The 71,612-nt window shown below is 46.1% G+C and overlaps 2 protein-coding genes and 2 pseudogenes across 10 annotated transcripts; 2 read left to right on the top strand and 2 right to left on the bottom strand.

Annotated features, from left to right (window-relative positions):
- The window catches only part of LOC116906151, a 6,995-nt pseudogene extending 5,632 nt beyond the window's left edge, over positions 1–1,363 (top strand).
- Positions 1,364–26,839: 25,476 nt separating this feature from the next.
- LOC116906150 lies at positions 26,840–30,719 on the bottom strand (annotated as a pseudogene).
- A 20,976-nt stretch (positions 30,720–51,695) lies between these two features.
- Slc10a1 (solute carrier family 10 member 1) lies at positions 51,696–63,598 on the top strand. The gene is made up of 5 exons (XM_032908052.1): positions 51,696–52,171; positions 57,235–57,445; positions 59,483–59,661; positions 61,269–61,465; positions 62,990–63,598. Exons 1-5 carry the CDS (start codon positions 51,816–51,818, stop codon positions 63,133–63,135), a joined length of 1,089 nt encoding a protein of 362 aa, XP_032763943.1. The 5' UTR covers positions 51,696–51,815; the 3' UTR covers positions 63,136–63,598.
- Positions 63,599–66,144: 2,546 nt separating this feature from the next.
- Positions 66,145–70,857, bottom strand: Srsf5 (serine and arginine rich splicing factor 5). Of its 9 annotated transcripts, none has more exons than XR_004388503.1 (8): positions 70,720–70,857; positions 69,702–69,846; positions 69,257–69,327; positions 69,048–69,146; positions 68,794–68,863; positions 67,491–68,531; positions 67,050–67,160; positions 66,145–66,943 (listed from the first exon to the last, which is right to left on the bottom strand). XR_004388503.1 is itself a non-coding variant. In XM_032908046.1 (8 exons), the coding sequence occupies exons 2-8, from the start codon at positions 69,825–69,827 to the stop codon at positions 66,685–66,687; spliced, it is 813 nt and encodes a 270-aa protein (XP_032763937.1). In that variant the 5' UTR covers positions 69,828–69,846; positions 70,720–70,853; the 3' UTR covers positions 66,145–66,684. The 9 variants fall into 9 exon arrangements, 6 of the variants coding, with proteins under 6 accessions (XP_032763937.1, XP_032763940.1, XP_032763938.1 ...); XR_004388502.1 differs by having other exon boundaries at positions 70,591–70,856; XR_004388501.1 differs by having other exon boundaries at positions 70,716–70,856.
- Between the last annotated feature and the right edge of the window lie 755 nt (positions 70,858–71,612).

Genomic DNA, 71,612 nt, shown 5'->3' with positions numbered 1-71,612 from the left:
TCCTTGCTACACTTCTCACTTTCCTGCCCCAGCAGCCGGGTGCTTCCTGCAGTCCTTGTGTCTGCACTGTGGGGCACACACACACACACACACACACACACACACACACACACACACACACACACACACACGTCTCTTTCTTGCTCCCAACAGCCGGGTGCTTCCTCTCATGCAAATCCTGGATAATGCCTCTAAGGAACTACATCTCTCTGGCCAACTGGCTGCCAACACCTTATCTCCTAATTTCTGGTTTGTTATCCTCTCACCACACTCCCAAGGTCAACGCCTGGCCCAGATACAGTCACAGTCACTGTAAAGGTCATGTGACATGAAGTCAAAGCATTGCAGAGTGGCCCAACCAAACAGACTATTTTTTTTTTTAAATTGCTAGAAGGCAATGTAAATTAAAGGGAAATTATCTACCATTGCTCTTGTGTGTGAGGCATCACTTCAGGAAGAATACACAAAAACCCTCCGTGTTTTGTTCTTATCGTGTGCCTTTACCAGATGTCCTGCACAATTAGACATCTGTCCAAAGACAGGGAGAAGATTGTGCTCGGATAGCTGTATTCCAGGCAGGAAATGGGACATGACAGTTAGGAGTCGCAGTCTGAGAGTTTGGCAGCCTTTGATTTCAATACCGTCTCTGCAAGCTGTTGGCTGATGCTGGCAGAGTCACTCCACCTCCCTGAGCCTCAGTTTCCACATACGAAAGCAGTAATTAAAAGTATCTTCCTGGAGAAGCCATCATGGGTTAGGAAAAAAAGGAAGGACGTGACCACGTGGGCTGACCAATTGGAGTTAAGAGCAGCCCAGATGAAACATAACCCAAGACCAGCCGAGAGTGGCTAAGAGCAAAGCAAAGGGACATATTTTGGGAGCACGGGGCTCCAACTATAAAGGGGGTAGTCACTCAAGTCCTCTCCTCACCTGGCTGGCTGCTCTGCTTGCACCAGGTATTACAGCACACAGCATCAGCCCTCCGGCTGGGTGTCAGTTTCACAGTATGATCAAGAGCACCATCCCCTGGGAGTGATCCTCTGAAGGAGTACAACAACTATGGCTGCTTCTGGGGCGTAGGCAGCTCAGGCACCCCAGTGGACGACTTAGACAATTGCTGCCAGACTCGTAACCACTGCAGTCTGCTTGCAGTCAAGCCAAGAAGCTGAAAAGTTGTGAATTCCTCATAGACAACCCCTACGACCAACACTTACTCAAACACAAGAATGTGATCACCTGCAGTGACCAAAACATCGACTGTGAGAACTTCATCTGCAACTATGACCGGCAGGCTGACATCTGCTTCTCCAAGGCCCCGTACAACAAGGAATACAAAGACCTCGACACCAAGAAATTCTGTTAGGCTGTCACCCCACTTCCCACCTACGCCATCCCCGTCCGCCTTGCCGTCTTATTTCACACCGCACCCTCTAATAAAGTACCTGCTGGAAGGAAAAAAAATATCTTCCTTGTTTGTACCTACCAGGATGGCTCTTCCCAAGGTATGGGGAGGATGTTGGCAAGGATGTAGAGAAAGGGAAACCTTGTGTGTTGCTGATGACGTGTAAAATAATACAGTTGCTAAAAAAAGCAAAGTAGTGTGGAAATGGCTCAGAACAATCAAACACTGAGTTACCATTGACCCAATAATTCCCCTCCTGGCTCTCTACCCAGAAGAAATGAAGGCAGGGGCTCAAATCACTGTTGGTACCCTATAGTGCACAGCAGTATTTATTCACAGTAGCCAAAGGGGGGAATCACTTAAAGAGCCAGCAGAGGAAGACTATGTTCTGGCCTTTACGGGGAAGGAGGTTACAACACACGCAACAACGGGAATAAGCCTTGCTCGAAGCAATGCATATCTACGCGTCCACTAACGAGAGTAGTAAAACTCACAGGCACAGGAGGCAGAGTGGTGGCTGCCAGGGCCTGGAGACAAGGGAATGGGTTTCATGGGTCAGAGTTTTAGTCTGAGAAGAGGAAGACATTCAGGATGGTTACACCGTGTTAACTTACTCGGTGCCATGGACTGCATCCCTGAGAACAGCTCAGATGGTAAATTAGAAGTTATGTGTTTTCCCACAATAAAAATTATCAGTTGTGAGGGGTAAATTATTGACATCGGTGAAGCAAATGGTGGTGCTCGGAGAACAGCTGGGAGAGGAATGCCTTCAGCAGGTACCATCCTCATTGCCCTAAGTGGGTACCCTCACCATTGACTTCAGCAGGGACCCTCCCCATTGCCCTAAGAGGGTACCACCCCCATTGACTTCAGTGAGTGCCATCCCCATTGATCTCAGCAGGCACCATTCCCACTGCCTTCAGTCTTCAGAAGGCTGAAGCTGAACCCATCCAGGATCTATAAATATATGAACAACAAGAAAGTAGTCAGGTAGGGGGAAAAAAAAACAAAAAAACAAAGAATGCGGGGGCAGGGGGTAAAAAGACAGAAACGTAGAGGGAGTACAGTATCTCAAGATGGCCCCCAAAGTGCTCCAGAAAGAAAAGAGAAAGAGACAGTGAGGCAAAGGCCAGCCTAAGACTGCAATGAATGTCAATTTGAGAGGATGGTTAAGCCCATGGGAGATTAATAAACCAAATCTGGGGGTGGGGGACATCTCCAGAGAGAAGTAAGTAATGACGGCAGACCCACCTGAACATGGGCCAGGGACCACAGCAACCCACAGAGCCAGGATGAGATCCATAGCAACAAGAGAGACAGCCAAGAGCTCAGGTGGGGTGTGTGTCTGTCTGTGTGTCTCTGTCTCTATGTCTCTTTCTCTCTCTCCTTTCTTCCCTCCCTCCCCACCCATCCATCAACCCTCCACCTCCCACTCCCCATACCCCCACCATCATGACATAATGATGTCCACTGCCCCAAACACACACACACACACACACACACACACACACACACACACACACACACACACCGTGACTGAAACCATTAACCATATCTCCCTTCAAGTCGGTGCTCTCAGGTGTTTGGCTACAGTGGCAATAAAACAACGGACCAAGGAAGAGGGCCAGAGGAGAGTCACAGGTCAGACACAGCTCTATTCCATCTGAAGGTCAGCTAAACAGAAAAGCTAGCTGCAGAGTGTGTCATAAATACCGAACTCTTTTATAGTACGAGGCATACTTGGGCTAGAAACATTTCCTTGTTTACCCGAAATTCAAACCAAACCGAGTCTCCTGTGATTTTATTTGCTAAAACCTGGCTATCCCAGGCCAGGGGCCTGGCTCGCCCTTTCAGTGCTGTGCACTATCCGCAGCACAGTCACAGATTCTAGGATAACTTGGTATCTGAAGATGTAGACAGAGGAGAGCTAAGAGACAAGACAGAGCGCCTGGCTTTACAGGTCGATTCCTTTGCTGTGGAAGGCCTGTCAATAGCAACTTAAGTTCTGGCATAGAAATGACAATATAAAGGAGAGTGGGATAGGCCACAGGCCCCCAAGCTGGGCCTTCTTCCAGATTCCCATAGAAGAGGTGATACCTAAGTCAGGCAGTGGTGGCACAGGCCTTTAATTCCAGCATTTTGGGGGCAAAGGAAGAGGGGCAGGAGGGGAGGGCGGGGGGGGGGGAGGGGGTCTGTGAGTTCGAAGCCAGTTTGGTCTACAGAGTGAGCTCCAGCACAGCCAAAGGCTACTCAGAGAAACCTCGTCTCAAATTTTGAAAAGAAAAAGGAAAAGAATAAGGGGAAGAGGGGGCGGGGTACCTGACCCTGAGTCCACATCAGAAGAGTCTGGCCAACAGCCATCGGGTCTCTACCTGTGCCCTTTAAATCTGGTCTCCTGCCCTGGGTCCAGCACCTTGCCTTGAAACGCGGCAGCCATTCGCATAAAGGACTGTCTTTCTGAATGCAGAAACCTCAAAAAGGACTTTATCCACACACAAAACCAGGCACTGTGCTAGGCAGACTGTAAGTTCCAAGCCGACCTAAGCTTACACAGCAAGACCACCCCGCACCCCCGCCCCTAGAAAATATATAATTCTCCAGCGTCTGCCATAAACTGATTGAAACTGGAGTCATTCATTTTGTTTTGAGAAGTGCCAGGGTTGAGTCCCTGCTTCCCTTTTCACTGATTCCAGCCGCTGAGGCCCATCAGAGCGCGGGACCACACACCAGCAGCCCAGAGCACAGGGCCTGGCAGAGATTAAACCCCAGGCAGTCGGCGGGGGTGGGGGAGGCCCCCTTCCAGGGAGCAGACTGCGGGAAAGGCTTGTGCAGAAGGGAGAGAGCGGTCTATGGGACCCTGACCCTCAGCGGCTCAGGTCCACCGTGCAATCAGCTGGGGGAGGGGCGGCAGACAAAACCACATGGGAAAGAGCCCCTCCCCAGCAGTGCCAGAGATGAAATGTTCCCCCTTTTCAATCTAAACAAATTCATTGACCACACAACAAACCTAATCCCGGAGGAAGTCCTGAGGGAGGGGAAACAGAAAGGAGGGGTACAGTCTAGGTTTTCACCCCAGGCCCACCTGCTAACTGGAGGACTGGGCCAACCCTAACTTGTTTTGTTTTGTTTATCAGAGGCCTTGAGACAAGACTGAAATGCAGATAAGTTATGTGGCTGGCCACTGCCTTCCCTCTATTCATTATTGGAAAGGAGCAGGTTTGTCCGATGTCTGTCTCACTCCTGGGTTACTGGGCACTGGAGACCCCAGAGCTAGCTTGGGCCAAGACACCATGAGTCTCCCAGAACTACTGTACTGAGAAGGGTGCACACAGGGAGGACAGGTTTGGCTGAAGATGGGGCGAAACGCCTTTCTTTGCCTGGTGACCCTTTTCTTTTCAGGATCAGAAATGTACCTGATGGGGGCTGGAAAGATGGCTCAGGGGTTAAGAGCACTGACTGCTCTTCCAGAGGTCCTGAGTTCAATTCCCAGCAACCACATGGTGGCTCACAGCCATCTGTAATGGGATCCGATGCCCTCTTCTGGTGTGTCTGAAGACAGCCACAGTGTCCTTATATATAGTAAATAAATCTTTTAAAAAAAAAAAAAAAAAAAAAGAAGGAAGGAAGGAAAAGAAATATACCTGAATGCCTGGAACTCTCCTGCTAAGTTTTTTTTTCACCCCAAGTTTCTAATCAAAAGGATGATAGACATGGTACTGGTACTGAGGTCTCTGTTCTGCCATAAGGGTTGGAGCCCACTGTATTCATGCTGTGGACAGCAGGGCTGGTTTCTCTGAGGCAGCAACGAGGGACCTCCCTGCCAAGCATCCAACTAATGAACGAAGGAAGCAGGGGTTGCCAAGGACTTGAGAAAATTAAAGAGAGCAGAGGTCCATGAAGAAGGAGGCCGGAGTGTCTGATGTACCTCAGAGGAACGGGACTGGGCCAGTACCACACAGGCCATGTGGTCTAGGCGAGGCTTAGAGACTTTCTGTCCCACTCCCCATGACTATAACCCTCCCCCACTGCTTTCCCCACCCTGCCACCCCGTCCATCTCCTCCCCACCCCCAATGCTGTAATGAAAAATTCATGTTCAAAGCTTCACATGAGATCTGATTTTCAACACTTTAATTGTATTAATAGAAGCAGGGAGTGGCGTGAACCCACAGCCCTCCCCCATACTGTGCCCCTCCCTCCACCCTATCTCTTCCTGCCTTCTCTCCAAGCTCTGCTCCTTTCCCTGGACTCCCTTGCTAGATCTCTGCTCTCCCTCCCTGCTGTTCCCTTCTGCCCATTTCTCCCCAACTTTCCTTCCCTCCAGCTCAGGCTTAGCAGAGCCTTTTCCTTGCTCTGGACATATTCTAGGCTCTAGGAAAAGTGTCTCTTTCTCCTTTAATTGAAGAAGGACGATCCGATTGGGTAAAACACTGGCGAAAAGGATATTTTCTTTAGAGAAATTTTATTTTATTCAATACCAGAATATTCACTGCCTGCTAAGGGATACACAGCTCTGAAAGTCTTTAATAGATACAAATTAACTATTGTTGATATACTAGTTATTAGTGATCAGTAAGTTTTGGGTTTGGTTGAGTTAATGTAACTGAAACCATTTGCTTTGTTTGTACGGTGTTTTGTTATGAGGCAAAGACTGGCCTTGAACTTGAAGTCTTCCAGTAAAAGTCCTCATTCTTCAGATGACTTAATACTTAACAGAGGCAATTTGGGCCTTACCAGACAGACAGCTAACAAACCAGGAGCAGGGGGAAAGAATATCAATATTGTAAACCTTTTTTGTGCACTATTGTAACTGCTATGGGGCAGGAAGGTGCTATGTTACCAGTATAAATAAACAAAAATCTCATTCTGCTATAAAAAAAATTCTGAGCATATTACATGAAGAATATGTGGAAAGTGTTAAATGATAGGAGGTGGAAATGTGGCTCGGCTGGTAGAGTGCTTGCCCAGTATGCACAAGGTCCCAGGTTCGGTCTTAGCACTAAATAAATCACGGGCAGTAGCACTTTTAACCTCCGCACCTTGGAGGGAGAGACAGGTCACCCTCAGCTTAGCAAATCTGAACCCAGCCTGAGATGAAACCCTGGCTGAAAAAACAAAATTTTATTTGATTAACCATGGTAGCTTCAGTGTTCTCTTGGTGACACTTCAAGGCAAAATATTCACTTTATGGGAACACTCATCATTAATAATCGTCACTGAAGTAAATCTGTTCCAAGAAAACTGCAAGGTCATTTTGCTGAGCTCGATAGTACAGTATCTGAGTTTAAACACAGATAACACACACATACACACACTCACACACTGACTCACTCACACATACTCACACACATACACACACTCACACACTGACTCATTCACACATACTCACACACATACACAGACACACACATACACACACTCACACACACATACACACATACACACACACATACACATACTCACACACTGACTCACTCACACATACACACATACACACATATACACACAGTCACACTGACTCACTCACACATACTCACACACATACACACACTCACACACTCACACACTGACTCACACATACACACATACACACTCATCACACACATACTATCACACATACACTTAATCACAAACACACACTCATACACATTAACATTCTCACAGTCACACACACGCATTAATACACACACACTGACACACACTCAGAATCACACACACTCATACACATTCTCATACACACTCATACATACTCATAACACATTCACACATACACATTCAGACTCATACACATATACACACTCACAGATATCAACACTAACACACTCAAACTCAGTCACACACACACTCATACATTCACACATACACACATATTCACAATATATACACTGACACACATATGCACACATACTTAGACATTTGCACACACATTAACACACAGATACACACACTCACAGACACTCATACACAGTCATTTTTTGGTTGTTTTCTTTTTCATACCAGATTGTTGTTTTTGCCTCCAGCCATGGGAAAAGGAAAGGTCATAAGAGAAATTAGAAAAATACCAGCTCAAACGCTGGTATGATTTGATATTATTTTTCAGTTTCAATATTTACTTTTTTAGAGGTTTTTTCCCCCCAAGAACCGTATTAGGCTATCCAGCTTGTGAGGACAGGCATTAGGTAAGCCTAAATAAGATACGACTACACTGTGACTCATTTCGTCATGCTGAAAGCACAGGTGGGATAAGTTGAGCCCTCCCAACCCTTGGACCCACATTCACAGCGTGTGCACTGCCTGGTGTATGGACTGGATGAGGAGGTAAGAGCCACTGTGACTAATCACTAAGAAGCACTTCGTCTCCGTTGGTCAACTTCCGATTGACACAGAAGTCTTCCTTCTCTTGTCCCCACCACCCTGAGGAGGACCTGGAGGCTGCCCTCTGGTGATCACTACATGGGAGCCCTTTGCCAATAAAGTTCTCTGTTTCTCCAAATATATTCCCAGATGGGATTTTTCTTGACAATTTACCCCACCTCCCACTGAGCCAAGGATAAAGGACTGCCTTGCACTGCCTGCAAACTGAAGGACGTCTGGGTGAGCCACAGTTGGGGCCACTGGACACAGTGGGCAGAGTTTGTGGGGACCTTTGCCTCGTCACTGCTCTCTACTGTTAGCTCTTCTATACAAATACTCTCCACACCCAGTGGACCTCCCCCTCATCAAAGAATGTGTCCCTTTCCATGCTCTTTCCCATCAAGGACCAAGCCACCACTTACTCTTATGGAGAGGAGGTGGCAAGACCACTCCATGGCAAAGCCAGAATTTTGAAGCCACTTAGATCCCTCAAAATCCCACTCTGTTTTCAATTCTCCCAAAGCCAAGAATAACTACCATCGTGTCACGTGTCCTCACAAATATACCTGAGCACATACACATATCTACAGTCATTGATGCTTAAATACGGGAACCATGCAGACAAATAGCTGTAGTCGGGCAAGACAGACTGACATGTCTCAGAAAAGCCGGAGGTCTACACATTGCCTTCCCAGCCTCCAGCCCCTCTGCCTGAAGCCAGGTCTTCATGGTGGTGAGAGACTGAAGGTGTGTCCACTCACAGCAATGCAGCAGAGCAGAGAACAAGACCCCGGCTTGTGTCCTCCTCCTGACTCATCGTTCTGCCTCCAAGCGGACAGTGTTTAGTCTGCCCTTGGAATCTGACTCCCCATCGAGGTGATAATGACCTAAATACCATTCAGGCACCTTCTACATCAGCTGCTCAAGCTGGAAAAAATAAACCTGGTGAAGAATTTGTGGCCCTTCTGTATCTGCGTAACTGTGGGGCTGGCGACCAAGTGCATGTTTCAAATATAAGAGAACAGAGCAACTCACAACGTAGGGTCTTTGCTCCCAAAGAGAGATGAACTGTGAGGGCTGATTCCAAATAGAAGCCTGGTCTCCCTTTCACCATCGACCCCTTCTTGTCGCAGAACACACTCTTAAATAAGGGTGGGTGGAAGGGCCTTGGCATAAAATTAGAACAATAATAATAAAAGTGGAACCTATTGTGTTGCCCATTGCGATGAGACTTGTTCAAAACACCTGCCCAACATGGTGTCCATTCACCCAGTAGTCCCACGAGGTAAGTCCACAATGCTCTGAAACAGCCAGGATTTAACCCCACATCCAGCTGGCTCCAAAAGTCACAGCCTTAACCACTCAGTAGTGGTTCTAGAGACCCAGGTTAGAAACCGAAGCAAGGAGGACCTTTCTTTCGACATTTTATATGGGGTAACACAACACAACAAATTCGAGCAGCAGGCGTTCTCTTCTCGGCAAGTGAGCAGGACAGCGTCGCCATCTCTCTGTCCATTGGCTCTTTCAGTCAGTGTTCATCGAATAGCTATGTATCGAGCACCATTCTAAGTGTTGTGGGCACAGCAAAGAACTGAAGAAACAAGTTTCTGTTCTCATAAAGCTCGGGGACTAATAAGGGACTAAAGTCTTAGCTTTCTGTTGCTGTGATGAAACACCATGACCAAAAGCAACTTGGGGAGGAAAGCGTTTATTCTATCTATCTTATACTTCCACATCACAGTCCACCACCAGAAGGAAGTCAGAGCAGGAACTCAAAGCAGGAATCTGGAGGCAGGACTGATAGAGAGGCTGTAGAGAAGTGCTCCTTTTACTGGCTTCCTCCACCCATTTACTCAGCCAACTTTCTTAGACATTGTCAGGACGGCCTGCCCAGGAATGGTATCACCAACAGTAGGCTGGGACCACTCACGCGGATGACTAATCAAGAAAATGCCCCACAGACATGCCCACAGCTAATCTGACAGAGGCAATGCCCTCAGTTGAAGTTCTCTCTTCCCAGGTGGCTCTGGCTTGTGTCAAGGTAACAAAACAACAAACCAGAAAGCTAGATAACAAAGCTACTCACATACAATGTATCAGGAGTGCCAAGCACCACCAAGAAAATAAAGCAGGCCAAAACGTTACAATAAAAGTCATAAGCAGTACATGGGGAAGGGAAGTGGCTACTCCAGATGCATAGAGTCATCAAGAAAGCCCTCTCTGCTTGGTGACGCTGGAGCAGAGATCTGAGAGAGTAAGGGAAGAACCATGATGAAATCTGGTAGAACGCTTCAGAGTGCGGCGTGCTAGCAGGACAAGAGGATACTTATTTTGCTGTGAGGAAATCGGAGGCCAAGATTCAAAAGGTTATGCTCCACACTGTCTTCAGAGAAAAAAAACAAAGGATAAGCTTCGTTTGTATCAGCTTACGTGAGATTCTTATTTTTTTTAATTAAAATTTTTTTCATGCAGTATATTTTGATTATATTCTCCTCTTCCCCCAACTCCTCCCAGATCCTCCCCATTGTCTCTACCCACCCAACTTTATTTTCTTTCTCTCTCTCAAAAAAAAAACCCCACAAAAACAAAAATCAAAAATAAATAACAATAAAACGAAAAAAATGCCAAAACAAAATGAAACAAAAAGCCCACAAAAAAAAAAAAAATAGAGAAAACGGATGTTTCCACTTTCCCAAAGGGTATCACTTGCAGATAGCTTCTTGGCTAAGGGTAGAACCCTGTGTCCACTTTCCCCTCTCAGTGCTAGGAAACCATATGGCCTGGGCCTGTCCAGGTCTTGTGTGTGCTGCCTCCGGCTCTTTGGGTTCCTATGAGCATCCGTCCTGTTGTGTCTGTTTCCTTGGACCCACCCATCTTCTCTGACTTGTAGAATCTTTCTGCGTCCTCATAGATCCCTGAGCCTAAAGAAGGAAGGTATTAGATGATGTCATTTGATTTAGTACTGAGTACTTCAAGGCCTTTATTCTCTCTACATTGTCCAATTGAGGTTCTCCGTGTTAATTCCCATCTACTGCAAGATTCTCTGATGATGATTGAGGCACTGAACTACGGGTACAGTGATACTGCATGGTGTCTTGATCTTCACAGTGGCTCTGGAAAGTGCACAATTCCGAAACTCTAGCTAGGTCTGGGGATCCAGGCAACCCCAACCTGACTCCTACTCGATCCAAATAATATGTTTATGAATAAGTTCATTACACTCTGACCCTCCAGAAGAAATCAAACTCCAAGTGGTACCGGAAATCCATCTCTCCAGTTCTCCCACATCGGGACAAAACTTAGCCCGGTGGATTAACAGGCTCAGGAAGAGACACCAAATGAGACATGGGTCTGAGTGGGAGCCTCCAGAGGTTCTGTGGCAGTGGGCCTGTCAATGTACCACTTCCCCCAAATCAGGAAAACTAAATGAGGGGATTGGAAATCAGACAGAGAGGAATGGAAGAGCATTAACCCACAGCTGCAACCTGCCTCTCCTGGAAGGGGCTTCTGCCTCTGTGTCAACAAATATGCAACCAATTAGTGTAATTGTGGAGTTATTTACGGTGCCCAGCAAAGGGCAGCTGTACCCTAAAAGACAAAGTCGGAAGCAGAGTCGGGGCGGGTGGGGGGGATGGGGGGGACAACTGAGTTTTTTGATGTGCAGTTTTGCTAGTTGAGTTTTTGGCAGGGTTCCCCCACCCCCTTCTCGCAGATGTTTCAGTAACTTGTGGTGTCCATGTGTCTGGTGGCCAGGGGTCCCCGCAGTCAGTTTGCAGGTGTTCCTGCTGGGGGGTGGGTAGAGAAGGGGAAGCTAAGGGGAAAAGCTAAAGGTCTCCTGACTTCAAACTGTGACCTGACATCCAAGACTTTTTCAAGGTTCCTTACTCTGACTGTGCCCCTGTCTTAATCCTCCTCCAGTGACCCTTCCCATAATAAACACCACCAAACTCCGCAGAGGGACGCTTTCCTCCCGGCCCTGAGATGTGATTGTTTAGAGCAACAGCTGTGTTCCCATTCAGCACCTCCTACAAGACAGGTTTTAATTAGAGTTATTGACGGGTTTGAATTGGCACAATTAGGGCCATCATTAATGGGGTCTCCATGTGTTCTTTTGAACAGTTTGGCCCCTTTTTTTTTTTTGTCCCAGGGAAGGAGGGAGTTGCAGCTAATGAAGTTGGAGAGTGTGAATTATCTCAGCAAAAGGAGGGCAAATGGAAACCACCCAGAGGAGGGGAGACTCTCAAAGGGAAGAAAGGAAAGCGGTCGCACATGTTGGGCACACACACAGACATTCTCACACACTTATTTTCCTGACTTCCTTTTGTGAAATGGTCCTTTCAAAAGTCAAGCATTACTGCCCAAGAGAGGCACCCCAGAGCTGTGCACCAAACCAACCAGAATGTTAGACAGGATAATGGCAGTGGTGTAGGGTGCACATATACACAGGGTTTTATGCATATGGTCGTATTAGAAGAGAGACTCATGAAAAACATCAATTATCAACACTTGTAGGGACAGTGTGGGTAACTCCAGAACTCATGAGGCCTAGACTGGAGGATGGTGACTTTGAGGCCAGTCTGGATTACATAGTGAAACAACCTTGGGCGAGGGGTGGGGGTGGGGTGTTTGTTTGTTGTTGTTGTTTGGGTTTATTTTATCTTACCCAAGCAGTGGGTTGAGTGTACTCAGGAGGCAAAGACAGGTGAACCTCTGTGAGTTCTAGGCTAGCCTGCTCTACAAAGCGAGTTCAAGGACAGTCAGTGCTACAAAGAGAAACCCTGCCTCAAAACAAAACAAAACAAAACAAAACAAAAAAAAGGAAAAAGTTCTAACCAAGGAGTCTGTATCATTGTCAAGTCAGAGGGCATTGGGTCCCATTTCAATTGGTTAGGAGCCACCATGTGTTACTGGGAATTGAACTCAGGACTCTGAAAGAGCAGCCAGCCAGTGCTCTTAACTGCTGAGCCCTCTCCCCAGCCCCATAAAATTATTTTAATCGCTACTTTGTAACTGTAATTTTGTTACTCCTATGGATTGTAAATGTTTTTGGAGATAGAGGTTTGCCAAGGGAGTTGCAACCCATGGGTTGAGGACAGCTGCATTAACGCACCCTAGAGCAGGGCCCAGGGCTCAGGCTGCACAGAACCAGCATAACTGACTTGGCACCCTGCTGGGCTTGTGTCTGGGTGGGGCGCTCGGAGGAGTGAACCCTCCGGGGTGGAGGGGCTCAAAAAGAACAACACCTAAAAGGAAGGAAACACAGGTTAAGAAAGGCGACTCAGCATTTCGGAAGGTTTCAGAAGCCCAGCAGGGTACAGCCAGGAAGTTGCAATGACACACCCAGAGCCTAGGAATCCTAAGTGCCTGTCAGGAAGTGTGGAAATGAACTCCCAGAGGGGCTTTTAGCGATGGCCTTTCTATCGGATCCACAGTAGGAATAGGAATGTAAATGCATGAGAGCCCGACTGCATAGGAGAAAATGGAGATCTGAAACAGGTCTCAGGTCGCTGTGGCTCTGGAGCCCTGGGCTGGCTTTTGAGTGGCTCAGCTAAGTTTTGGGGCCTGGAAAAAGGAAATGATCAAGGGTTACAGCCATGCCACTGAACACCACGGCAGGTTGGGGGATGGAGGTAGCTATTTTAGGATCACTCACAAGGTGCAGTCAAAAGTGAAAATCGGGTTATGCGTTTTTCCCCGGTTATAGTGGACCAGCAAAGGACAGGCTGCCCCCCATGAGGCCCCCTCCTTTCTTATTTCAGTGCCAGGCTGAAGTTCTATTTTTGCCCTGGTAGTGTCCACATCCTTCATGCCACCCTTCATCAGGACTTTCCCTAATGTTTTAGGTTCTTCCAGTGCCCAACACTGGCTTACGTGCCCTCTGTTTTACTAAGACTATCCCAAGTAGGGCACTCTCAACCCAATGGGGCAATGTGGCAAACACCCAATTCAAAAGTCCTTGCACTCTGGGCACCTCTGGATTCCGTATGAAATTTGGCCTCATCTAATTCCAACCACTCTTCTGCCACATGCTCTGTAAACCACAGGACGGATGTTGAAGGATCCAAGAGGAGCTCTATTGTTTCATTGTAAGATTAAATGAATGAGTCCAAAGAAGGCTTGCTTGCCAGCACATGCCGCACGTTGGGAGTGCTTTAAACAGTGGCTCTCAACAGGGGCAGCTCCCCCGGAGGGAGGGTGGCTTTTCACTATGTCTGAACTCACATGTGGGGGGACTGGGGGTCACACCTGAAGGGCAGAGGCCAAGGAGGCTGTCAAACATCCAGACACACACAGGACAGCCCTCACAAGAAAGACCCCAGCTAAAATGTCAACAGTGCCAAACACCAGGCTTTAAAGTCATACACACCTGGATTCAAACTCCAGGTGTACAATTTCAGCAAGTCAACAGCCTTTCCAGCCTGCATTTCCACATCTGTAAAGATGGGTAAACATTGAATTTGGAGTTAAAGCAGTCCCTAGGCTGTGCTGGGGATGGAAAAAAAAAGATTCTGATTTAAAAAATAAATAAATAAAAAGGCAGGCTGATGGCTTTCAAAACCAGCCTGGTCTGTCTAGAGAGTTTTAGGACACCAAGGACTACATAGAGAAACCCTTTCGAAAGAAAGAAAGAAAGAAAGAAAGAAAGAAAGAAAGAAAGAAAGAAAGGAAGGAAGGAAGGAAGGAAGGAAGGAAGGAAGGAAGGAAGGAAGGAAGGAAGGAAGAAAGAAAGAAAGAAAGAAAGAAAGAAAGAAAGAAAGAAAGAAAGAAAGAAAGAAAGTCTACTTAAAGGGTGTGACAATTGGGTCATCGAACATGAACTCATCCAACCCCGAAACTGTATTTGACACCTGGAGCTGTCACTTGCCTCTTTCCCAGGTTTTTGGGGCTGAAACCCTTAGGAGACCCTTCAGGCCTCCTTGTCTTTCTTAAGGCATCTCAGCCTTCTGCAGGGCCAGCTGCACCGCCATTGGGTTGTGTCTGCGGACCGTGGTCTGAGTGGACGACGGCCTCATTTCCGCTGACAGTGGACTTGAGCAGCATGCCTTCCCTTTGGAACCGCGCAGCGGGTCCAATGCCAATTAGCTGAGCCTGAAAAATGAGTGTGCTCTCCGCTCTCCAGGGGGAGGCAGGGTGCCCCCACCCCGGCCTGGGGTTGCTGCCCCGTTCCCCCTATTGTGCCTTCAACAAGAGCGTTTTATTGAAAAGAGCTGAGTGCATCTAATGCAGTTATCCGTGTCCGCCCCATCGAGCCGTGGGCTGGGAGAGAGGAGCGCAGCTGCCGCCGCCTCACACGCTCGCAACAAAGGAGGGCGCCGTGGAGAATTTGCTCCCCTTTGAACGGCTCATCTGGTTTCCATTTCTGAAAGGTTCCCCAATCTTTGCTTCCACCCAGCCCCCACTCCAGTGCTGCCCCCCACCCCCACCACGCACACCTCGCTTCGCTCCAGCTGTGCCCCTGGGGGAGGGTGCCCCACGTTCCTGCCATCGCTCCCTCATGCCTGTGGGAGGCGTATGCGTCCCCTTGCATGGGCTAGGACCAGCTGGGCAAACACACCTGGCTTACTATTGGCCTGAGCCACCTTCCCAGATCTGAAACTCAGTTTCCCCGGCTTTAAAATGCCTTGTTTGCAAGCCACCTTGATAGCTTTCAACCCCAAAATGGAGAGGGGCAGTTTTGTGAAACATTTGGCAAGTGCATAACAGAATAATTAAAGCAATCGAAATAGCCTTTAATGTCACAGCCCAAAACAAAACATCAGCTCTACAGAGTATTTTCCCTTAGTCGTCTTCTTTGAGCATAAGAAGTCATGAATAAAATCATCATTGTATAATTGGAGTCATATTGCATATCTGGTTGTATCTCCTGCCTTTATTTACATCAGGGCGGTTTGTTGTTGTTGTTGTTGTTGTTTGTTTGTTTGTTTTTGTTGTTGTTGTTGTATGTTCATAGTCTTTGAAAATGTGAAATTTTTTTTTCAGGGGTTGGGGATTTAGCTCAGTAGTAGAGCGCTTGCCTAGCAAGCGCAAGGCCCTGGGTTCGGTCCCCAGCTCCGAAAAAAAAAGAAGAAGAAGAAAAAAAGAAAATGTGAAATTTTTAAACAGCTGCAAAATTCATCATCATGAGCTTTACCACAGCTGATTTAATCTGCTCCCCCATTTTTGTTTTTTAACGTTGTTTTCCCCGTTCACTTAGGTGGTGGTAGCTGTTGCTTTTCCCCCTATACCATGATTAAGAGGGCTATCTTTAAAAATCAAATCCTCAAGTGCTTTCCTAAATTGACAGCTGGGTCTAAATCTGGCCCCCAACCCCAACCCCAACCCCACCCCAGCTACAAATCAAAGACATGAGTCAGGCACTTGCATGACTTCCTAAGACTGTGACTGAGAGGAAAGGTCATTTTGGCCTCCTCCCCTGCCCGACAACCCCAGACACCTGCAAGGTGGGAAATTCACATTTGAATCATGGCCAGGGTAAAATTATAGTCTTAGACAAACTGTGTAAATCTGAGTCCTCAGGTGCGTGGCATAGCCCATCTCACCACCCTCAAAAGGCCGTAGAGAACACAGAGAACATGGACAAGCTGCACACCATGCATATGCACACAGTGCCGAGCACGTGGCCAGGGTACAATGGCCTTGCCGTCCCACCTACTGATGCTGTGGTCAAGTTTCCAACCCCTCTGAGCCTCCGATCTTCCATCAATAGCACAGAGAGTTTATTAGGATGAATTAAGTAATAACAAGACATACACAAACCTCCGGATATTTGCCAAGTCCCCAGTAGAAGCATCTGTCCTTTTTGTGTGTCTGCCTGGCCGCCTGTAAAGTACAGTGATTCTCTTTTATATCTCAGGGCCAGCCCCTTCCCATCCCTCAGCCATACATAGTCTTCCTACCTTACTCATCAGGCAGGGCCCTGGGGAGATGCTGGGGGCCCGGAAACATCCTCCCAGGTCTCCACCTGCAACCCAGCCTTTCCTCTGGTCTCTGCGTTCTCCCCGACTCAGATAAGGGAAACAGGGCAGATGCTAACTTGGTGAGACTCACTGTAGTCACCAGACAACAGTAAACACTTCTTAGCCAGCAGATCACATCCCAGTGATGTGGCCATCTCTTTTTAAAAACCCGTTATTATGCTGTGCATTCGCAATGTGTAGGGGGAGCACATGAACGGCTGACTTGCTTCTGGAGGTCAGAGGACAATACCCGTGCTGTCACTTTTCTCCTTACATCTATCCGTGGGCTCCAGGGATCCAACTCAGGTCACCAGGCTCACGAAGCCAGTGCCTTGACCTGCTGAGCCATCTTGTCAGCCCATAATGTCACCTCTTCTTTAGCTCAGAGGTTAAGTGACTTGCCCAGATCATGGGCTTACATTTGAGCCGCATGCAGGCCCAAGCTTCCTGAGATTGTGGTAGAGTCAAGTAAAATGGTCACTACAGCCTGAGAGAGAATCAGTACCTTCCAGTCCAATAATGTCACTCACCTGCCCGGCTTTAGAAAAATGTGAATGACGCGCAGTTTTTCACAAGTAACACAACCAAAAAGCATCTCTTCTTTTAAGATAGGTTAAGAATATTCTTGCTCGGCAGTGGTGGCTTGCAATCACAGTGGCCTTTAATCCCAGTGCTCACTAGACAGGAAGGCAGATCTCTGAGTTTCAGGCCAGCCTGGTCTACAGAGCAAGTTCTAAGACAGAGGAACCCTGTCTCGGTGGGAAAAGAAAGAAAAAGAAAAAGAAAAGAAGAGGAGGAGAAAGGAGAAGCAGAAGCAATAGAAGAAGAGGAAGAGGAAGAAAAGAGAAGAAGAAGCTTATAACGCTTCTGGTTATAAGCGTTAGGACTCTTACCATAAACTGACAAGAAGGAACCGATTGCTCACATCAGCTGGAAACTCCAGCTGTCTGTGTCGGTGAGAATACATCACAGATACACGGTCACAGTGGGAATATACGACAGGGCCACATGGTCATGGTGGGAATACACCACACTGACAAGACCCCCCCAGTGCTCGTAGGAAGCACAGCTTGAGCAACAAAACAATGTGACGTTGTGCAGTAACTCAAAGAGCGGGGCTGGCATGTGGCTGTTGGCGGAGGGTTTGCCTAGTACGCACAAGGCCCTGGGTTCCATCCCCAGCACCCCATAAACTGGATGTGGTGCCACCCGTAATCCCTGGGAGATGGAGACAGGAGGACCAGGAGTCTGAGGTCCTCGCCAGCTACACAGGGACTTGGAGGACACCTGGGATACATGAGACCCTGTCTTAAAACTAAGACCCAGGTGGCGGCTAGAGGTTAGGCAATTAAGAGTGCTGGTTGCTCTTCCAGAGGACCCAGGTTCGATTCCCAGCACCCACATGGTGGTTTACAACCATCTGTAACTCCTGATTCAGAGGATCTGACTCCCTCTTCTGACCTCTACAGGCACCAGGCATACATGTGATACACAGATATATATGCCAGCAAAGTACCACAAATACAAAGAAAAAGAAAAAACCTTAGGAATCTTTATTTACATAGAAGAACTACCGATCAAATAATGTTGCAAAAGAGAAAACCCTCCCATTCAGAAGCCAAATAACTAGGGAACTACTGTGTGCCCTCAAGGGGCAGGGACATAACACCCATTGGTTAAAAATTGGACATTGTGGTTAGGAATGGGATGGACGCAGTGGCTCCTTTCCAAAGTACAGTGTGAAACAGGCTACAGGCAAAGTAACGTCATAGTGGACAAACCAGACAGAGCCTAACTGAGCCATGTGGCCAAGGCCAACATCACTAGCAATAGGCCGTGCTGATGTGATGTGATGTGATGTGATGTAATGTGTGATGTAAGGAGATGCCTTATTTCTTGGTCATCTTCCAATAATATTCAGCTTCAGTCCTAATATGAGGGGGAAGCACAAAAACCTCTGAGGGCCATTCTATAGCATTTCTGGTCATTATTTATTAATAGTGTCAAGGTCATCATAAACAAGGACAGCCCAAGAAACAGCCACACTCAAGAGGAACCCAAGGAAACATGAGGAATCGATTTTTGTGTGTACCTGAAGGGTACCAACCCACCCTGGCACATCAAGACACAGTAGGACTAAATGCATCCTCTCCCACGAGGCCAGACAAGGCAGCCCAACTACAGGAAAGGGATCCAAAGGCGGGCAGCAAAGTCAGAGATAGTTCCCACCCCAGTTGTTAAGGGACTCACATGAAGACCAAGCCGCACATCTGCTCCATATATGTAGGGGGCCTAGGTCCAGCCCATGCATGCTCTTTGGTTGGTGGTTAATCTTTGTGAGCCCCCGTGGGCCTAGGTTCGTTGACTTTGTAGGTCATTTTGTGCTGTCCTTGACCCCTCTGGCTCCCTTGACTCTTCACAAGACTCCTCATGCTCCACATACTGTATGACTGTGGGTCTCTGCATCTGTGTCCACCAGCTCCTGGATGAAGCCTCTCAGATGACAGTTATGTTAGGCTCCTGTCCTACAAGCATAGCAGAGTATCCTTAATGGTGTCAGGGGTTGGCTATCTCTCCGTGGGCTGGGTCTCAAGCTGGGCCAGTCATTGGTTAGCTGTTCCCTCAATCTCTGCTCCATCTTTATCCCTGCACATCTTGTAGGCAGGATAAATTTTGGGTTAAAGGCTTTGTGGGTAGATTGATGTCCCCCTCCCTCCACTGGAAGTCCCACCTGGCTACGTTAGCGAATACCACTTCACTAATTGTGACCATGAACCACACTTAATACAATGTACTGATAACAGGAGAAGCTAGGTGTGAAGTTATGTAGGAAATATTATCTTTTTCCTCTGTACATTTAAACTATTATAAAATGTAAAAGCTACAAAAGAAGGAGAAGGAGGAGGAGGAAGAGGAGGAGGAGAAGGAGAGAAGGAGGAGGATGATGAGGAGGAGAAGGAGGAGGAGGAGAAGAAGAGGAAGAGGAAGAAGAGGAAGAAGAGGAGAAGAAGAAGAAGAAGAAGAAGAAGAAGAAGAAGAAGAAGAAGAAGAAGAAGAAGAAGAAGAAGAAGAAGAAGAAGAAGAAGAAGAGGAAGAAGAAGAGGAAGAACAAGAAAGGAGAATGAGGAGAAGGAGAAGGAGAAGGAGAAGGAGAAGAAGAAGAAGAAGAAGAAGAAGAAGAAGAAGAAGAAGAAGAAGAGGAGGAGGAGGAGGAGGAGGAGGAGGAGGAGGAGGAGGAGGAGGAGGAAGAAGAAAAGAAGGAGGAGAAGAAGAGGAAGAGGAAGGAGGAGAAGGAGAAGGGAGGAGAAGGAGAAGGAGAAGGAGGAGGAGAAGGAGAAGAAGAAGAAGAAGAAGAAGAAGAAGAAGAAGAAGAAGAAGAAGAAGAAGAAGAAGAAGAAGAAGAAGAAGAAGAAGAAGAAGAAGAAGAAGAAGAAGAGGAAGAAGAAGAAGAAGAAGAAGAGAGAAGGCGGCTAAGAGGCCATACTGCTTCTGCTTTTGCAGAGGATTCAAGTTCAAGTTCAGCTCCCAGCATCCACATCAGGCACATCATTCACAACCTCGTGGAACTCCAGCTCCTTGGGGATCAAAGGTCTCTGGCCTCCACGGGCACCTGCACTCACATACACACCTACCACACCCACATGCTCCAGAAGCCAGATGCTTCAGTTAACTTAGATCTCATGTGATGTCCTCTTCTTTCTGACTGGTCCTTTCCCCGAGGCTTATGACAGAATGCGGTGGCCACATATACCACAGGTTCCACCCAGATCCTCTCTGGTTAGAGATCTGCTGTTCAAAGCAGTCATTACCCCAGTCCCCTTGTACCTCACTCTTCCTGGCTGAGCACATTTTCCATCACTGGGCCTCAAGGAACTAAAAGTCCCAACTAACTTACATCTGTCCTTTGTTGCCATGTGAGACAGAGGCTGACTATGGGAGGAGTGGGGAGATGTACACAAAACTTGAGGGCCATTACCGGAAGGAAGTATAGTGGTCAAAATAACAAATGTTATGCCAACTTTAATATTTTGGATTTTTTTTTTCTTTATTTTGAGATAGAGTCACACTGTGTAGCCCTGGCTGGCCTGGAATTCTTTATGTAGACCAGGCTGGCTTTAAACGCACAATGATCCACCTGCCTCTGACTCCAAGTGCTGGGATCAGTATGTGCCACCACAGCTGGCTAGTCACTTAAGGTTTTAACTTTGCTTCAAGTTCATGGACCCTACAGAAGGAGAAAAAGAAATCTTAATGTAAAAGAATAAAATAAAAAGGACCCAGGGGAAGGACTGAGTAGACTAAGCTGAAGAAACATTGATAAGCCATTTAACCTGTGTCTTGTTCAGGAGTTGAGTTTCTTCCATTCTTCCCTTCTGAGCTAGTGTTTAGAATGAACTTAGCCTCACCAGGCAGGAGACCACTGCTGGGACACCGCCCCCCCCCACCATGACACAGGGCTTTCGGCTGAAAGCAGACATGGTGACCTGACATGAATTCCACGACCTGCTCTGCCCTTGCTCTTTCAGGGCCTCTCCTGAGTCTGTCAGCAGCCAGACTTTACTATCACAGCCTTGGGTTCTTGGTCACCGTCATAAAGGTGTCCACAAGCCAACTCATTATCTTCTGTGCGTCTGATTCTCAGTCCACGTCCTCCGCTGGGAACACAGAGGCGGTTCTCACCATCCAGCCTTCAGCATCCCTAGCACCAACCTTGAGGTCCAAAGCCTCTTCCTTACAAGCCACCACCAGTCCGAGGGCAAACTCTTCCCTCTCCTTGCCTGACTCTCCCTATCTCCTTCAAGCCTTCCTCCCTGGTACGGTGACTGATGTCACCCCTCTGGATGTCAATTCCATTGACAATCAGCAGCTTAGCCCCACCCCTCTACTGCCCTGGATTCTTGCATTTCCTTGGGGCTCAGTTTACTATAGGTTTGTGAGACAGGACACATTGCCTTTGTCCCCCAAAAGTAACAACAGGACAGAGATGTCAAGAGAAACTAAGAAATGGCCCCTGAAGCCAGCCCAGAGCTTTAAGTGTAGGCTGTGATCCCCAGTACCTACATGACGCTCACAACCATCCAGTGCCCTCTTCTGGCTTCCCTAGGCACCAGGCATGCATGTGGTGCACAGATATGCAGGTAAGCAAGACGCCCATAGACAAGAAATAATAAAAATACTAAGTTTTAAAAGAACACAGTGAACAGCATCCACAGTCCCCAGCCTCTGTGGGAAAATGCATGCTACTCTTTGCGTGAAAGCTGCACCGAATACGGGGTTCACTTCACTTCTACACATTCTGAGTCCCAGTTTTTACTTCTTTATTTTTACAAAGAGAGGGCTTTGCAGGGGAGCTTTGAGCCGCGCATCCTCAAAGATGCTCAACTCTCTAGGTTTCTCCAGACTTGTCTCTCAGCAACCCTCAAACCCCTAGCGTTGATCTCTCTCCCACATTAAGGTGGGGGCCACAGGGCTTGCCGCCTTCCTCCAGCATATCCATGGCCCCTTGAGGAAGGCCAGTGGGAGGTCCCCTCAGCTCCCACAGTCCATTGGTTTTCTTTGTCCACATGGATAGCAGTCCCAACTCAGTCCCCATGCTCTACGCACCTGACAGCTTCATTCGTCTTTAAGTCTACCTAGCCTTGACTTGTAGGGATCCGATAATTGACTAGGGTAAGCCAGACACAGAAGAAAGCACACACATGCACATAGAGTGAGGGGAGTTCAAAGGGGACGAGCAGGCATGGACGGTGTCCCACCGTCCACCTCCTGGGGCCCTGGCTCTCCCACACTGTTCCCAGGCACCTTCTGCATGCCAAGGCCCAACTCCTCAATGGTCCCCAACTGCAGCCTCTAATCGGGTCTGGACCACAGTAGAGTTGCAGCTCACTGGCTCCTGTGAAGACAGCCCAGGCTGGCCCCAGCGCTCACACCTGCACACTGCATTCTTCCCCATTTACACATTGTCATCCACAATCAATGCTTTCTAAGGAACTGCAGGACTGATTGCCCCACCACCACACAGGGACCCCATCCGGAGCCCTTGTGTCTGCTAAATTGAGCGTAGGGCCCTGTGATTAAATTAAGGTTTGTGGCTCTGCCCCTTTGCTCACACTCCCTCCCGCTCTGCCCTGATTCTGCCTCCTCCTCCCCCTCCCTTCCTGGATTCATCTCTCCTTCCACTTCATGTTCCATGGGCCCCTCTGCCGCTAGGTAGCAGGAGGTGGCTGGTCCAGGGCTAGTAGGAAGAGAAGACATTCTTTTACATCGAAGATAAAAGAAACCGAGGGACTCCATAGTGAGAAGACTCTGCAGGAGGTGACAGAGCTGAAACTCTGGCTTCTACAGTGGAAGCCTTACGTACGGGACCTTAGCTAGTTATGGAGGTATCAGTCTCTAAAATGATCATGGTACACTGCCTAGGAGTTCAGATGCCCACATCAGATACTCCTGGGATTGATTCCAGCTCTGCCCCCTTTTTAACTCTGGAGTCTTAATGTGTGTTTAATCTTTCTCGGTCTCAGTGTCTCTGAATCAGGCAGAAGGCTCATAACAGGCAGCGAAGGGCCAGGCAACTTCAGGGGACCAGAAGCAGACGTTAGTCCTTGTAGAGTTCTACGTAGGCTTGATAATCTAAGAGCCATGAATCCATGGAAACTAAGTGTCTGGAGACAGCAAGGGGAAGGAGGGCTTTATGAACCAGATAAAAGGCATGGCTACATCTTGGAGCCATGGTTCTCAAACACCATCTTGAAGCGGAACCACCCAGAGTATCTTCAAAATACAGACGCCCTGGTTCTGAGGCCTAAATCTTAGCTTTTTAACAGGCTTCTCAGACGACTCCAATGTACCAGCCTGGAGAACACGGGCCAGTTTTAGATGCCACTCTGAGACTTTCCCAGGAGAAGAAAATCTTGACAACTTGTCATCTAGAAGGAAAACTGTGGAACTTTGGATTAAAGGAGTGTGAGAATCCAGAGAACAGAATAACGAACATACAACCTTTCAATGCTGGGGACTGGGCAGACCCAAGGGGGGGTGGGCAAAGCGAAGCAAAGAGAATGGGGCAGAACCAACCTCAGGGGGAGCAGGGAAAGGGGTGCATTTGCACGGGCAGGGTGGTGTAGCCAACTGGATGTACAAGAAAGAGAAGCAGGAGACTAGGCTGACGGTGAGTGTTCTGTCTGGGCAGCGCAGGTGCCTTAGGGTTGGGACTGGCGGAGCAGGGAAGGGCGGGGTCTGCTGCAGAGATGACAGAACAGCTTCAACTCTGGCCTGTTGGCTTGAGGCTCTGGGAGGCTTCCAGGAAGTAGTTGGAAATAAACTGCGGAACTCGGCAGAAAGACCTGAACATAGCCCCACCAGGGAATCGGGAACAGAGGGGTCTGAGAAACCTGCCTCTGCCCACCAGAAACTCCTTTAGCAAAGATTGATAAACTCCAGCTTTCATGCAGGGGTTGAATATACAAAGAACTCGTTTCACAGGTCTAGGGAGGACCTGTCCAGTTAAAGCTGGATAGTCAATCCTGTTCTCCCCAGGTAACCAGAACAGAGGGTGGGAACTACAACTTTCGGGCCTAAAAAAGAGCCTCCCCCTCCCAACGGAAACAGAGCAGCAGGGGAGGAGAGGGGACCAGGAAGAGAAGGTTTGATCCCTGGGGAGGCAGAAACAAGATGACAAAGGTAAAATATTTGTCTGAAAGATGAGGAAGAGAAGACCAGTGAATACCGTGAGTCTTGGAGTAGCAAGAAAGTACCACAAGCTTGTGAACAGGAAGAAGGGACAATAGCAAATCCAGCTGTTGCTTTCTCCAGATGTGTAGTGAAGGAAGGAAAGAGAAAGAAGAAATAGGGAACAGTGACTCTTCGTGGTCCTGTCAAATGTTTAAATGTGTGTTTGTGTTTAGGATGAGAAAGATGTATACACAGTCACAGTCAGGGAGAGACAAACAGTGTGGAAGGGGGATGCAGAACTAGACAACTGATGGAACGAAGTCTGGAGGCAAGAAGAGGCAACATCCTCCTGATGAGCTGACCTGATGGGAGATTGGCCCAAGGAAAAAAAGAGAAACAAGGGGAGTGGGGGGACTGAGAGTGGGAAGGTAGATAGAATAGGCAATTCCACTGGGAATTCCAAGGAGGGAAGTTAGGAACTGAGCCCCCGTTGCTCTCCGTTTTCTTGGGAAGTGTGTAAGAAACGGGGCTGAGCCATCATTGAGAATGGGAGCTTACCAAGGCACACCGAGAGCTTCACCGTCCCTCTGAACAAGAACAAAGTCAAAAGGAGCCAAGGTTATGACACTTGCTGTTCAGAGTAGAAAGGCCAGAATACACTGGGAATTCTCGGCTATAGAGTCCAGGCAGGAATGAAGCAAGAAAAAAGCGGTACCCAGGGAGAATGGGGAGGTCAGAAGTTAGGAAGAGTTATTCCTGCACAGTGACAGGCCCAGATCAAAGGAACCCAAGAGCCAACCGAAAGAGCCCCCAATGTCCCTGAACCAATGGGGAGGACAACAGAAAGAAGAATTGTGTTAGCAGAGAAGGTTCGTAGTCGGGATTCCATACAGGTGTGAGTAAATGATAAAATAACTAATAGAAATAAGAGAGAAAACAGAAATTCTCCCATGCTCAAGAATGTACAATAGTTTATGTAGATGCCCTGTCCTCGAAAGAGAGGGATATATGCCAGGACTGGAGGCACCGACACGTACTCCAGTTACTTGGGAGGGGAAGCTGAGACAGGAAGGTGACAAGTTTAAGGCCTGCCTAGCAAGAGAGAGAACATTCAAGGCCAAACTGAACAACTTTTGATACCCCATCTCAAAAATTAAAAGTAGAAGGGAGCTGGTGATACAACTCAATTGCAAAGTGGTGGATGGAGTATTTGCCTAGGGTGTACAAAGCTCTGGTTCAAGCTCCAGCGTCCTCATCCACGCACACACACACACACACACACACACACACACACACACACAGGGGTGTCAGATGGTGTCCTAGTTTACTTTCTATTGTTGTAATAAACATTATGACCGAAAGCAAGCTGTGGAGGAAAGGATTTATTTCCGCTTACATTTTTCACATCACAGTTGGTCATGGAAGAAAGTCAGGGCAGGAACTGAAACATAGGCCACTAAGGAATGCTACCTACTGGCCCGCTCCCCCTAGGTTATGATCAGCTGGCCTTCCTGTACACACAAGGACCACCTGCCTAGGATGGTGTCACCACAGTGGGCTAGGTCCTCCAAGATTAATCATCAATCAAGCCACTTCCTCACAGACATGACCGTGAGCCAATGTGATCAAGGCAATCCTTTGCCTACAGCTTCCCACTTCCCAGGTGACTCCAAGTTGTGGCAAATTGATGATAAAAAAAAAAATAGGTAAATAACCAGTACAGTTGGACTATCTGAGCAGAAAGACCATACTACTCATAAAACAAAGAAAATGAGACCTTTTGACAGCATGATTTATACCAAAACACACAAGAACATTTGATCTATAGATTTTATGCCCAGCTAAATTGATCTTCAAGTTGAAAGGCCACAGAGAAACCTTTAATAATGTTCAAGAACTCAGAAATGTTTGCTACGATCCCTTCCTACAGAACATACTAGAAAGTTTCAGAAAATAGAGATGATTGGGAAGATAGCTACATGAATATTGGTAGCAAACATCAAGCATAATTCAACTATAAACTTTAGAACAAATGATGGCACTGGAGAGACAGTTCGGCAGTTAAGAGCACTGACTGCTTTGGCAGAGGATCTGAGTTCAGTTCCCAGCACCCCCACCACAGCTCGCAACCATCTGTAACTCCAGTTGCAGGTGATTTGACACCATCTTCTGGCCTCTTCGGGTATTGCAGGCATGTGGTACATATACATACAAATAAAATAAAAATTAATTTTTTCTTTTTTGGGGGAGGGGGGAGTGCAGCGAACTTCATTGATGGTATTCAAGAGAGTAGGGAGGGCTCCCTAAGCCCCTCGTCATTATGGGAGTCTGGGATGGAATCGTGAGGGAGATGCTCAGTGTTGGGGCCTGAGTTGGGATGGGGACTCCTCAGCAACTGAGGGCCTCTCTCTTGCTCTCAGTATCCTTGCTAGGCTGGGGTGGGTGGTCCAGGATTTCTTACTCCTTGGAGGCCATGTAGGTCATGAGGTCCACCACTCTGTTGCTGTAGCCGTTTTCACTGTCATACCAAGAAATGAACTTTACAAAGTTGTCATTGAGAGCAATGCCAGCCCCACCATCAAAGGTGGAAGAGTGGGAGTTGCTGTTGAAGTTGCAGGAGACAACCTGGTCCTCAGTGTAGCCCAGGATGCCCTTTAGTGGGCCCTCCGATGCCTGCTTCACCACCTTCTTGGTGTCATCATACTTGGCGGGTTTCTCCAGGCAGCATGTCAGATCCACAATGGACACAATGGGAGTAGGAACACGGAAGGCAGTTCCAGTGAGCTTCCCATTCAGCTCTGGGATGTCCTTTCCCACGGCCTTGGCAGCACCAGTGGATACAGGATGATGTTCTGGGCTGCCCCACAACTATTACACCACAGCTTTCCAGCCATCCACAGTCTTCTGAGTGGCAGTGATGACTTGGACTGTGGACATGAGTCCTTTCATGATGACAGACTTGTCATGGATGACCTTAGCCAGTGGGTGATGCAGGATGCATTGCTGACAATCTTGAGGGAGTTGTTATATTTCTCGTGGTTCACACCCATCACAAACATGGGGGCATCGGCCGAAGGGGCGGAGATGATGACCCTTTTGACCCCACCCTTCAAGTGAGCACCAGCCTTCTCCATGGTGGTGAAGTCACCAGAAGACTCCAGGACATACTCAGCACCAGCGTCACCCCATTTGATGTTAGCAGGATCTCACTCCTGGAAGATGGTGATGGGCTTCCCGTTGATGACAAGCTTCCCATTCTCAGCCATAGAGCTTGCCATGGGTAGAGTCATGCTGGAACATGTAGACCATGTAGTTGAGGTCAATGAAGGGGTCGTTGATGGCAACAATCTCCACTTTGCCAGATGCAGAGAAGGCAGCCCTGGTAACCAGGCGCCCAATACGGCCAAATCCATTCACACTGACCTTCACCATCTTGTCCATGGGATGAGGCTGGTACTGCATGAGGAGATTCGGCTGTCTCTGGAACAGGGAGAAGCAGGGAGCCTCTCTTTTTTTTTTAGCACCAAATGATGGTTATACGTCATAGAGGAGGCCGGAGAGATGGTTCCGTGGTTAAGAACACTGGTTGCTCTTGCAGAGGCTATGAGTTCTAGCTCTGTCAACAGAAGATGTAGCAATAATAACTCATTCAAGAGTAACAAGCACTCACTCACAGGATGAGATCTCTAAGTGCCACTCCCATTAGAAGTAATTCTGAGGGAGGAAATGCATAAAAGAAATCTGAAATATTTAATGGTACTAGATCGTAAGGAAACTTCCAAAAACTACGAAGATTGTCCCCAAAAGACTCAGGAGTCAAAACCACTCACAAGAAACAGACCTTATATATCTTCCAATACACTTAGTATAAGGTAGTCCTGAGAGGTGTGTGTGTGTGTGTGTGTGTGTGTGTGTGTGTAAAGTGGGGGGGGGAGGGGAGTGAGATCGCAAATGGGTCTCACTGTAAGCAGCATAGAAGACAGAGAGGTTTGTCAAGCGATGCAGTGAAATCGAGAAAACAAACAAAACATTTGGAAAGAAGTAACTCATTGAAGAACAGAGAGAAAGAAACAGAGAGAAATGTGGACATGAACCTATAGATGAATAGTTGCTAAAAACCATGTTAACCAATCACAGGGTACAGACATTTTTGAACCTTGATCCCAATAAACTTGGAAAATACTCTAAGACAAGGTGGTCGGCGCTCATAACAACTGGGAATTATCAACTTATTTGGGTGTAAAACTAGTGTTGGGCACTTTGCTTGCAGGACATAAGAGACATCAAGGTGGAGTCAACCCGAAAACCTCCCCCTGCTGGCTATTAAGGGTCCCTGCAGGCCACCGGGGAGGGAAGGTACCAATGGTATCAATGGTACGTCCCAGCAGGGAACCCTGGCACTGAAATACCAATTTGGCAGGCAAGTTGTGCCCATGGGTGTGATAATGGACTAGAGGTTATGGGCGAGCATAACAAACCACCTTCTTTCTGGATCTGAGGCCTCCTCACAGAAGGGCAGTTGTGTCTGGTAAATCTGGTCAAGCACCCAAACTCGGGACAGCACAGGCGGAAGGGAGAGCTACTGTTGTTTTGCTAAACGATGTAGTCTGGAACTGCCTTGTAAATATTAGCATTGGGCTGAGAGGCGGCTCAGCGACTAAAACACTGGCTGCTCTTCGAGAGGATATGGGTTTGATTTCCAGCACCCGCATGGTGTCTCGGAAGCATACGCAATCCTAATCCCTGGGAATCCAACCCCCTTTTCTTGCGTCCTCCAGCACAAGGCATGCACGTGGTACACAGACACACATGCAGGCAAAACACCCATACACACAAAATAAATTAAAATGTAGTGGGGGGGGCATGTATACCCTGAGATTAGTGAGAGCCTCCGTACTAGTCAGAGAAGCCTCTTCTGCAGTGAGGAGTAGATCACGTAAAGACTCGCACCTCGTCAAAGTACTGAGAACAGGTAGATACAAGTGCCCAACCCTAAGTGGGGCAGCTAATGCAATACGCTCATGGCTCAGGGAAAAGGGGGCAGAATGAGTGCAGAAGCCAAAGGTCAGGGAGAAGTGCTGTGACACACAGTCTTCTGGATGTGACGTGGCTGGTGCATTCAGAACCTCGTAGCATTTACCTGTACAAGACCAGGCAACAAGACCAGCCTGCATTCCAGAAAGCTGCAAAACTGACTACTAAGAGCTTTTTAAAACTTTAAAACAGGGGGCTGGAGAGATGGCTCAGTGGCTAAGAGCACTGTCTGCTCTTCCAGAGGTCATGAGTTCAATCCCCAGCAACCACGTGGTGGTTCATAACCATCTGTAATTGGATCCGATGCCCTCTTCTGATAAGTCAGAGACAGGATGCTCATATACATTAAGTAAATAAACCTTTTTTAAAAAAAACTTTAAAACTGTAGAGGACAAAAAAATGTGAGGGGCACATGTTGGGAGGAGGGTGTCCAGGGGGAATAGGAGTGGGAGGGAGAGTTGAGTGGATATGATCAATGTGTACATGTATGAAACTGGAATGAATGAATGAGCACATACATACATACATACATACATACATACATACATACATACATACATACATGAGGCTGGAAAGGTGGCTCAGCAGTTAAGAGCACTTACTGCTCATACAGAGGACCTGGGTTCAATTCTCAGAACCTACATGGCAGCTTTCAGCCGACTGTAAGTCCAGTTCCAGTGGATCTAATGGGCTTCTTCCTGTCTCCACAGGCATCATGCAAACACATGCTACACATAACATGCATGCAAGCACATGGTACACATAACATCCATGCAAGCACATGGTACACATAACATGCATGAAAGCAAAAATAAAATTTAAAAATAAGTTTAAATGGATAAACAAAAGACAAATTTTTAAAATGACCTTGAGTTTTTTAAGGTCTTTAACTTATATGGGTGCATGATAGAATATTTGCAGATAAAATGATGACTCAGATTTGCTTGGAAATAAGGGATCTGGAAGGGTAAGTGGCATGTAGCGGGAGAGTCAAATAAATTGTTCTTCTGTTTTTGTGTACTTTTTAATTTTCCATTTGAATTTTTTTAAACAAACAAAAAAACCCCACAAAGTGCAGGTAGGAGGAATACTGAGCTGTAAACGCCTCCGAAGATCATGCTTCCACTATCAGGGGTAATTATCAGTCTGTTCCAGTTCAAATTGTGGTGTTCCCGGGATCTGCCTGTGGGCTTGCACTGGCGTCAGAGCTCTGTAACACGTAAAGGCAAGGTGCTGCATACACCCAAGAGCTCCAGATCCAGACCCTGGTTCCACCTTCACCTTTGTGGACTCTGCTCCCCATGTTGCAGATTCTTGACTTAACTTTAACCCTGGCTTGGTTCTTCTTGTGTGTGTGTGTGTGTGTATTATACATGCATGAGTGCATCTGCACATGCGTGGTAAGGTGCAGAGGGTAGAAGAGGGCAGTAGGGTGTCCTTTATCACTCTCAATGTATTTCTTTGAGGCAGAGTCTCCTCCTGAACCTGGGGTTCATGTTTTCTCAGCTGCACTGGAAGCTAGCCAGTCCCAGCAATCCTCCTGTCCTTGCCTTGGAGCTGGGGTTATAGGTGTTCCTGCAGACATCCAGCTTACTACATGGGTGCTGGATCTTAATTTTGTCCTCCAGAGCAAGCACCCTTAACCACTGAGCAGTCTCACCAGGCCTGGTTCTGGTTTCTATGAATTTTGCCACTGATGTTTGCATCGACCCACAACAGAGTAGGAATTTGCATAAATTGTTGAATACCTAATTTAATTAATACAGTTTTTAAAAATCCCTGAAATTTCCATTTAAATGGTCAATAAAGAAAATACGCAGTTACTGCTAGGGGTTAGCTCAGTGGCTACACCCCTTTCCAGGCCTTTTACCCTCACTTCTGCCTCTCTGCCTTCTCCAAGCTCCATCCTCAGGAGCATCTGGGCCAGCACTGGCAGCACGTACGTAGCTCTGCTCCAGTCATGCAGAAGTGCCAATGGTCCTCGGCAGCAAGACCAAGCTTGTGACTGGCCAAACAAGGTGTCAGGGTCATTCAGTGTGAATTACTACAACTATCTCCAGGCAGCAGAGGATGCAGGTGAAGATTACTAAGACTCAAAGAAGCCCCAGGCTCATTTTACTACACTACTAACTCCCACCCACCCAACATCCAGAGCTTTTCACACGAGTCCCAGGAAATGTGTCCTAAAGGGACAAGAAGCAATGAGGAAGGGAACCGGCTTCATCTTGGAAATAGGAAGAGTGGGTGCAAGGAAGGAAGGTTACAACACAGGCAAGACCCTAGCTCACTGTTCCTCGAAATGTAAAAGACAAAGGAATACTGCAATACTACAGAGCCTACAGCAGTGGTTCTCAACCTGTGGGTCGGGACCCCTTTGGGTTACAGATCAGACATCTACATTATGACCCATAACAGTAGCAAAATCACAGTAATGAAGTAGCAATGAAATTCTTTTATGGTTGGGGGTCACCACAAGGTAAAGAACTGTATTAAAGCGTCTCAGCATTAGGAAGATTGAGAATCACTGGCCTATAGCATTCACCTTAACAAAGAGTTATCCAGTCCTACTTATCAACAACACCAAGGTTGAGAAATCCCGTGAGAGGCAGGTGAACGTGGAGGCCAATCGATTCAAACCAATTCTGCCACTGTCTTGTTCTGGAGCCAATCACTTACCCACGCCAGTTTTTATATTTGTAAAATTGGATTAATAGCAATTATTTCACGGTTGTTGTGAGAAATAGAAATAACCCAATATGTAAACGTTCACAGCACACAGTTGGTCCCCAGTAAATGAAAGAGGTCCTTAAATGAGACCAGAAGAAATCCATATTCTTAAAGGAATGGGTAAAAAAGAGTCCTGGAGAGCAGAAGAAAATACTTGAACTATGCAATCAAGAGACATATGTATTATTTCAGGACTACTCTGGATAATGAGCACAGAGTAACTCTGAGAGAAAGTTGTTTAACCGCCGTGCATTTACTTGTTAAAGTTGAGTTGTACCTATAACAGACGTTTCTATTTTCTGCCAATGTTCTTCCTCTCAAAACATCACCCTGCCCCTTAGCACCTGCACACCATTTACTGCGCCTAGAGAAATCCACCCACGGGGCCATGCCGCCATCTGGTGGCAGAATTGGGAAGGGCAGCTAAGGTTTTTCTTCTTTGGTGTGTGGCGGGTGCACCGTGCACGGTTAACAGCATGGTAAGAACGTAAAGACAGAGCAATCCACACTCCTTCCCAGAGCCACATGGAGATAGGGCTTCCAGAAACTCCGTTAGGCTCAATACAGGTTTAGCTAGAGCACAGAGCTCTCTCTGAGTGTTTAGTCTGGTTTTTCTTGGATGTTTCATTGATATTTTTGTATGTATTCTGTTGGTTTGATTTTGGTTTGTATTTTTTCTTGTTTTTTGTTTGTTTGTTTGTTTTTATGGTTTTTAGAAAAGCACCTCACAAAGCCCATGTTGCCCTTGAGCTCACCGCGTACCCGGGATTACAGGTGTGCACCACCCAGCACAACATGGGGCTGTAACTTAAGAGTAAGTTGCTGCCCCGCGCCGCCCGGCCTCCTTCACAGAGTTCATCACTCCTAGCAAAAGCGCCGCCAGCATGTCTAATAAACTGCCCTACAAAGTCGCGGACATCGGACTGGCTGCCTGGGGATGGAAGGCCCTGGACATAGCTGAGAACGAGATGCCAGGTTTGATGCGCATGCGGGAGATGTACTCAGTCTCCAAGCCACTGTAGGGCGCTCGCACTGCTGGCTGCCTGCACATGACTGTGGAGACTGCTGTCCTCACTGAGACTCTCGTGGCCCTGGGTGCTGAGGTGCGGCAGTCCAGCTGCAACATCTCCACTCAGGACCATGAGCAGCTCCATCACCTTGGCTGCCCGGGACAGTCTCTGCTCTTCCCCCACAGAGGTGTTGACAAAGCACTTGCTGATATGAAGTTCCCACCTTGGTCCTGTACCATAATGGAGAACTGAAGCTCCTGGAGAAGTCTGAACACATTTCCATCCTTCAAATCTTCAGCGACTCTCATGACTCTGAGAATAAAATCTAGTCTTTTCCCCACCTCCTTCCCGGTCACCTCTCCCTCTGTCCTCAGCTCCTTCAAAGCTTTACCCTCTTTACTGTCCCAAGCCCGACAACGAACTCCAGCCCAGACCCTCTGCACTGACTCTTCCCCCTTTCCAGAAGAGCCTTCTGATCTCAGTCGGCTCAGAACCTGTTTATCGTCGGCTCAGGACCTGTTTATCGTCGTCACAGTCAGGAAGTCCCTGCAGAGCCAGTCAAGAGCACGCTCTGGAGGCTGCAGAAAGAACCTCTGTCCACACACACCGCCCTGCCTTTCTCTCCATGACAAAGGTCGACCACCAAGGATCTGGGATATCTGACAATGTTCCAAGACCACACCTGAGAAGAAGAACAAGTCCTCTACACCCAGTTCCCAGATTTACCCAGGTGACTGTCCCCAGTCCAAGCGAGAAGGTGGGAGCAGAGGTAGAAAACCTTGTTTCTTCCCATTGCTTTTCTATCTGTCCTTTGACCAGCTGTGGTTCCGAAACCATTATTTAGACCTTGTTGTAGTCATTTCTTCTGTTCTGTTTCATTTGAAGCAGGGCTTCATTCTCTAATCAAGGCTGGCTTCAAACTTACTGTGTAGACCAAGCTAGCTTTGAACTCCTGCCTCTATGCCCTCGTCCTGATTCCTTGGCTAAGAAGTTTTTTTGTTGTCTTCTTTTAGAGGTTGGTAGGTTGGTTGGTTGGTTGGTTGGTTGGTTGGTTGGTTGGTTGGTTGGTTTTGGGTTTTGACTTTTGAGTTTTTGAGACAGGGTTTTTCTGTGTAGCCCTGGCTGTCCTGGAACTCATTCTGTAGACCAGGATGGCTTTGAATTCACATAAATTTGCCTGCCTCTGCCTCCCATATGCTGAGATTAAAGACATGCACAGCCACACCTGTCTTGTTTTTGTTTTTTAAGACTAGGTCTCACGCAGGCCAGACTGGATTGACGTTACCATGTAGTTTGAACAGAAGAGCATATTCTGAGCCTCTAGCCAACACACATTGGCAGTTGTAAATAAACACCAGGACACAGCGGGGACAGACTAAGGGACATGTGTGCTCTTTGTCTCTACAAAACTGCTAATCACGTCCAGATCCCCCATCCACTTATGGTGGTTTAAAGCCTCTCCACCTTTTGATTAGATACCGTCTCATCTGCAGTATCTCAGAGGCCCTACACAGAGTCCCGATGCCCCTAAAAGCCCAGACATGAGCAGTCAAACTCAGACAACTTCTGGGTGGCAAGATTTTTATTTTCTGTGTCATGTTTGTGTTTATCTGCCACCTCTAAGATGAGTCCTTGTAACTAACTCACCTCATTTTATGTTGTAAGCCAGGGGAGAAAAATCAATGTTGGAGGACTTCTGACCCTCTGGGTCTTGCTGCTCTCTCACCCACCCCCACGAACTCTGCTCCTGCCAGACCACAAAGTGTTTGCTTAAATTTGCAGGAGGGTCAAGGCACTTTGGGATGAAGCTCTCCTCCGTGGCACCAGACTTGAGGACAAACACCTGAGGACAAACCTGGCACTCCTAGTGCTCCCGCCCCCTCCTCTCAAATGCTAAGCTTACAGGCATGCACTACCACCCCAGATTAGACAGAGATTTGAAAGATCTCTATTTGGGCCTGATGGTGCATGGTAAGCTCCAGCACTACACATCCTCCAGGCCGAATGGGGGAGCAGCATGGTGTGGCTATAATCATAGCTGAAGTGGTTCCAAAATAACCAAAAGAACTTTCTCAGTGAAAGCATTAAAACTTTCTTTCCAGGGCTGGAGAGGTGGCTCAACGGTTAGAAGCACTGACTGCTCTTCCAGAGGTCCTGAGTTCAAATCCCAGCAACCACATGGTGGCTCACAACCATCAGTAATGGGATCTGATGCACCTATTCTGGTGTGTCTGAAGACAATTACAGTGTATTCACATTTAATTAATTAATTAACTAATTAATTAATTAACTTCCTTTTCAGACCAGGCGGTGGTGGTGCACACCTTTAGCCCCATCACTCAGGAGACAGAGCTAAGCAGATCTATAATTTCAAGGTCAGCCTGTTCTACAAAACAAGTTCCAGGACAGCCAGGGCTACACAAAGAAGTCCTATCTATGAAAAATAGAGCCTTCTGGTTGCTGCCCTCATGGAGAGCTGAAATGCAGTCCCCGAGGAGAGACGTCAGGCCCGAGACCAGAGGTAAGACCAACTTTTCTGCTCCAAGTGACCTGCCTGGTGGACTCAGGACACACGCCCACAGGAACAGCTAAAGACCAGTAGACAGGAAGGATTACATACCTGAAAGAAGAACACTCTGTCCCCATAGCTAGCTGAAAGAAAACAGGAAAACAGGGCTACAGCATTCCTGACACACAGGCCTATAGGACGGTCTAGCCACTGTCAGAAATAGCAGAACAAGGTAACATCAGAGACAACCTGATGAGGAGAGGCAAGCACAGGAACCTAAGCAACAGAAACCAAGACTACATGGCATCATCGGAGCCCAATTCTCCCACCAAAGCAAACACTGAATATCCAAAAACACCAAAAAAGCAAGATCTACATTTAAAATCACAATTGATCATGATGATGGAGGACTTCAAGAAAGACATAAAGAACCCCCTTACAGAAATGCAGGAAAACACAAATAAACAAGCAAAAGCCTATAAAGAGGAAACACAAAATCCCTGAAAGAATTACAAGAAAGCACAATCAAACAGGTGAAGGAATTAAAAATGGAAATAGAAGCAATAAAGAAAGCACAAAGGGAGACAACCCTGGATATAAAAAACCAAAGGAAGAGACAAGGAGCCGTAGATACAAGCATCACCAACAGAATACAAGAGATAGAAGAGAGAATCTCAGGAGCAGAAGATTCCATAGAAATCATTGACACAACTGTCAAAGGTAATGGAAAATGGAAAAAGCTACTGCCCAAAACATATAGGAAATCCAGGACACAATGAGAAGATCAAGCCCTAAGGATAAGTATAGAAAGAGTGAAGACTCCCAACTCAAAAGGACCAGTAAATATCTTCAACAAAATCATAGAAGAAAACTTCCTAACCTAAAGAAAAGATGCCCATAAACATACAAGAAGCCTACAGAACTCCAAATAGATTGGACCAGAAAAAAACTCCTCCCATCACATAATAGTCAAAATACCAAATGCACAAAACAAAGAAAGAATATTAAAAGCAGTAAGGGGAAAAGGTCAAGTAAAATATAAAGGCAGACCTATCAGAATCACTCCAGAGTTCTCACCAGAGACTATGAAAGCCAGAAGATGGATAGATGTCATACAGACCCTTAGAGAACACAAATGCCAGCCCAGGTTACTGAATCCAGCAAAACTCTCAATTAACATAGATGAAGAAACCAAGATATTCCATGACAAAAGCAAATTTACACAATATCTTTCTACAAATCCAGCGCTACAAAGGATAATAAATGGTAAAGCCCAACACAAGGAGGCAAGCTACACCCTAGAAAAAACAAGAAACTAATCGTTTTGCAACAAAACAAAGAGAAGACAAGCACACAAACACAATCTCACCTCCAAATACAAATATAACAGGAAGGAACAATCACTATTCCTTAATATCTCTCAACATCAATGGTCTCAATTCCCCAATAAAAAGACACAGATTAACAAACTGGATATGCAATGAGGACCCAGCATTTTGCTGCCTACAGGAAACACACCTCAGAGACAAACACAACACTATCTCAGAGTAAAAGGCTGGACAACAACGTTCCAAGCAAATGGTCTGAAGAAGCAAGCTGGAGTAGCCATTCTAATACTGAATAAAATTGATTTTTAACCAAAAGTCATCAAAACAGATAAGGAAGGACACTTCATATTCATCGAAGGAAAAATCCACCAAGATGAACTCTCAATCCTAAATATCTATGCTCCAAATACAAAGGCACCTACATACATAAAAGAAACCTTACTAGGGGTTGGGGATTTGGCTCAGTGGTAGAGCACTTACCTAGGAAACGCAAGGTCCTGGGTTCGGTCCCCAGCCCCGGAAAAAAAAAAAAAAAAGAAACCTTACTAAAGCTCAAAGCACACATTGCACCTCACACAATAATAATAGGAGATTTCTACACCCCACTCTCATCAATGGACAGATCATGGAAACAGAAATTAAACAGAGACAGACTAAAAGAAGTTATGAACCAAATGGACTTAACAGATATTTATAGAACATTCTATCCTAAAGCAAAAGGATATACCTTCTTCTCACCACCTCAAGGTACTTTCTCCAAAATTGACCATATAATCAGTCACAAAACAGGCCTCAACAGATACAGAAAGATAGAAATAATCCAATGTGTCCTATCAGACCACCACGGGCTAAAGCTGGTCTTCAATAACAATAGGGAAAGAATGCCCATGTATACATGGAAATTGAACAATGCTCTACTCAAATGATAACCTGGTTAAGGAAGAAATAAAGAAAGAAATTAAAGACTTCTTAGAATGTAATGAAAATGAAGGTACAACATACCCAAACTTATGGGACACAATGAAAAAAAACTGTGCTAAGAGGAAAACTCATAGCTCTGAGTGCCTGCAGAAACAGGAAAGAGCATATGTCAGCAGCTTGACTGCACACCTAAAAGCTCTAGAACAAAAAGAAGCAAATACACCCAGGAGAAGTAGAAAGCAGGAAATAATCAAACTCAGAGCTGAAATCAACCAAATAGAAACAAAAAGGACTATACAAAGAATCAATAGAACCAAAAGCTGGTTCTTTGAGAAAATCAACAAGATAGATAAACCCTTAGCCAGACTAACCAGAGGACACAGAGAGTGTGTCCAAATTAACAAAATCAGAAATGAAAAGGGAGACATAACTACAGATTCAGAGGAAATTCATCAGATCTTACTACAAAAGCCTATATTCAGCAAAACTTGAAAATCTGCAGGAAATGGACAATTTCCTAGACAGATACCAGGTACCGAAGTTAAATCAGGAACAGATAAATCATTTAAACAACCCCATAACTCCTAACAAAATAGAAGCAGTCATTAAAAGTCTCCCAACCAAAAAGAGCCAAGGTCAGATGGGTTCAGTGCAGAATTCTATCAGACCTTCATAGAAGACCTCATACCAATACTATCCAAACTATTCCACAAAATTGAAACAGATGGAGCGCTACCGAATTCCTTCTATAAAGCCACAATTACTAATACCTAAACCACACAAAGACCCAATAAAGAAAGACAACTTCAGACCAATTTCCCTTATGAATATCAACGCAAAAATACTCAATAAAATTCTTGCAAATCGAATCCAAGAGCACATTAAAACAATCATCCATCATGATCAAGTAGGCTTCATCCCAGAGATGCAGGGATGGTTTAATATACAGAAAAACATCAATGTAATCCACTATATAAACAAACTGAAAGATAAAAACCACATGATCATTCCATTAGATGCTGAGAAAACATTTGACAAAATTCAACACCCCTTCATGATAAAAGTCCTAGAAAGAACAGGAATTCAAGACCCATACCTAAACATAGTAAAAGCTATATACAGCAAACCAGTAACTAATATTAAACTAAATGGAGAGAAACTTAAAGCAATCCCACTAAAATCAGGGTCTAGACAAGGCTGCCCACTCTCTCCCTACTTATTCAATATAGTTCTCGAACTCCTAGCCAGAGCAATCAGACAACAAAAGGATATCAAAGGGATACAGATTGGAAAGGAAGAAGTCAAAATATCACTATTTGCTGATGATATGATAGTCTATTTAAGTGATCCCAAAAGTTCCACCAGAGAACTACTAAACCTGATAAACACCTTCAGAAAGTGGCTGGGTATAAAATTAACTCAAATAAATCGGTACCTTTCTCTACACAAAAGAGAAACAAACCGAGAAAGAAATTAGGGAAACAACACCCTTCGTAATAGTCCCAAATAATATAAAATACCTTGGTGTGACTTTAACCAAGCAAGTGAAAGATCTGTATGATAAGAACTTCAATCCTCTGAAGAAAGAAATCAAAGATCTCAGAAGATGGAAAGAAGATGCTCATGGATTAGCAGGATTAATATAGTAAAAATGGCCATTTTACCAAAAGCAATCTACAAATTCATTGCAATCCCCATCAAAATTCCAATCCAATTCTTCAGAGAGTTAGACAGAACAGTTTGCAAATTCATCTGGAATAACAAAAAACCCAGGATAGCTAAAATTATCCTCAACAATAAAAGGACTTCCAGAGGAATCACTATCCCTGAACTCAAGCAGTATTACAGAGCAATCGTGATAAAAACTGTATGGTATTGGTACAGAGACAGGCAGATAGACCAGTGGAATAGAATTGAAGACCCAGAAATGAACCCACACACGTATGGTCCCTTGATTTTTTGACAAAGGAGCCAAAAACCATCCAATGGAAAAAGATAGCATTTTCAACAAATGGTGCTGGTTCAACTGGAGGTCAGCATGTAGAAGAATGCAGATCGATCCATGCTTATCACCTGTACAAAGCTTAAGTCCAAGTGGATCAAGGACCTCCACATCAAACCAGATACCTCAAACTAATAGAAGAAAAACTAGGGAAGCATCTGGAACACATGGGCACTGGAAAGAAAATTTCCTGAACAAAACACCAATGGCTTATGCTCTAAGATCAAGAATTGACAAATGGGATCTCCATAAAACTGCAAAAGCTTCTGTAAGGCAAAAGGACACTGTTGTTAGGACAAAGCGGCAACCAACAGATTGGGAAAAGATCTTTACCAATCCTACAACTGATAGAGGGCTCATATCCAAAATATACAAAGAACACATGAAGTTAGACTGCAGGGAGACAAATAACCCTATTAAAAAATGGGGCTGGTGGGGTTGGGGATTTAGCTAAGAGGTAGAGCGCTTGCCCAGCAAGCGCAAGGCCCTGGGTTCGGTCCCCAGCTCCGAAAAAAAGAAAAAAGAAAAAAAAAATGGGGCTGGGGTTAGGGATTTAGCTCAGTGGTAGAGCACTTGCCTAGCAAGCACAAGGCCCTGGGTTCGGTCCCCAGCTCCGAAGAATAAAAAAAGAAAAGAAAAGTAAAATGGGGCTCAGAGCTAAACAAAGAATTCACAGCTGAGGAATGCCGAATGTCTGAAAAGCACCTAAAGAAATGTTCAACATCTTTAGTCGTAAGGGAAATGCAAATCAAAACAACCCTGAGATTTCACCTCACACCAGTGAGAATGGCTAAGATCAAAAACTCAGGTGACAGCAAATGCTGGCGAGGATGCGGAGAAAGAGGAACACTCCTCCATTGTTAGTGGGATTGCAGACTGGTACAACTATTCTGGAAATCAGTCTGGAGGTTCCTCAGAAATTTGGACATTGAACTACCTGGGGACCCAGCTATACCTCTCTTGGGCATATACCCAAAAGATGCCCCAACATATAACAAAGACACATGCTCCACTATGTTCATAGCAGCCTTATTTATAATAGCCAGAAGCTGGAAAGAACCCAGATGCCCTTCAACAGAGGAATGGATACAGAAAATGTGGTACATCTACACAATGGAATACTACTCAGCTATCAAAAACAATGACTTTATAAAATTCATAGACAAATGGATGGAACTGGAAAATATCATCCTGAGTGAGGTAACCCAATCACAGAAAAGCACACATGGTATGCACTCATTGATAAGTGGATATTAGCCCAAATGCTCAAATTACCTTAAATGTACAAAACACATGAAACTCAAGAAGGATGACCAAAATGTGGATGCTTCACTCCTTCTTTAAAAGGGGAACAAGAATACCCTTGGCAGGGGAGGGGAGGGGGGGATAGGGAGGCAAAGTTTAGAATAGAGATGGAAGGAATGCCCATTCAGAGCCTGCCCCACATGTGGCCCATACATATACAGCCACCAATAGATAAGATGGATGAAGCAAAGAAGTGCAGACTGACAGGAACCCGATGTAGATCTCTCCTGAGAGACACAGCCAGAATACGGCAAATACATAGGCGAATGCCAGCAGCAAACCACTGAACTAAGAACGGGACCCCCGTTGAAGGAATCAGAGAAAGGACTGAAAGAGCTGAAGAGGCTTGAGACCCCATATGAACAACAATGCCAAGCAACCAGGGCTTCCAGGGACTAAGCCAGTACCCAAAGACTATGCATGGACTGACTCTGGGCTCCAACTGCATAGGTAGCAATAAATAGCCTAGTAAGAGCACCAGTGGAAGGGGAAGCCCTTGGTCCTGCCAAGACTGAAACCCCAGTGAACAGGATTGTTGGGGGGAGGGCAGTAATGGGGGGAGGATGGGGAGGGGAATCCCATATAGAAGGGGAGGGGGAGGGGTTAGGGGAATGTTGGCCTGGAAACCGGGAAAGGGAATAACAATTGTAATGTAAATAAGAAATACTCAATTTAATAAAGATGGAGGGGAAAAAAAGAAAAATAGAAAGAAAGAAAGCCCACCCACAGAGTGAACTGCCCCCCTAGTGGGTGCCACTACAGTGTACAAGTATGTGGTGGCGAGATGGGAGAGAAATAAAAACGAATGTCTGAGAGTTATGAAGGAAACAGAACTAGAAAGCGAGGGTGGAGCGGAACAGCCTGTTCTGAGTAACCTGTCCTGCCTCCTGAGGCCATGGTGAAGGTGTGGCCCGTGCTGCTATTGAAGGCCATGTCAGGATCCATGACTGTGCAGAAGAAGGGATCTGTGTTGATGTCCATGGCCCACATTACCACCAAAGGGTATACAGATGTCCCTGGTCTGGGCTGCTGCCTGGGACCATGTTGATGTTCAAGGGCTGTGCATAGCTGGCCTCTTCCCTCACTGGTTCAGGTACTCAGAAAAGTGGGCCTTGTACCTCACCAGGGGAGCACAATAAAGCTGACCTTGGAGACGAGGGCTCCAGTGAGCAGACCTCAACCATCATCCGTCGGGTGGTGGCATAGGCAAGGAAGAGATGCCTTCCCCTCCTCACCCCTCAAGGCAGGTGGGAGAGCTGGTCCTGAGCCTTGCTAACTTTGGCATTGGGTGAGCTAGCCAGGACAGTGCTAGAGAGCTCGCCCTGGTGGTGTGGGTGTGGGAGAAGCTTGAGCATTACGAAGAGAGAAGGGACTGGAGACTGAGTGAAGAAGAGCAGCCTCTTATAAGTGGTCAGCCCCACTACCTGGGCCCATTGTGATGTCTCAGCCTGAACTGCCACTGAGGCCCTTGTCTAAGTCCATGATTATACAGTGCCGGGAGTGTCTGAGACTCATATTTTCACTAGAGAGCATGAGGATGTCCCTGGTTGAGGCAACTGCAGGGGACCATGAGGATGTCCGGTGCTGTACGTAACTGGCCCTATCCCTCTTTGGATGTGGCTCTCAGGAGAGCTGGCCCCATCTCACATCATGGCATCTCTCAGGAGAGCAGACCCTGTACCTCACTCAGGCAGCACAATGGGGCTGGGGGAGGAGGTTGGGTGAGACAGCTCAAGGGTGTGAAGTGTGGAGAACAGCCCTACCACTTGTGGGGTGGTGTGGGCATAGAAGTGATAAGCCCCTGCCCCTTGCCACCTCCAGCAGTCAGGAAAGTTTCCCACTAGGCCGTATGCTCGGGAGAGCTAGCCCTGCCCCTCACCTGGACAGCATAGCAGAGCTGACTCTAGGGGTGGGGATGGGGGGATGCAGATGACACAGTCCCGAGAGCTAGAGCACTGGAAAGCTGATTCTGCTACTCATCTGCCATGAGGTGGTGGGGGTGCAGGGGCGATATCCTCCCCACTCTCACTCCTCACTACCTGTGGCAGTTGGAGAACTAGCCCTGGGATCATGAGGGCAGGTGAGCTGGCCCTGACCCTTGCTGGTTGCAGAACTCAGGAGAGCAGGCCATGCAACTCACCTGGGAAGCACAGAGCTGGCCCTAGTAGAGGGGGGTACAGGTGAGCTAGCCAGAAAGCCCCACCATTTATCTGCTATGAGGTAGCCTGAGGGTTGGGAAAGATGCCCTCTGCCCCTTCACCCCTCACCATCTGAGGCAGTTGGGAAAGCTGACCTAAGGACATGAGAACTGGAGAACTGGCCCTGCCCCTCACTGGCTGCAGTACTGGGGAGAGTTGGCCCTGTACCTTGCTTGGGCTGACTCTGGTGGAGAGAGTGTGGGTGAGCCAGCCCCAAGGGAGAAAGCATGAGAGAACTGGCCCCGTCACTCATCTGCTGTGAGATGGTACAGGTTCAGGGGTAATGTGTTCCACCTTTTGCCATCTGCAGAAGCCAGGAGAGCTGACCCTGGGATCATGAGAGTGGAAGGGCTAGCCTATCTTGTCACTGACTGTAGCACTTGGGAGAGTGGGCTCTGCACTTTGCCTGGGCAACACAGTGGAGCTGGCCCTGGCACAGGTAAGCCATCACCAAGGGTGTGAGAGCAGGAAAACTTTCTCAGCCCCTCACAGGCTGCAGCACTTGGGAGAGTGGGCCCCCAACCTTGACTGGGCAGCACAGCGGGGCTGGCTCTGGAAATGTGGGTGCAGGTGAGCCAGCCCTGAAGTCAGCCAGAAGCCCTGAAGAGCAAGAGAGCTGACCCTGCCCCCAGCCAATGGCAGCATTGGATGGCCTAGCTGGAGCAGTGCTGAGGAGGTCACCCTGGTCACAGTGAGGATAAGGGAGAGCTGTGGGCTGACTGGCTCAGCTACTGTCCTGGCTGGCTTTGTGTGTCAACGTGACACAAGCTGAAGTTATCACAGAGAAAGGAGCTTCAATTGAGGAAATGCCTCTGAGATCTAGCATAAGACATTTTCTCAATTGGTGATCAAAGGTGGGAGGGCCCACTGTGGGTGGTGCCATGCATGGGCTGGTAGCCCTGGGTTCTATGAGAAAGCAGGCTGAGCAAGCCAGTAATTAACACCCCTCCATGCCCTCTGCATCAGCTCCTGCCTCCAGGTTCCTACCCTGTGTGAATTCCAGTCCTGACTTCCTGTGGTGATGAACAGCGATGTAGAAGTGTAAGCCGAATAAATCCTTTCCTCCCCATCTTGCTTCTGGGTCATGATGTTTTGTACAGGAATAGAAACCCTGAGTAAGACAACTACCATTCAAGTCCGGATCCAGGTCTCTGGATTGGCCAACCCCAAAACCTGTACCATCTGTGAGTGGTTGGGATTCATGAAAGGGCCAGTCCTGCTGTTCTAAAGCTGCAGGACTTTCATGACACAGGGCGACAACTGGATAACTGTGAGGAGTCCCAGAAAGGATCCAATATTGATGGAGTCACAGAAGCCAGAGATCTTGAACCAGACCAATGACTCATTGCAATGAACATTTGCAAGTGAGGATGTGTGGACAGAGGGATATACTGTAGGACAGGACACACTGTGACACATTACAGCTTCCACCATGAGATGTTTTCTATGCTTTGGTTGTTGTTCTTGTTGTTGTTGTTGTTGGTGGTGGTGGTGGTGGTGGTGGTGGGGTGTGTGTGTGTGTGTGTGTGTGTGTGTGTGTGTGTGTGTGTGTGTGTGTTATTTGGGGGAAGATTGCAATGGAAAGGGGGCAGATACTAGGGGATGGGGAGATGAGTGGGACTTGGGGTACATTATGTGACTCACAAAGAATTAATAAAAATTCTACGAATTGAATGAAAGAAAGAAGGAAAGGGGGGAGGAAGGAAAGTGACTGAGGAAGACACCTGACACCAGCCTGTGACTTCCACGTGCAAATGAACATATGTGGACACAAACTTCCATACACAATGTGGCTCTACCAGGGATAAATTTGGCATTTGTAAGGTCGCCTCCGTTACCCATATTTCAGCCACAACAGTTGGCGATTTTATGAAACTTGTAAACTGGGATGTGGCCCCCTCCACTCTGCCCATGGACTCCAGGAAGAACTGTCTTAGTGAAAAATAATAATGAGATAAATGTATATGGCACATTATTAATTCTTAAAAAGGAAAAGTTATGAAGTGATTGGAAGAGAGACAAGCCTCGTACTGCTTCTATAGATTTGATGTTGAGATCCTCTGTATCCAAGCTCATTTTCCCAATGAGCCCTCACTGATCAAAGAATTGAATTCAAGTTGACTATACATTTGCTTGTCCGGAGCTTCCCTGCATCCGCTATGATTTTAGCTTTGTAAAATTTGCCCTTTGTTATTTGACATACAGCTGACTGTTTATCCAATTGTTGCTAACCGCACGGTAAAAAGCCTTCCTTCCTCTCCACTTTAGATGACTACACAGTTGTGACCAGAGCTGGGGGTCTGATAGCACAGTACATGCTTAGCACATGAGAAATCCTGCCTTCAACTCTCAGCACCATAAAAAAAATTTTGACCAGGCATAGTGACCCTCACCTTTAGTCCTAGCATGTGGGAAGCAGAGACAGGTAGATACCCATCTGAGTTCAAGGCTAGCCTGGACTACATAATGGGTTCTAGAGGTTCTAGACCTCCCAGGGCTACATCATAAGACTCTCTCTCAGAATAAAAGTGTGTGTGTGTGTGTGTGTGTGTGTGTGTGTGTGTGTGTGTGTGTGTGTGTAGCTCAGTGATACAGGAAGTTGACTGTAAGTCTTTAAGTAATTTCTTCATGACTGGGATTTGTGGACAACACACACACACACACACACACACACACACACACACATTTTGTGTTTCTTTTTGCCCCACTTGTTGTTCCTTCTCTGTAGACCTGCATAAAAGGAGGCTTAACTCATGTGTGCACACATCTATTGCTAGGACGGGAACCTTAGCCTTAATTTGTCACATTAATATCATGTTACTCCTTCTGTTTTGTGAACTTTGAAGTGGTTAACACTACATGGTCTATTGTCTTTGCTTCTATAAGTAATTCTCAAATTTCAGTAGGGTTTTCCTGATTGCTGTTTTTAGGAGTTTTGGTTGGTTGGTTGGCTGTTGGTACTAGGTGTCTTAGGTAGGGTTACTATGACTGCAATGAAAAAACATGACCAAACATCAAGTTGGGGAGGAAAGGGTTTATTTGGCTTGTACTTCTACATTGTATTCCATCACTGAAAATGGTCAGGACAAGAAATCAAGCAGGACAGGAACCTGGAGGCAGGAACTGAAGCAGAGACCATGGAGGGGTGCTGTTAACTGGCTTGCTCATCATAGTCTGCTCAGCCTGATTTCTTACAGAACTTAGGACCACCTGCCCAAGGATGGCACCACCCACAGTGGGCTGGACTTTCCCTCGTCAATCACTAATTAAGAAAACGCCTTACCGCTGGATTTTATGGAGGCCATTTTCTCATGAAGTTCAGATAACTCTAGTTTGTGTCAAGTTAACATAAAACTAGCCAGCACATTAGGGATGACATTGAAAACCTCATGGGCGTTGACGAATATCCTACTCTTGAACTATGCACCTCCAGCTCTTGGAATATTGTAAATTTTGTTCTACTTGTTACTTTCCTAATTATGTTAATATCTCTATTTTCCTACAATTGAGCAGCTAGAACAATGTGCATTTTTGTCTTCTGTTTCCTTTTCTCTTTCATCCCATGTTAGTCAATAATACCTTCCTCACAGTTAAACATGCTTATTCTTGGGATAGCTCACTCTCTGGAGAATGAGGTCCAAGACCTAGACCCTGGCAGATTTGGTGAAGGATGTTCACATCGTGGGGGACACAAGACCATCCAGAACCACTTGCCAAAGATCAGCTTTGACACAGCAGGGTAAACTGAGGCAAGCAGCCAGTGGAGGTCAGTACTACTAGCAACTGATGGGGGTTGGTCCAGATACTGATGGGGCTGATGCCTATGGCAGCCAGCAATTAAAAAAAAAAATTACTCCACAGACTTTCCCCTGAAGGGACAAAATGTAATTTACTGTGGCTGCCACTCCCTGTGGCCAGCAAAAAAACTCTGAACACTTAACTCCTTGGGGGCCATCGAGAAAGAAAAGAGGGAAAATTCATACACACACACACACACACACACACACGATGAAGCAAAAGGCAGACTTCAAAAACTTCATACATACAAATACATGCAGACATATACATATTCACACACTGACTGGATGGAGCAAAGTTCCAGCAAGCAGGCTCCAAGCATTTCACACATACACATATGTACATATTTACACACACACACACACACACACACACACACACACACACACACACAGTTGGTGGACTGAGCAAACTCCAATATACACCCACACAAGTTTTACACACACATACATACAGATTTAATAGAACATCTTCAACCCATTCCCACACAAACTTTACATACACACATATACATACACATACATATATACTTATATACATATATGCATATATACACATAATTGGTAAGTGGAAGGAACAATGTTCCAACAACTTTATTTTTTCTCCCATGGCTTCTGTATCCCAGCCAAATCTTTCAAGCGGTACAAAATTACAAGGTGATTACATTTTAGCTTTCTTCTAGTGAATGACTATGAAAAAACCAGTATGTTCCCCCCCATACCTTTCACAAGAAATAACATTGCACAGTACAGGCAAAGAAAACAAATTATTCCCAAGCACCCATGAACATCTGTAACTAAGCTGTTATGAGGTTTTCTTTTTTTTTTTTTTTTCAGAGCTGGGGACCAAACCCAGGGCCTTGCGCTTGCTAGGCAAGCACTCTACCACTGAGCCAAATCCCCAACCCCGTAACTAAGCTGTTATAGATTAACAAAGTGTGAGAAGCACGGTAGTTTGCTCAGCCAAGTTTCTCTTATTGCAGTTACAAAGAAAGGATTCATTAGTTTATTATTTATCTTTAAAGATAATCTTATATGAATCTTAAAAGAATCACAAATCTAAACCATTGTATAAAATTCAGTTATGTCTACTTTAAAGCCTCAGGACGCACATCTACTCATCAGCAGTTCTTATTAAATTATATGAGGAAGCTGAGGGTAAAAATGGATGTAAGACATCAGCCAGTGTTACCATTGTTCTTGTTCCCCGACCATAAAGGGTCCTAGCTTAACTAATAAGAGTGTGTCTTTCTGAACTTCAAGTTGTTCCCTAAGATTTTCTACATCAGAGCCAGTAGCAAATACATCTCAACCTGGCTTCACTGACAATTTTATTTTTCCAAATGCTCTCTAAGGGTGGCGGTCATTGCTGACAATCTACATCTCTAAGTTCTTTCTTAGGGTGGTGACTGCACCATTAATCTGCTCCAGCAGCAATGGCTCCGAAAGATCAAGCACTATTGTGAGTGACAGAGATACTGCCCAGTGAGGGACTGGAAACCCCTTTAGAGCTTCCACACAGTTCTTAGATTAAGAGGGAACTCCGCAGCAGCATGAAGTCCTTGGGACACGTAGTCCTCACGGTGGTGTCTAGACAGAGGAGCACCCATTGTGGCTGGGTTCACACCAAAGGGGGGTTGGAGGGGGGGGACACCACAGTCCATCTGTCATTCTTTCTGCATGGCCCTGGGCAACCAATCAAATGATGGTGGCCAAAAAACAGAGAGAAAGAATGCCTACCTGTGTTGGCTTTCTCCAAAGAGAGAAAGCAGCCTCCTTCAGGATACCCCTAGTACTCAGAATGGCTAGCTGTGGATCTCCCTCTCCTCGGGGACCATCAGCCACAGGTCCATGATAGCAGGGAGAGCAGAAGCAGAGAGCAGGGTTTGGACAGCCACGAGTATGATGGAAGGACTTCTAGGAGTCAGCTTCAGTGAGAGTTTGTGATGGCTTGAATGTGCTTGGCCCAGGGAGTGGCACTATTAGGAGGTGTGGCCTTGTTGGAGTGGGTGTGGTCTTGTTGGAGGAAGTGTGTCGTTGTGGGTGTGGGCTTTAAGACACTCATCCTAGCTGCCTGGAAGCCAGTAGCCTTCAGATGAAGATGTAGAACTCACACCATGCCTGCCTGGATGCTGCCATGCTCCTGCCTTGATGATAATGGACTGAACCTCTGAACCTGTAAGCCAGCCCCAACTAAATTCTGTCCTTATAAGAGTTGCCTTGGTCATGGTGTCTCTTCCCAGTAGTAAAACCCTAAGACACAGCTCAACTTTATTGTTTCAGGGGTAGGATAAGGGCTCTTAGGGTTACATTACGGCAGGAGGGCTGATTGATACCTAATTATCACGTAGCGGCAAAAGCTCAGCGGGACTTAGGTGCTGAAATCATGCAGTGTTTACAGGAAGCTCTGAACAGAGTCGTCCTCCAGATAATGTCAGGGACCTGCTCAGAGACACTCTCCAGATGAAGTCAGAGGAAAGGAGGAAGCCCCTCTGAGAAAGGGACTCCTCCATTTTGCATCAAGCTTGGAGAGCTACCCAGACATGGTGGACTGCTACCTTAATCACATGGTCTTCCAACAATTAGCATCCACATACACTGCCCAGCCCTCTGCCAGCTCTTCTCTTGAGCCCAGTCCAACTCAAACATCAGGAAAACATCCACATCAGAGACTCTCCAAGGAGAAGGGAAGTCAGTTTCATGTCGCCTAGGGCCAGCGTCCATGCTGTGCACCGTACAACTCCGGGGAGCAGTTGCCTCATGGGTGTGATGTTGGTCTGTGTAGACTACGTTTGAATCCTCATCTGTACATGGATTGTTGAAGTCTCTCACTTTCTTTTTTCTTTTTTAGTTTATCTTAAATATATGTATGGGGAGGGGAGAGGAGGCACCATGTGTTAGTATGGGTGCCTGTGGAGGCCAGAAAAGGAGATCAGAGCCCTTGAAGTTGGAGTTGCAGGTGGTTTAATCCTCCTAACATGGATACTGGGAACCAAACCTACAAGAGCAAGTGTGTGAAGGAGCTCTTGTTTCCAAGTAATTAACACCAAGCCACAAACTTGTCACTACCCCAAACCACAGTAGCCTATTCACTCTGCGTGGGAAAGGAAGAGACAGGAGCACCATAGGTTCAAGTCCATGTGGGGTACGTGGTAAGACCTTATCTCAGAACCAAAATAAAATGATTAGCACTATCCCAGATCTCAGCAATTAGAAGGCTACAAGGCTGTGGGTTCCCAGCAGCCGAGAGGAAACTGTACATCTGACAGACCCACTCCATCTCACTGCTGAGGTGAGTGGGGGGGAGTGCGGCCCAGGATGGCCGTACCTGCCTCTCTCACGCTGCTGCTGAGGCGTGCCTCCCACCTGGCTTCCATCGTGACAGGGTGCAGCATGCAAAAAATAAAGCCATGGGGAGCATCGTAAGAAAAGACTGCCCATCTGAAATGCCCGAAGTGAGCTGCACACCCCACCTGCCCAAGGACCTGGTAACTTCCTAGAAGGTCGGAAGTTGTCATGCTTGGAAAAAATAACAATGCCTCATGGGAAAGTGGTGCATAGATCAGTCTTTAGAAACCCCTCTACATGTGTGTCTCGGGGTACTGAGCTGGAACATTCCAGGATCTGGTTCTGCCCGAAGTCCATGTCCTGGTCAGTATTCAACAGTCAATAAAGCTTGCTTTAAATATGGCCCAAAATAGTGGAATTAATTTCCTATCTGGTAAATCTCAAGATTAACACAGCCTCACCTCCTTCTCAAAAGTTTCTCGATGCCATGGATACCTCAGGCCCCAGCTAGTTGGTCTTCACAACTAGAGCTTCCTGTGGGCTGTGCTTTGCATAGTCTCCAGGCTTCCAAGAGCCCAGTGCACCTCAGAAAGTTTTCCCCCTCTGGAGATAAGTAAGTCTTTCAAGGATTCATGGTGCCCCACCACCAACACCAACACCAACACCAACACCAACACCAACACCAACACCAACACCAACACCAACAGGACACGTACGTTCCAGATATGGGCACAAAACAAGGTGTCAGAGGAAGAAAGTCGTGGACACATCCTCTCCTGAAGACAGCAACACCACATCCCCCCATCCTGTCCCATGGCCCTCTAGCCTTTGCCACTTATAGGAGGAAAACAAAGGCAAAACAGTGTCTTTCTCTTGACAACAGATGGTGACTCACTGGGCATAGGGAAGTCACCTTTACTCAGGAAACAGCCTGAAGCCTCAGAGACCCAACTGGAAGCAGGAACTGAAGGGAAAAGTGGACCTGTTTTGTCACAGGTCGTGGGTGGGTCTCAGAAGCACTATGAAAGTATGCACAGAAGGGGAAGAGTCAACCCTGGGCTGGGTATGAGTGCCACCAGGCAGTCACAGAGGTCAGGAAACTTGAGCAAGGTAGGAGATCCGGGGCATAAGGTTATGGGCTCTTATAACCACAACCGTGGTTCTGCTGGTTAATCTTTTATTAGCCCACAGCCACATTTTGTCCAGAAACTCTGTCCTGAAAGGGGACTGACTGAAGAAAACATCCAGCAAGCGCTGGGCAAGGAAGGACAGCGGCAGAGAGTAAGGGCCGTCCCGTGTTCGCTGTGCCAGAGGATGGAGGTGCACAATGTATCAGCCCCTTTCAATTTCTCCCTGCCGCCTGGCTTTGGCCACCGGGCCACAGACAAGGCGCTTAGCATCATCCTGGTGTTAATGTTGCTGCTTATCATGCTCTCACTGGGCTGCACCATGGAATTCAGCAAGATCAAGGCTCACTTGTGGAAGCCCAAAGGGGTGATCGTTGCCTTGGTGGCCCAGTTTGGCATCATGCCCCTCGCTGCATTTCTTCTCGGCAAGATCTTTCACCTGAGCAACATTGAAGCTCTGGCCATCCTCATCTGTGGCTGCTCTCCTGGGGGGAACTTGTCCAACCTCTTCACCCTGGCCATGAAGGGGGACATGAACCTCAGGTAGGGCAGAGGGTTAGGAGGGAGCGGTGCGGCATGGGGTGCTGCAAAGATGTCATGATCTGGAGAAGATCTATGCCGGAGCTAGGAGAGGGGGGTGTAAGAGCTGGATTGAGGTTGTGTTGAATGCCAAAGGTTTATGCTAAGTTGGGGCAGGCTCTAGAGTCTCTTTGGTTTAAAACTCACAAGTAAAAAACATTAAGCTGGTCCAGAGGTAGGTTAGACACCCCTAAACTCCCTGAAGTCTCTACAGAATCACTGTAAAGGAGATTTCAATGAAAGAGTACCTCAGAACTGCAGGCAGCTGCCTGTGACAGGGTGTATCAGTTCTGAGACTGAAAATCTAGAAGGGGCCATAATGAGTCCAGAACACTCCAGGCAGGCCAACGTGACTGGGAACCAAATATTTTAAATTCCTGCAGAGAAGAGATTCCAAAGGCTCTTTCCCCAGTGTCTGGGCATCCAGAGTATCTGCTAAGACCCTTCAGATGTGTCAGATGTGGTGAGATTGCCATCCAAAGAAACCTCATGTAGAATTGAGGTCCCGGCAGTTGCCCAGGTTAGGCTGGGCTCCACTCAGTATAAGAAGCAGGGAAAAGGCTAACAATAGCCTGAGCCTAGAACATCCTGACCAGAAACCAGTGAGGCCTCACTCTGAAGAGCAAGACTCCTCAGGCTTGGTGGGTTATCTGTCCTTCATACAGCTGCAACCAACAGCAGTGAAGGCCCAGGAGAGAAGGCCCTCTCAGCTCGCTTGGGCAGCCCACACCATGGCTGAAGTCCCCACAGAAACACAGCCTCGGGCTTAAGCCAGTCTCCTCTGGGCTTGTTCTCAGTGGAGACGTTCAGTGACAAGTAAAGGAGGAAACCCAAAGCCCATCTACTTGGCTCTGTGGCCACCTTGCCTGTGACTAAACTTTACAAGGAAAACAAACCAAGAAGTCTCTCCTGATGAGGCAAGGCAGCATGAGGGCAACTAGAAGGAGGGGCAAGACATTAGTCATGCTGTCCTGTAAGCCTTATCTGTCCCCAAGATGTCCAGGTTAAACCTCAGCTCTGGTGCAGAAGGAATTCGTAGTCACATTAGTCAGAAAGGGGGCACTCTGGGGATCTGTGTATCTGTGGAAGCAGCCGATAGGACAGCATGAAGGATAACGGGTAAGTTTTTAAGTGTAACCAAGTATCACATTCTCATCAACTGGTGGCTGTTAATGATGCCCCTCTCTAATCAGCCCCACTAGGAAGCCCTAGGAGGCCTCCCACTGCACCCAGCTTGTTGTAAGATCAAGGAGATGGCTCCTGCACTATGCTCAGTGTTTGGTTTTAGATCCCAGACTCTACCAGCAGCATTGGTGCAGCCACCGTCTGCCAAAGTCTCTTCCTCCTAAGCAAACCTGTCATTCGCATACACATTAACCAGGCCTCAGATCCCACTGGCAGACTTTCAATCCCAGCTGTCCTGAAAAGTTCCTACATGCAATATTATAGCAATGGCAGCAATGCTGAGAACCGTCGCGAAACACTCTTTTCGACAAAGTCAAATTTTAAACTTATTTTTTATGTGTATATATGTCTCTTTGCACTACGTGTGCCTAGTGCCCAAGGGAGACAGAATAGGGCACTGGATCCCCCTACAACTAGAGTTCCAGATGGTTGTGAATGGCTACGTGGGTGTTCGGAATCAAACCCAAATCAGCTGAAGAGCAGCTAGTAATCTTAACCACTGAGCCATTTCTCCAGCCCCCACCCCAGCAAAGTCCAGTTTTAATCCCTGGATACTCGTGTTGTCCACCGTATACTTCCCGCACTGGTCCTTGTTTTGGCGACTGACATGGATGGGTAACATACAGGAGGGAGTGCCATAACCAACCACAGTCACAGATGAGGAAAGGCTTAGCACCTCTGGTCAGGGGCTGGCTGGCTTTAGAGCTGGTGCGTCTATAGAGGTCTTGAGAGCCAGCCTGTTCGTTGACAGAGTGAATGGAAACTGCCTACCACTGGGCACTGGCCTCTCTGAACAGACTTAATGTACTGTACAGGAGAAAATTCATGCCATCACAGCTTCCTGCTTTTTGCTGTCTTAGTTTGGTTTTGGCTTTGACTTTTCAAGACAGGGTCTGTGGACTCACTTTGTAGACCAGGCTGGCCTCGAACTCAGAGATCCACATCCCTCTGCCTCCCAAGAGCTGAGATTAAAGGCATGTGCCACCATGCCTGGCTGCTTTTCCTTTTTAAAATATATCTATAGGTATGAATGCTTCACCTGAATGTATGTAAAGACACGTGTGAGTATGTCCTGGTGCCCATGGAGACCAGAAGAGGGCACTGGATCCCCTGAAACTGGAGCTATAGATGGTTGAGTCACTGTGTGGGTGCTGGGAGTTGAACCCTGGTCCTCAGGAAGAGTAGCCAGTGCTTTTAGCAGCTGAGCCATCTCTTCAGCCCCAAGCTTTCTGCTCTTCAAAAGAAGATTGAGTCACCATTTTTAGGTGAACTCTCCAAATTTTCAAACATCATCAAGTCATCCAAATATATCTAAAAGGCTGTGCAAAGCAAGCAGTTGTCCAAGAGTCAATGTGGCTCCTAGGCCTACTTTGAGGCCTCTCTTTAAGCTCAGAATGTCCCAGAGTTAGAGGTAAATGGTGAGACTCTTATTGTTTTACTCCTTAGGAAACAGAAGTCAAGAAATCTGCCAAAGATCTCCCGATAGCTGGGCAAAAGTTGCGTCCAGAGCCAGCTCAGGGCCCTCTCTCACCGTTATTCTGTCTTCCAAATAGATTAAGTCTGAGATGGGACCAGCAGGCAACCAAGTAGGGCAGCTCCTACCTCACAGATGCCTAGGCTAGCCAAAATGAGCATCGTGGGGAGAGCCCGGGCTACTCTTCCCTCCTCAAGCTCCCCAGCTCCTTTTAACCTGTTGATCCCATTGCAGAGCCGGAGCCAGCAGCTAGGGAAGCAACGATCCCTACAAGTTCCCCACTGTCACACAGGAAGCCATTGGGATCCCAACACATTTCCCGATTCACCATAGGGACTGGTCGGTCACTTCCCAGTGTCCTCAGAAAGTGCATCTGATCCTTCATTCCTTCTGAGTTTACAGATTGCCAAAAGCAGGGCCTAGGCAATGCACTCAATCTTATGCAAGAGGCTGGGTGCAATGGCGCAAGCCTGTTGTTCCTGCTACCTGGGGGCTGAGGTAGGAGAATGCTTGAGTCCATCTCAAAATAACTTATAAAGTAAGGCACAAGCGTGTAACACCAGCCCTGGGAAAGTGAAGGAAGATCACTCTCCAGTACACATAAGATTCTGTCTGAAAAAGCAAAAATAATTAAGAACATTGGAGGAAGGAAAAAAATCAAAACACAAACATGTCATCCATCCCACCGTAACCAGAAACCAGGTCCACAGTGTTGTGATGGCTCCAATCTCAGGGGCTAGAACCTGAAGGTCACCCCCCATCTGGGTTCTTCAGGATAAACTGAAGATCACAACAGTCACAGACACCGGCAGCTTGGGGATGGATACCTCTGACAGCCCCGGGTACCTGTGATTGCAGAGCAAATACCTGATCGTCTAGGAACACAGCTCCAGAGTCTTAGAACATACTCCAGAACTCCTGACACACCAAGCCACAGCAAGCATGATTTCTCTGGACATGAAAACACACACACAATTTATAAGCTGTTCTTCTACAGTGACCAATAGCTTGCACAGAAGCCCTCATAGACTTCACCTCAATCTCATTCCCTCTACACCACCTCTAAGGGAGTACCTCCCAGCACCTGGCTCCCCATCTCCAAGAACACTTTATACATTTTTTTTTGTTATTGTTTTGTTTTGCTTTAGGTTGTTTGAGATGGAGTTTCATGTAGTCCAGGCTAGCTTTGAACTCAACTGAAGATGACTTTGAACTTCTGATCTTCCTGCCCCCACTTGACTGCTGAGATTACAAGCCTCTATCACCCCCCCCTTTTTTTTTTTTTTTTTTTTTTTTTTTTTTTTTTTGGAGCTGGGGACCAAACCCAGGGCCTTGCGCTTGCTAGGCAAGCGCTCTACCCCTGAGCTAAATCTCCAACACCCCACCCCACCCCTTTTTTAATGTGCGTTGCCTATATGTGCTACATGTATGTATGTGTCCATGTATGTCTGGACCATATGTATGTCTGTGTGTGTGTGTGTGTGTGCGTGCCTCACACCAATCCTCAATGGAGAGAACACCCTTGTGAACAAGCCAATTCTATGGAGGCATTTCCTCAGTTAAGACTCCTCCTTCCCAGATGACCCTCACTTGTGACACAAAAACCAGCCGGCACAGCTAGGATGTCAATACAATAACTACTGCGTGTATTTGAACAGCGTGTGGTTTGTGGCATTCACTCATCCATTGTGAGACAGCCCTGATTTCATGGCCTGCTTCGTAGGCATGGCTCCCTTGCTCCCAAGTGAGAGAACCTGGAGTAAACGCAGGAACTGGAGATCACGGGACTCCCACATCTTCAGCTAGGGAGCTGGACCTAACTCCACTTCACTCTTCCTCAAGCGGGGAATCTAAGTTTTCTATTTAGAATCATCAGCTTTATCATGGCCTGCTTGCTTCTTGAGACATGGTTTCTCCTTGTAGCCCTGGCTGTCCAGGAACCTGCTCTGGAGACTAAGCTGGCCTTGAAAGTGGATTGAATATATTGTCTCTTCACAGCTTACTGGCTTGCTCCTTGTGGCTTGCTCAGTCTGCTATCCTATAGCATCCAGCTTCCCAGGGCTGGTGCCCTAGTTAGGTGGGCCCTCCCACACCAATCAAGAAAATGCCTTTTATTTGAGTCAGATGCACATTCTCCATTGATATATGGGGTTTGAAGGAGTTGGACAGGCTTGGGCTTCTTTTATCTTCATCAACCACTGACTGTGCAATAAGTCAAAACCCTTCTAGTATTCAGCTTCTCTATAAGCAAAAGAACAGTATGTTTACCGCCCAAGGAGCACAAGGTGTGAAGCACGGTGGGTGCCAGGCGCAGCAGGAACTCAAACCTCTAACTGGCTTTTCCTTTGTTCTCCCATCTACTGCTCAGCATCGTGATGACCACCTGCTCCAGCTTCAGTGCCCTGGGCATGATGCCGCTCCTCTTGTACGTCTACAGCAAAGGCATCTACGATGGAGACCTTAAGGACAAGGTGCCCTACAAAGGCATTATGATATCACTAGTCATAGTTCTCATTCCTTGCACCATAGGGATCGTCCTCAAGTCCAAAAGGCCACACTATGTACCCTACATCCTCAAGGTAAGAACTAAGGGCCCTGTACGAGTACAGTAGCTGAGTACCTACCAACACACAGGCTGCCTAGGGAGGTTCACTCTGACTAGCTGTCCTAGTTGAACGCAGGGTCATTTGGCAAGGGCAACAGGTCATGAGCCCTTGGGGTCAGGTAAACTCGTCCCAAGACAGAACAGGATATAGCACTTGACCACTATGCCTTTTCTTCACATCCTAAGGTTCCACATCCTGAGGCCACAGTACATCCTAGCGGCATCACCCCATGATCTGTCTTTAAGATGTGGACATGTAGGGAGGTGGTGACAACACTCAAATCAGACTTCCCTTCCTGATTATAAATGTAAAAATAAGCCTATCCTTGGTGTATCCACTGCTTTATGAGACTATAACATGCATAGTTTTTTTTAAGAGTCAGAGAGAAAGTGAACACTGTACACACGCACACATTACACACACACACACACACACACACACACACACACACACACATTACACACACACACCTTCATATAATTAAAACAAACTAAACCTAAGCTCCTTGATGCTTAAAGTCTCTACCATACACTTGAGAGCTGGGTCTTCTGAGTTTATCATTTGAAAAAAGTTACATACAAGAGAAATAAAATCCAACAATAGCAGGCAAACAAGTATGGTAGTCTTTAAGACTTGTGCCAGACACAGAGGTTGGGATTTACAAAGGCCAGGCAAATAGAAAACAGGGCAAACTTGGAGGATTTCCCTAGCTAGAAGAGACCAAGAGAAGCATACACACTTCCAGCATTTCCTGACCAGGGTAAAGGAAGAAAGACCACCGCTTGCCCTTAGAAGAATGTGAGACTCCAACATTCCTCCAAGAGCTCAGCTTTGTCAGCTTCCTCTATATAGTAAGTTGGCCAGCCTGGGCCCCACTTGCTGTCGAAAAACAAGTGAACATCCACACAGGAATAAAAAGGAAACTAAAACATCAACATAAACACTACAAAGTAACATGGTAACTGACTTTCTTTTTTTTTTTTTTTTTGCCATCTTATTCAAGATTAAAAGCAGAGACTTAAACATTTTGAAGCATGCTGCAAAAAAGCATGGAAACACTCTGAAAGCTTACATCCTATGTCTCATGACGAAAACATTAAGCAGTCATTTCTCCAGAACCCACCTAGTAAAGTTGTGTACAAGATGTCATTGTAAAGTTAACTTTTATTCTAAAAACATGCCACTACCCCCAATAAATTGCTTTTATAGCACTTACCTGTGGGAGCAGCACGGCAGACTTGCAGAGTTTACAATGCTATGACACATTTTTGAAACTTTCTCATCTAGTTTCCAGGTCACACAAGCAAGCTTTTTAGGGTTACACATCATTTGGAGTAAAAAGGTTGACTACCTGGTTCAAGCAACCACCTTGTGTATGTGCTTTGCTTTAAATGAATCTTGGCAATTTCCTAATGTCCAGTTCACCCTGAAGCAGTGGTTCTCAACCTTCCTAATGCTGCACCCTCAAGTACAGTTCATGTTGCAGTGAACCCCAACAATAAATTATTTTTATTGCTACTTAACTAATTTTGCTAATATCCGTATTTTCTAATCGTCTTAGGGGACCAAAGGGTGAAAGGGTCACTCAATCCCTTTGGGGGGTTCGCTACCCACAAGTTGAGAAAGGCTGAAACATTTAAGTCTCTCCCTGTAATGGAAGCTGAGAAATATGACTGGTTCTAACCAGCTCCAAAATATGTGTACGGAGTCTTGTGCAAATGTATACATATGGACTAAAATGTTCTCAGCTTCATGGGACCAGAATCTCATCCCTTCCCAACTACACACTTCATTAAGAACTTCACAGCTCTCTGGAGCTATGTGAAAAGCAGCTGGCTTGGCTGATTTTTAGTCATTAAAGTATTAGCCAAATATTTTTCTAACTACTAATAAGAAATCCAAAAAGATGGGAAGATAAAGGTTTTTCAAATTCCCATTTCCTACCATGTCTCCTCACTCCTCTGTACCCACTCCCAGCCTTCTGATGGTCTCTTTTGTCCCCATGTCCAGGGAGGCATGATCATCACCTTCCTCCTCTCTGTGGCTGTCACAGCCCTCTCTGTCATCAATGTGGGCAACAGCATCATATTCGTCATGACACCACACTTACTGGCTACCTCCTCCCTGATGCCCTTCTCTGGCTTTCTGATGGGTTACATTCTCTCTGCTCTCTTCCGACTCAATCCAAGGTAGGTGGTCTAGGACCCACTGTCCTCAGTCTCTTAAGTCTCTTTGGAAAGGATAAAGAATAAGGAAGCTTGAGATATGGGCAGCACATTTTCCTAGCATATGTTCCAAGGCACCAACTAACCAAGAGCTTTGGGCAATGAGAAATACAGGGGGGTTGGGAGGAGAATGGGAGGGTGGTAAAGGCAAAGTGTGCCCTCTTCCAACCTTGAAATGGCCCCTGGGAGTTCGAAGGCCCTGGGGTAGCTTTAATGTCAATGCTAATACTTTCTTTCCTTGCCCATTCTTATTCTAACAAGGCTTGAATCCAAAGTTATGATAAATGGTACTGCAAGCTCAAGTCTTTAGCTAGAGTGCAACCAACTCATAAACACAGCCACTGTAAAATAACATTCAACCCGAGGGTCTGTGGGAAGGGAGCCTTTCCTCCTGTCAGCCTACACAGCCACTGTAAAATAACATTCAACCAGAGGGTCTGTGGGGAGGGAGCCTTTCCTCCTGTCAGCCTACACAGGTATTTGTGGGAGTCTAAAACATTAGTACAATGGTTCTCAACCTTCCTAATGCTGCAACCCTTTAATATACTTCCTCATATTGTATGTAATGACCCCACCATAAAATTATTTTTGTCACTACTTCGTAACTGTAATTTTGCTATGAATCGTCTGTTTTCCAAAGGTCTTTCTGAAAGGGTCATCTACCCCCCAAAAAGGGTAGTGACCTACAAGTTGTGAGCTGATGCATTAGTAGAATCCTCCCCGCCCCCTACATTTTAAGAGAAACTTATTTCCAAAACACAAAATCCACTATTAAAACCCTGTTGATAAATGACTGTGCTTGTATCACCCAGGCAAAAGGCTGCGCATAACCACAGTACTACATACAATCCTACTACTTCTGGGAGCTACAGAGCACAATGGCCACAGCACCAAGGGCCCTCACAGTGATCCTCCGTAACACACTAAATACGATAAGTACTTTAACACACAGATGAATGTGTGTGTGTGTTTAAGTAAAACATCCTGCTCTTCAACCCACAAAATGTAAAGCAAAATTGGGGGAGCAGGTTCCAAAGATACATAATGGGGCTAATGTTTAATTACAAGGTCTAGAATTAAAGATACATAAGCTACAAAGAGGTCCAGGATGAAGTCTGTAACATTTCAATCTCCCACTATCTGATCAAAGTACAACTGTAAGACTAATTAATATAACGTGCTAATAAAGGATACTGGCTTCTTCCGGTTTCACCTGCCAGTCACCTTCAAATTTTAACTTAGCAATTCTGTAAAAGCAGACAAAATTTCCAAACTATTCAAAGGCCTCCTCGGGGCTGGAGGAATGTAGCTCAGTGGTAGAGTACATGCCTAGTATAGACAAGGCCAAGTAGTCCCAAGTATGCATGTGTGCAAACAGGCACAAGCACATACATGTGCTTACTCATGCATGCATGCAACACAGCCTTTATAAACCCTCTGTACCTTTTCGTCACTATCACTCTTGGGGTTCAATCCCATCTTCCTATGCTGGATGCTGTAGGACTAAAGGGGAAGGGGCCCCAAGAGCTGCCCACTGTCTTGTTGAGCACTGCTTTTCCCCCCACTCACAGCTGCAGACGCACCATCAGCATGGAAACAGGATTCCAAAACATTCAACTCTGTTCTACCATCCTCAATGTGACCTTCCCCCCTGAAGTCATTGGGCCACTTTTCTTCTTTCCTCTCCTCTACATGATTTTCCAGCTTGCAGAAGGACTTCTCATCATCATTATCTTCCGGTGCTATGAGAAAATCAAGCCTCCAAAGGGTGAGTATTGAATCATCTCCCTCCAATACTGCCGCTACATTGGACCTGAGCTACCAACAAGAGGTAGCCCCCAAGTGCTCAAATTCAATATTATGTACTGTGTCCAGCCATGTCTTTTTAGTACTGGAGATCAAACCCAGAACCTTAGGTATGCTAAGAAAGCATTCAACCAGAGTTACCTCCACAGAACCCTGCCTTTTAAACAAAAATTCTATTTTTAAACAAAAAATCTGGGTTGGGGATTTAGCTCAGTGGTAGAGCGCTTGCCTAGCAAGCTCAAGGCCCTGGGTTCGGTCCCCAGCTCCGGAAAAAAAAAAAAGAAAGAAACAAAAAATCTATGTCCTAACCCAATTTCCTCTACTGCATATTTGCAAAACCAAGGATGAGATTCTTTTTTGACCCCAGGAACTGTGAATTACCTCTCAAGACAGATACAAAACTTTGGTGACATCATCACACTATATTAGCAAATGCCAGTGTTCCCTTTGCAATAGTCATCTTGGTTATCAGGAAAAGAGCTGTTCACTCTACATAACCACCAACTGCTTTGGTTCAAACATTGCTGAATCTCAGCTAACACTTGCAACAGACAGCACAGGAGATGGCACTTTCAGAGACATCAAGGTTCCAGGTTTAAAGTTGTAGTCCCAGAAAGATCTGTAATAACCTTGAATGTGATAGTCTAGAATTCCAATCTGTGAAACCTAAGAGCCAATACTGAAAACCCCAGCACCAAAACTGAAAGAAAACTATCTGACCCATTTCTTCTACTGTAGAGGGAGAGCATGGAGGACTCTGACTCCTACCTTCAAAGTCCCTCACCACTACCACCTTGGGGGGACGGGGGACGGGGGGGGGGGGACACTCAGACTGAGGAAGGTAGGGGTTGGCAGTCTGATCATTCAAAAGCTTTCTTCCTACCTTGCAGGTCCTTCAGAATTTAAGTCACTATTACTCACCTAAACCTACCTTTGCTCTACTTCCTAAGTGTACACGAGTTGTTACAGTGATGGAAATACCACACAGAGCATCTTACTGCTAGTGCACCACATTAGGGATCTCAAAGGAAAAGCAAATCTTCCTGAAAGGGAGGAGATGGTGGATACAAATACAGAGCGCTCCCTCAAGAGTTCTTGCATTCGGCTGTCTGTCTTAGCTATTTTTCTCAGGAAAGTTTGAAAGTTTGCTGTGAGCTGAGTTTATTAGGTTTACAGTTTCAGAGGATTAGAGTTCATTATCATCACGACAAAGAGCATGGACTGGCAGGCAGGCAGGCAGGCAGGGCACTGGAGCAGTAAATGAGCTTACGGACTCACATCCATACAGGCAAAGGCTAATGGGAATGGCATGACATGCAGGCTTTTGAAACCTCAAAAGCCCAACCCCAACTGACACACACCTCCAACAAGGCCATACCTAATCCTCAAGCAGCTCCTCCAAGTGAAAACCAAGCATTCAAATGAGCCCATAGGGACCATCCTCATCCAAGCCAGTTTTACACTCATTCTCTCTTTAACCTTACAGACCAAACAAAAATTACCTACAAGGCTGCTGCAACTGAGGATGCTACTCCAGCAGCTCTGGAAAAAGGTACCCACAATGGGAATATTCCTCCTCTCCAACCTGGTCCTTCCCCTAATGGCCTGAATTCTGGTCAGATGGCAAATTAGAATGTGAAACTTAGAAGCAGCAAGAAAAGGAACGACCGTCAACGTTGCCGGAATGTTTGTCTAGCACTTCCGGCAAACCATCAGAACCATGAAGCCATGAACTGAGACAGAAGGGCATCTATCTATCCAGTAACTGTAACCCATACCCAATTTGCTTTTTGTTTAAATTTTCTATTTAAAAGATAAACAAGAATTAGGCAAAAATGTTCCTGCCTATAATCCCGATGCTCAGAAACTCAAGATCAACCTTAAGAATACAAAACAAGACTGTCTCAAGAAACCAAAAACACTTTTCAGTGGCTATGAACTCTATGAAAACTGAACCAAACAGCTTCATCTGATAAACATTAGCTTCACTATTTCCAAACTTTCCAGTAAGCAGGTGTTTTATTCATTAAACATCCACAACCTGCTTCATGTTAACTCAAAATGAAATAAAGTGCAACTCCTAGTTCTAACTTACCAAAAGAATCTTTTTTTTTTCCCTTTGCCACATGACTTGGGTTCAATTACAATCAATACCAAGCAGACAAAGAGGAACAAAATCAAATAGGCCAAAATTGCCACCCACTATGAAGGGTTTCAAATACCAGAAAGCAAGAAGAATTCTTAAAAACAGAGTAACAAGCCAACACAATTCCACTTCACACCCATTCTATCAATTTACAATCGGTGGCATCAAGCACTCCAAAACCTTGGGAGAACTAGACAGAAAAATATTCAAACCGCTATGTTCTATGAAATCTAAACATTTTTCACGGTTTACTCAGACACTAAAAACACTGAAAGATGAATGAACTACCCATTGCATACAGTTAAACATGGTAAACTACTCTTTGTATTTCCCAATCACAGTGTACAACTGAAGCCACATCAGGGTACCTGTTTGACAAATCTGCAGGATCAACAAGCACTTAAGAATGGACAATTCAGGTTCACCTTTACGTGTTTCTTAAAATGGCACAGTGGCAGACCACTTGAAAGCACTTGCCTCGGTCTGAAGGCAGCCTGCGTTACACTGTACCAAGCAAAGCACAGCGCCAGTCTGTTAGTGCGGTCTAACACAAGCATCTTTGGGCCGGTCATCAGCTACATTAGGTTCGAAGCCAGCCTAGTTATACAACAGTGCCAATAAGCAACGTAAAAAATATTTAATTTTTTTACATTTTGGGGCTCATCTGCTCAATGCCTTCTCTAAATATCCAAATGAACCTATGTACAAGATGTGATAAACTAAAAACCAATCTAGCCTTCAGGAAAGGCTGACCTGGGGCTTCAAACTATCCTTAGAAATAGATTTAAAAAAAAAACAAAGAAAACTAATCCTAAAATATCCTTTTATAAGTCTATCGAGGCTGTGGTGGCACACGCTGCAGTGGCGAGTACAGGGGTTGAAGGCCAGTTTGGTCTATATAATACATAGCACAAGCCAGACAGTGACTCTCATCTCAAAAATTATCACTAACTTCTCCAATCTCAGGTCTTAGTACTTTAATACTTCAACCTGTCAGTTCCCTTAGTATACTAGAAAGGATGGCTGGTAGAAAATGCTAGGTTCTGCCAGTGTTATGTCAACAGTTCCCCAGGTAAACAAGCACACCACTACTCCTAGATCTAGCCTGTTAAGGATCAGCTACCGTCCTCAAATCTTTTCCCAAAACTCATCCCAAAATGCCAGCTCTCATTCCCTGATTCCCACTTTGAGACAAGCTTTTTTTAACTTTTATTCCCCATACTATTTTTAGTATGCCTGTCTAGTCCTAAGATATAAAACCAGAAATCTTGGATCTTTAATTAGTCCTTTGAAAAGCCCCTAAATTTCCTATAATACATTGAGGATTTACTCAACTCCAAAAGCACTCAAATATTAAGACGTTCTGCTATCAAATGCTTACCAAATTAGCACCTGACAACTAAGCTTTCAAGATGAGCAACATTTCCTACACATACATACAAGAGCAGTTCTCACTCCCACAGGAGTAGGCAGCTAGAGATTGCTCAGCAATTAGGATGACTCCAGAGGACCTGGAGTTTGAGTCCCAGCACCCACATGGCAGCTCATAACGGTTCTCTAGTTCTAGGGAATCCCATACCACCTTCTGGCTTCCTTGCAACTGGTGCACACACATACATGCAGCTAAGACACCTATACAATAAAAATTTCTCCCTAACATACACTCACATATTAGCCAGATGGTGAGGCACACACCTATAATCTCAACATTCAGGTCACCCTGGTCCACAAAATGAGTTCCAGAAAAACTACAGCTACACACAAAAACCATCCTTAAAAACCTAAATAAGGGGGTTGGGGATTTAACTCAGTGGTAGAGCGCTTGCCTAGCAACCGCAAAGCCCTGGGTTTGGTCCCCAGCTCCGAAAAAAAGGAAAAAAAAAACAAACAAAAAAAAAAAAACCTAAATAAGGGCTAGAGAAATGGCTCAGTGGTTAAGAGCTCACTGCTCTTCCAGAGGTCCTGGGTTCAAATCTCAGCAACCACATGGTGGCTCACAACCATCTGTAATGGGATCAGATGCCTTCTTCTGGTGTGTCTGAAGACAGCTACGTGTACACATAAATAAATCTTTTAAAAAAAAAAACAAAATAATCACATATCTCAGAACTAAAGCCAGCACGCTTTCACTCACTGAGAAATTATACTCTGACCATCTCAACTGTGTTACATCTGACAAACTTGCACTGGATCTTATTATTGTGTTTATCAAACCACTGCCCTTTCTGTTTACGGTAAGTAATGTGATGGCAATTCAAGTCAGGTGGCAACAGGAAAAGGAGCTATGGAAGAAATACAAGGTAACTGTCACTCGACCTAGTTGTCAGTTTCCATCCATTTGCATTCTCCTTCACTAGCTTCAAATAGCAAAAGATTTCTTTTAAAAGCTCATACCACACCACTTCAGGGTTCTACATGTGTAGTTTTTAACTTAAAATACACAGAATGTGATAGAATAAACCATACAGGACTTCTTGAGAAAAACAGACCAAAAGCAGTTTTATAATACTTAGTATTTTATTATCAGTAACAAACAGCTGCTTTAAGTCTATCTACAGCTGTTAATGGGCAAGAAGACACCCTTGACCCTAACAAGGAAAACTCAAACTAAGCTTTTATATACAAGCAAATTTAGAGCTCTTTTAAAGTGTCCAAAGCTATTCATTAGTTTAATTGAGTAATTAAACTAATCTTAAGTTAACATATCTGAACAATGAACTAAAATATTCAAAAGTTTTTCTAGTACAAAAAATTAAATGCTTTAGTTATAAAAGAGCTCTATCAATATACACAAACTATATACTTCAGACAGTCACAAAAGTGTGAGCAGAAGGCTTATCAAAAGACATTTAATACAATTAGTTTTCAACAACCCCTTGGTGGTCCACATCTACAAAGAAATCCAGCCCAACCCCATCCAAATCCCACCCCACAGAAAAAGCACATACTTACCAGAATTTTTAGCAAGTATGGTTTGGGAATTTGTTTTGTTTTGTTTAAAAAAAGGCCCCCAGGGCAAGTTATTTACAGTTTAATTAATTGCCACTGTCAACTGATCTGGACCTGGACCTGGACCGGGACCTCTGGCGATCCACAGATGCTGGAGATTTAGATCTACTCGAAGAACCACGTTTCTGGCTCTTCTCAGGCACGGGAGACCTACTACCAGAACGGGACTTGCTCCGGCTCCGGCTCCTGCTCCTTGATCGGCTGTAAGACTTGCTCCTGCGTGAACGGGATCGGCTACGGGACCTAGAGGAACTCCTGGTCCGAGATCGTGACCTGCTTCTTGACCTGCTATGAAAAAATGAGGAGGAAAGAGAGAAGAAATTAACCTGCATGACAGAGCTCTAAAAGCCAGCAAGTAAGACTTTTGGCTTAAAAATAAACGAAAGAGTACCTGTGTCTTTTGCTGCCTTCAATTAATTTGATTTTTCTCCCGTTAATTTCCTTTCCAGAAAGTTTTTCAATAGCATTCTTTAAGTCACCATAAGAGGCAAACTCAACTACCCTAAAATGGAGAAAAAAAATTCCCTTTAAAGATTATATATATACCCAATAGCCCTGTAGATTGCCTACACAGATCAAGGTAAGCCTGAGTTTATTCCCTGCTGTTACTGCTGGATTAAGTCATTTCTGACACAGCGCAGTTTGGTTTTTAGACGGTCAACTCTGTGGGGTGTCCACCAATGTACTATGGAATGTGTTGCCTATTAAATGCCAGTATTACCAACAGTCCCTTGTGATAGAACCTTTCTCCCCAAACTACCAAAGTCAAGCACATGTACAATTTTAGATACTAGCAATACCACAATAAAAACTTCAAGGCATCAACACTCACCCTTCATTTAGTTTAGGTCGATGTGCATCCGCAAAGGTTACTTCCCCAGCTTGTCTCATGAAATCTTTGAGATCCTTAACACAAGACAATTATGTTAAGGAGAGAAAGGGAAAAGTGACACACAAACAACCACATGGTATAAACAAGACTACTGGAAGAGAAGTTGTTAGATAGTACAAACATGGCATATACCACACTTGTATTCTATCGGAATTCAAAAAGTATGCCAGGGCACGAAATAAGCAAATAGCATATTGCTTTTAAGCAAAATGCTAGAGGAAATTCCAGTTTTTAACATTATAGTATTAGTCTAACTGAGCTCAGTACAAAAAGGGGGAAAAACAAACAAAAAAACAAAACAAACAACAAAAAAAAAACAAAAAGGAACAGTACATCCTTTAAAGACTAGTCTTATATTTAAAAAAACAAAACAAAAAAAAGTAAAACAACATTTACAAAGACACCAGTTATTTTGTGCCCCATATGTCATTAAAAAAATTTACTTTACCTTTATTAACATTTCCCTAGGCTAGTCAAGCAGCAAACCATTAAGCGGTCGGAGAAACCTTCATGACATAGGCCCGACTGGCTCTTCGCCACCCACTTGAAGGATACTACCCAATCGATGGAAGCCTTTAATCGCACAGCCCTCCCTATTAGCAGACTACTGGCGATGCAGACATGTTTTACTCGTGTGCAGTTACCAAGGACCACTTTACTGCGATCAGGATTCCAACGACCAACTAATTTCGTATCTTTCAACTCTTTCGACCAGGACCTCTTATTCGGAAGCGTTACAGGAAGACAGCTCTCAACTTAGGGATCAGATCACGTTATCAACGTTCTGGGATCGCTGCAACCCGGCACTTCAAGTAAGTGCACCGATTACGTCTAGACCGGCAAACACAGATCTAGAGGTGGCCAACTGATCACTGTAGGAGCTGACTGGCAAAGTCAACCAGGCCCAACCAAGAGTGACCAAGACAACGATTAGGATAACCCACAGGCACTCCTCGTCATAAGGCCAACGACACAGATAGGCTGGCAAATAAAGGGTTTAATATTTGGTTAAAATTGATTTTAAAAAACATGAAAAAATAACCTCAAAACATTTACATTTGATCACTAATATTAAAATCTGAAACATCCCCCAGTTACATTTAACTAAAGTTTAAAATTATAATTGAATTAAATCCATTAATTTAAGATAAAGCAATAATTTAAGATATATTAATAAAACATTAACTACCCATTAACATTCTTAAATGCCACATTAAAATATCAAAACTGTATTTCAACAAACCTGCCAGCTGACTCTTGAGGATAAATTCTCAACTATAAGTCGATTTTCTGTTCTTACAGGTGGAGCATTTCTGAAGGAAGAAATAAGCATTCAATGTCAGATGCTGTGTGACAAGTTTAAGCCAAAACAGTGATTCTAGAGACTTCTACCAATCAAGTTTCTCAGCATGTGGACTAACTAACTAGACGAACTAGTCTGAGAACCATTTAATTCTAATGGGTCCTATCCTAAGCCCCATCAGCCAAACCACATACCGTCTATCATTTCGAGGTCTGCGACTGCTAAAACGGTCGGAGTATCGTCCTCTACCTCTTCCACCTCGAGACCGAGCCCGAGCATGTTCAATAGTAACCCTACGAGGTGAAAAGTGCGTTAATACACTACACACAGGAGCACTTACACACTCCAATGTCCAGTCTGCTCTACTTCCCTGGAGAACTAGTTATGAACCAATCTTGCTTACCTTTCACTGCAAAGTTCCTTCCCATCAAGTTCATAAACAGCGTCATCTGCATCCCTTGGGTCCTCAAATTCCTAAAATGTAGGAATTGGACACTGGGTAGAGCTTTTGGAAATGCATTCTACAGCATATTAAGATCACAGAAAAGTGTTTGGATAAGCCTAATCTAGGAGCGACTGGGAATCAACTCCAGCCAGCAGTTACTTTTAATTCTTAATAGAACCCACTGCCGTTTGGCCACATCTATCATCTTTCTGGGGGAAAAAAAAATTCAAGTGGACTCAAGTGAGTTTAAAAATCATTGCTCATCGCAAAAGCTCTACCCACTTTGGTTTTTTTAGAGACAGGGCTTCTCTGTGGATCGGCCCTGCCTCTGCCTCCCAAGCACCAGAGACTAAAGCATGTGCCGCATCTTGACAGATAATTCAACTCAGTTGGAAGTACTTACCACAAAACCAAAACCTCTTTTCAAATCAATATCTCTGATCCGTCCGTAACCCTTGAAGAATCTTTCCACATCTTTCTCCCTTGCTGCGGGATTTAGTCTCCCAATGAACACTCGACAGCCACTCATGATGCCCGGCTAGTGTTTCCTGTTAGGCAGTAATTCAATCGAGACAATGTCAATGAATGGCACAAGGGGGAAAGGTTCAGTCAAGCAGTCAAACAGAACCAAAAACCTTTACCAACTCTACTAACACAGTCGCCATGGACCTCTGAAGTCGTTCAGGACTCCCACATTCAAACTTCAAGTTTACACTCAACTTCCCAAACGACCCCCTCCCAGGTTCCACACCAACCGCAACGCCCACTTGCCACCTTTCTACACTGCGCAGCCGCGCTCCGTTCCCGGCTCCCGGGCCCCCTCCCATCTGCCGCAGTTAAGGAAAGGCCGAGAAATGCGGGTGAAGCCGACCCCGCCCTCTGCAAGGCCTTGTCCAATGGCAGCCGGCCGCGCCCGCGTCGCGGCCTCCCCGCACGTCACAAGCCGGAATCTCGCGACGCCACAACCGAGCTTGCGCAGTCGGCGACGGGCGCGTTCGCAGCACAAAATGGCGACGGCCGAGTCTGCGGCGGGGGAGGAGCGAGCGAGCCGAGCTCCCCCCTCAGCCGCGGGCAAACCGGGCCCTGGGCGCCGAGCCTGCAGGCCAATAAGGAACCGCAGCCTCGGGCAAGGCCGGATACCAGCGTACAAGCATAAGGACCGGATAAGAACCACCTAAGGGTGGCGGGGAGGGGCGCGCTGCTTCCCTCTATAAACGCCCTCCCCCACGCCCGCCCTTCCGCCTTGTGTCCCCTCAAGCAACACCAAAAGGGAGACGTGCCCCAGCGCCCACCTCAATCAACTGCGCTCTGTTAGACGCCGTCCTCCGCAAAGAGCGAAGCCCCGGCCGCTCGCGACCCGAGCGGCCATGAAGAAGCCTCGATCCGAGAAGCCTTGCCCTCAAAGCGAGCCACTCACCTACCGGACAGGGTCTTTGACGGCTGAGACCCGGAGAGGTCCGTAGTCTGCGACGGAGCTGTCTGCCTCCCTACACACACGAACTCAACTCCTCTACGTCTCTCCACAACTGACGCACTTAGCAGCTCGGACGTTCACAAAATGGAAGGAGCGTCCTTACGTCACTTCCAGGGCGGCTCCAGAAGCCCGGGTACCGCCCAGTTGGAGCCAAGAACAGAAGTTTCCGCGGAGCCGGAAGTCCTAGTGGGGCGGGGTTTCCTTAGGGTGACCCCCTGCGAAAGCAGTGGGTGGTCTGTGGGTAGTGGGAGGGCAGTGGTTAGAAACGTTCGCTCCGTTGGCGGGACTGAGACACCGTGGAGCATCTTTGGATACGAAAAGATGTGTCCAAAGATTTTTCTTAGCTCCCTCGAAGATTACCAAGTAAAAGAAGCCCAGGCTTTGCAAAAACACCTGTTTCTTTTAAAAATTCATGTTGTCTCACTAAGCAGCCCTGCCTAGCCTTGAGCTAGAACTCCATCTGTCCCGCCTTCGGAGTGACAGGATTACTATCCTGAGCACCAAGTCCATGGATTTTGTTTGGGTTTTTGGGTTTTTTGGTTTTTTTTTTTTTTTTTTTTTGGTCCCCTTCTGCAAGTTATTCTTACCAATGTGCTTAAAGGAGAAAGGGTTCTTTGAGCCTCAACTGAATTCCTCTCTTCAGTGCTGTGACTTTCGTTCTGATGAGCCTCAGAAACTGAGTTGTTTTCAGCTAACAGAGGGATTTTACTTGATGAAATTGAGACTGTGGGTAAAAACACTCCTGGGTTGAATCCCTAGGGCCAGTTTTGGGCTCAGCTAGATGGGAAAGATTTCAAGTTGTTTCTAAGTCCAACTGGCCGTTGTCTATTCCTTTCTGTC

The sequence above is a fragment of the Rattus rattus genome, chromosome 7 (genome assembly GCF_011064425.1).
Source record: "Rattus rattus isolate New Zealand chromosome 7, Rrattus_CSIRO_v1, whole genome shotgun sequence".
NCBI classification, from domain to species: domain Eukaryota; kingdom Metazoa; phylum Chordata; class Mammalia; order Rodentia; family Muridae; genus Rattus; species Rattus rattus.
The sequence above is the reverse complement of the archived record's forward strand: the minus strand, read 5'-3'. Positions and strand labels throughout refer to the sequence as shown.

Coding starts and splice junctions, on each gene's coding strand:
- Slc10a1 (XM_032908052.1), top strand. CDS start 51,816: ATGGAGGTGCACAATGTATCAGCCCCTTTCAATTTCTCCCTGCCGCCT. Junction 59,662..61,268: donor CTCTTCCGACTCAATCCAAG/GTAGGTGGTCTA, acceptor CCCCACTCACAG/CTGCAGACGCACCATCAGCA. Junction 61,466..62,989: donor GAAAATCAAGCCTCCAAAGG/GTGAGTATTGAA, acceptor TTAACCTTACAG/ACCAAACAAAAATTACCTAC.
- Srsf5 (XM_032908046.1), bottom strand. CDS start 69,827: ATGAGTGGCTGTCGAGTGTTCATTGGGAGACTAAATCCCGCAGCAAGG. Junction 68,864..69,047: donor AGACCTCGAAATGATAGACG/GTATGTGGTTTG, acceptor TTCTTCCTTCAG/AAATGCTCCACCTGTAAGAA. Junction 66,947..67,049: donor GAAGGCAGCAAAAGACACAG/GTACTCTTTCGT, acceptor ATTTTTTCATAG/CAGGTCAAGAAGCAGGTCAC.